The 72089-nt window shown below is 36.5% G+C and overlaps 4 protein-coding genes across 10 annotated transcripts; 1 reads left to right on the plus strand and 3 right to left on the minus strand.

Moving 5' to 3' along the window:
* Positions 1-20926: 20926 nt before the first annotated feature.
* LOC114188350 (uncharacterized mitochondrial protein AtMg00810-like) lies at positions 20927-21583 on the plus strand. The gene has a single exon (XM_028076945.1). It carries the CDS (start codon positions 20927-20929, stop codon positions 21581-21583), a length of 657 nt encoding a protein of 218 aa, XP_027932746.1.
* Positions 21584-22688: 1105 nt separating this feature from the next.
* On the minus strand, positions 22689-26774 carry LOC114187264 (protein SIEVE ELEMENT OCCLUSION B-like). Of its 2 annotated transcripts, XM_028075465.1 has the most exons (8): positions 26687-26774; positions 26317-26565; positions 26123-26209; positions 25248-25684; positions 24733-24830; positions 24480-24622; positions 23544-24035; positions 22689-23397 (listed from the first exon to the last, which is right to left on the minus strand). In XM_028075465.1, the coding sequence occupies exons 2-8, from the start codon at positions 26530-26532 to the stop codon at positions 22804-22806; spliced, it is 2067 nt and encodes a 688-aa protein (XP_027931266.1). In that variant the 5' UTR covers positions 26533-26565; positions 26687-26774; the 3' UTR covers positions 22689-22803. The 2 variants fall into 2 exon arrangements, with proteins under 2 accessions (XP_027931266.1, XP_027931265.1); XM_028075464.1 differs by lacking the exon at positions 26687-26774 and having other exon boundaries at positions 26317-26637.
* A 4005-nt stretch (positions 26775-30779) lies between these two features.
* LOC114187735 (protein FAR1-RELATED SEQUENCE 3-like) lies at positions 30780-41827 on the minus strand. 6 transcript variants are annotated; one of them, XM_028076079.1, is made up of 6 exons: positions 41465-41827; positions 38853-41241; positions 38673-38762; positions 38322-38471; positions 34994-35110; positions 30934-31090 (listed from the first exon to the last, which is right to left on the minus strand). In XM_028076079.1, exons 2-6 carry the CDS (start codon positions 41091-41093, stop codon positions 31046-31048), a joined length of 2643 nt encoding a protein of 880 aa, XP_027931880.1. In that variant the 5' UTR covers positions 41094-41241; positions 41465-41827; the 3' UTR covers positions 30934-31045. The 6 variants fall into 6 exon arrangements, with proteins under 6 accessions (XP_027931876.1, XP_027931880.1, XP_027931878.1 ...); XM_028076077.1 differs by having other exon boundaries at positions 38853-41274; XM_028076078.1 differs by having other exon boundaries at positions 38853-41171; positions 41269-41827.
* Positions 41828-43227: 1400 nt separating this feature from the next.
* Positions 43228-43798, minus strand: LOC114188351 (opioid growth factor receptor-like). Its single transcript, XM_028076946.1, has 2 exons — positions 43598-43798; positions 43228-43440 (listed from the first exon to the last, which is right to left on the minus strand). Exons 1-2 carry the CDS (start codon positions 43796-43798, stop codon positions 43228-43230), a joined length of 414 nt encoding a protein of 137 aa, XP_027932747.1.
* Positions 43799-72089: the final 28291 nt, after the last annotated feature.

The raw sequence follows: 72089 nt of genomic DNA on the forward strand, positions 1-72089 counted from the left end.
ATAATAGTAGAGGGACGCAAAACATAATTAACCCATTTGTAAAATAGGTTCTGTTGATTTTTTTTTTTTGTAAAATATGGTCAAGTCGTTAGGGTGGAGGACGACATTACAGGTGAAGTCGTCCTCCACCCAGCGGGTTTCTTTTATTTTTCAAAAAAAAAATCATCCTCATACAGGATGATGTTTGTTTCATGTAAAAAGTGAAGTTGTCCTCATATATGACGACTTCACTTTTCAGATTTTTTAACATGTCAGTTTTATATTTTTGTTTCTTAAACTTTGTTCTCCGTAGAGATTATATTTATTATTTTTGTAATTTTTAGTTTTTACTAACTTAATTGTTGTATTTTAATTTTTAATCAATGTTAAAATATATTAATGTTTATTTTTATTCCAATAATATTTTTTTATTTTTACTATTTATTCTTCCAATCAACTCAAATTAAAAAAATAATAAAAATTAATTCATTATGTCATAAATAAAAATAAAAATAAAAAACTAAAAAGTGAAGTCGTCATGTACGAGGACGACTTCACTTTTTACATAACAGAAATCGTCATGTATGAGAACGACATTCTTTTTTGAAAAAAAACAGGAACCGGCTGGGTGGAGAACGACTTCACCTGTAATGTCATCCTCCACCCTAACGACTTAACCTTATTTTGCAAAAAAAAAAAAATTAAAGGACCCATTTTTACAAATTTTAGTTCAAATGGACCCTGAAATATAAAAGAGCCAAAACTAGGTGAATCAATATACTGGTTTCATAACAAGCAGACATGGGTGTGACTTTTTCCTTTACCATGTTTGAGCAATTTTGAATATTCACACTGAATTTAGCATATTACATCATATGGAAATGTAGCATTTTATATCTTTAGAAGACAGAGTGGGTAGACTTTTACTTAGCATACTACATCATATTGTAATTGTTTTAATTCTTTAGTAATTATATGCTTTTGAGGAATTTCTCTTTCACATGTTTTCGAGACTATATGTTTCCAAGAAACTGGATAAAAGTGTACTTGGTAGATATGAAGAATCATATTTTGTCAATTGATTTTTATTAATTTGATTTAATTTTTTGTTATTGTTACATTTTAGATTTGCATTTTTTATTTTAGTACATTTAATCATTATTTTATCTTTTTTTAATGGGAAGAAGACATTCATATAATTATAGGTATTTATAAAAAATTTAGAGAGTAACATTTGTGATTATTTTTGTAATAAAATTGAGAAAACAATAAAAGTAAATTGTAAGAGATTAATTATATTTTGTTATATGTAAAAATAACAATTTATCATTGTTTTAATATAATAATAGGTGTATAAAATTATATGAAGATTTATATTTGACTTAATTTTATGCATTAAAAATATTATCTTACAATAGTTGATACACAAAGGAGGAAGACTCTCACAATGGTTGATACACAAAGGTGCTTAATTTCTCCAAAATGTTCAATCTTTGTACAAATGTTAGAGGTCCCCTTAAATAGAAGTGCCTAGGAGCATCTTAGCAAAAGAAAATAAGCTAAAAAGGACTACAATGCAAATAACAAAACTTAGAATCTAGAAAGTAGGTCAACAAAGGAGCACATGGACACATTCTAGAAGCCTTCTTGGCCAAGGCAAGGTGGATGCTCCTTCTAGATGTTTCTAGACTTCTTGGTGGCCAAGGCATGTGGTCATCCTTTCTAGATGTTTCTAGAAAGCTTTGCTCCTTCTCTTTCCTCCACATGTGCTCTCCAAAAGCCATCTAAATACGCCACTTGTCCTTCCTTGTCCCACCTCTTAATGAACCTACAAAACAAGTTAATTTTGAATTAGCATGTTTGTAACATCCCGTTAGGATATTACGAATTTAATAAAATAAAATAAAGTAATTAATTACATTACATTTAATAAAGTAATTAATTACATTACATTTAAAACTTTATTAATTTACTAATAAGTCCATAAATATAAAACTGCAAGTATAATCAAAATATTCCATGAGCCTTTACAATCCATTTCAAATAAAATAAAGGAAACATAAAGAAAAAAGATCCCATGATCATCCCCTCTCTGCAGCTAAGCCTCACCAGCTCCACCTGCATCATCACCTGCTCACGTGTATCGCGTACACGATCATCGCCAAATACAAGCAGATAGGGTGAGTTAACAGATGAAACACATAAAAATATACCAAACACACATATACATGTATAATCGATAAAAATAATATATCAATAACACAAACTCTTCCCTTATACCGCATGGCCACAACCATATATAATATCCTTTCATTTCCCACAGAACTTACTCCATTTCCATCACATGGCCACTACCATGTACACCGATGCACTTCATGGAAGACTCATTACCTTCCCTCCACATGGCCACCACCACGTATATTAAAGTACATCAGGGAAACTCGTCCCAGTTCTTCCACATGGCCACAACCATGTTAGCAGTGTTCTACATCTTCTATTAAGTATCTCAAGGCGCCTTGCTGCCACACCTATCAGCCACAACCGATAGAGCACGTGCTAAAAACATGCTACGAATCACACACCGTAACGCCAGGTGGAGTTCCCAAATACGAACATAGTCCGTAACGTCCCAAGACAACCAAACTCATCAGTGAATCACTGAGGAGGGCAATCCATCCAGACCCATCCGTACTGGCCACAACCAGCACACTCGCCAACCCGAGCCACAACTCAAAGGTTCCTCGTGTTCATCCGCTATCCCGAGCCACAACTCAAGGGAAGTCATTCCGGGCCACAACCCATAGAATCCCACGTGCTTAACCCCTATCCTGAGCCACAACTCAAGGATACGTTCCGAGCCACAACCCATGGAACACTAGCAAGCTCGCCATCGAGATATCTTAGAAGCCTCATAGATCACGCATCACCATTCAAACTTCAATCAATCCAATACTGCAAAATTTATTGCTTTTAAACCTATCATCCATCCATCCCTGGACTTAAACTTCCATCTCTCGCCTAAGCATTCCAATTCATCTCGCTTAGGCTAGGTTACCTCGCCTGAGCAAGCATCATACATAAAACCAACCACGAACCCTCGCTCAGGCGAGTTACACTTGCCTGAGTGACCTCACGTTTTGCCCAAGACTCTCATCTCTCGCTTGGGCTGCGAGTGAAACCACCATCAGAATGTTCTTCGAACTCTCGCCTGAATGAGACACACTTTCGCCTAAACAACAAACCCCGCCTGCGCGAGATGCGCAACCAACACACTCGAGACACACACGGATTCTCGCTTGGGCGAGTCACACTCGCCTAAGCGAGATGGCCTATCGCCCAAGACCAAATCACCTCGCCTGAGCGAACTGCTCGAGCAGAGAGAGATTTATGAGTCCCTGCGTATTTCGCCTAGGCGAGCCTGGCTCGCCTGAGCGAGACATGCAGACCCTGTCACTGTTTCACGCACACAACAACAACAATCACACCCAAAATATACTCCAATTTCATACCATTTCATTCAACACAATCTCATTAGTCATAGGCGCATAATTGGACACTAAAATAGACCCCTAGCAACCCAACTTTGCACAATTACAGAATAGGTAGTGCATACCCCGTTATTTTCATGCTTTTAGGCCATAATTCAATAATACAGTACCCAAAACCCATAACCCCTAATCCCCTCATGTGTAGCATGAAATTCAGACATGGTTTCATCAAAGATCATGCAAGACAATATGACAACACAGAAATTCGGCTCAGCTCCCCTAACCTGGAATTTCCCCTTGCAAAAGTAGAAGGTTACAGCCCTTCTTCTTGCCCAACACGAAACTCCCTTAGTGCTTCCACAATTTGCCCTAGGAAATCTCTCAATCCTTTCCAATTAGCTCCTCACACTATTGATTCAAAACTAGAACTGCAGAAACCCTCTTTTCACAAAATTCTGACCTTTTATAGGTGCCTTAATAGTGGTGTTAAGTGCAAAAACGAAAAATAGCCTTAATGGTATTTTAATTGCTATTCAAGGCCCATCATTTAGTTATTTTTCAGCCCCTTGGCTACCCCCTTTCTGCTAGGGTTGTCTCTACCCTTTCATATTCAGGCCATACTAACTTTTTAGCAAAAAGAAAGCAATTTTGAGTTCGCCAAGGTTTGAACCCTCACCCAAGCCAAAGCCAAATCAATACTAAAACATTAGGCCAACTCATGTTTCTCGCTAACTCACACAATTCGAGTATTATGTCATACAAACATGCCCCAACATATTATTAAAACAATAATAACTAAATAACACACAATTGGCATACTTAGGACTCAAACCCAAGTCCTCTCACAAAATCAAGTACTCTCAACCACTTGAGCTAGTACTTTTCCACGTCATACACAACAAAATTTAATGTCATAAATGCACTACCTACCCGCATTTATTAATTAATTATTTATTTAATTAATTAAATTCTGCGGATCTTACAATGTTGGCTTTAGGTTAAGCTAATTCTTTGAGTCAACAAATCAACCCAAAGTCAAGGTCAACAAGTCAACTTAAAAATAGTCAACCAAGCCAACTTAATGGAATTTTAAACTAAAGAAAATAAAAGCAAAGGAAGGAATCAAGGAACTCCCATTCTTCTAAGCATGTGCCATGGGCCATCATCCTTGGTAGGATCAATCCTTTATCATTCTCCCCTTGTTGGAGAGAATTTGACCTCAAATTCTTGAAGTCTTTGTTGATGGAGCTTGACTTGAGTTGATGAGAACTTTCTTCATCTTTAATGATTTCATCCCTAGTCTTGGAGATGCCCAATTTCTTTTTAATATCACTCTCCCTTTCTTGCTTGTGTTTTTTGTTCATCTCTCTTTGTTTGGGAAGAGAATGAAGATTGGTGTTGACATCTTGCTTTGAAAAACTCTTTTTGTAGGCAAGTAACTCCTTAGTGAAAGCTTGCCCCTTTTCTTTTTCTTTTTCATCTTTTATTTTATTTTTGTCGTCATTTTCTTGTAGAGGTGGGAGAGGTAGGATTGTGAACTTTTTTCCTAGGGAGGAGAAAACATAGGTGTTTGCATGGCCATCACAAACAACTTTTCTATCAAATTGCCATGGTCTACCTAGCAAACTATGGTTGGCTTCCATAGGCACAATGTCACATAATACCTCATCCTTAAAATTGCCAATTGAAAAATTAATGAGGACTTGTTTAGTTACTTTTGTTTCTTCTTCCTTAAGCCATGATAGCTTGTAGGGTTTGGCATGAGGAATGGTTTTCAAGCCAAACTTGTCCACCACCATTGGGCTAGCCATATTTACACAACTTCCACTATCTATGACGAAGGGACATATCTTGTCATTGATAAGGCACCCCCATGGAAAAGGTTTTGTCTTTGAGAAGGATCAAGTTCTTTGGGAACTTGCCCTAGTTGGCGCCTTACCATTAACAATCCACTTTCAAGGGGTTTAGTCCTTTTAATTGAAGAAGAAGAAGAAGTGTGGGAAGAAGTACTTTTAGGGAAAGGGGAAGAAAAATGTTTACTCTCATCATCACTCTTCTTTAAGATCATTTTCCTCTTGATTGGGCAATTTCAAGCAATGTGTTTATACCCCAAACATTTAAAACATTTAATGGAACTTGATCTTTGACAAGTGGAATAATGAGTGTGACCACTTGGTGACTTATTTTTACTTGATGGTGCTTAGTGAGACTTAGAAGGAGATTTATCATGTTTCTCTTTAGTTTTTCCCTTCCATGAGTGACTATAGTAGTGGTTGGGTGAGTAACGTTTCCTTGCCCTTTTCTTTCTTTTCAATTGAGTTTCAATCCTAAGGGCAAGTGTGAAAACATGTTGAAGAGTGGAGTACTCATACAACTCTACTTGGTCTTGTATGTCTCTCCTAAGACCATTCACAAACCTTTTCATTTTTTCTTTGTTAGTTTCTTTTATTCCAACCCTAAACATTTGAGACTCTAATTCTTTAAAGTACTCACTCACACACATAGGACCTTGGTGAAGCCTTTGGAGCTTCAAAAGCAGTTCCTTCCTATAGGAGGGAGGAACAAATCTAGTGCGCATAAGAGTTTTAATGTCCATCAAAGAAGTCGCGAGTGGACCTTGGTCATAATTTTTACAAACTTTATGCCACTAAGTTTTGGCATACTCCAAAAATCCTAACACTACTAGAACAACTTGTGCTTGATCTTTTACATGATTTTCATTGAAAATTTGTTCCACTTGAGCTTCCCAATCAAGGTAGATTTTGGGATCACATCCACCATAGAACTTAGGAATCTTTGGAGTTTCCTTCTTTTGTGATGGTTGGCGCCGAGAATGCTCTCTTTTCCTAACCTCTCTTTGGAATGGTTGCAATTGCTGTTGAATTTGTTGTTGCATTTGTTGCATGTAAACTTGAAGGGTTCTTTCTTGTTGTTCTCTATCTTCTTGTCTCTTAAGCTCTATTTCTTGTAAGATTTTAGCAATGTCTACCAATGCACCTTGATTGGCCATGGGAGTCACCATCTCACTTTCCTACAATAAAACTCAAAATCCGAGAAAAAGGAGGTGTTAGTGACAATTGGTAACCAAACTTGAGACCAAGTATGGTTCAAAGAAATTCACCCAAGTGTTTAGATCACTCTCCCCCAAACAACAAAGCAAGGCTACACTCAAATCCACCAAAAGGAGTGAAATACTTTTAAAGTTTTTGAAACCTTCTCAAACACAAACTCAAGTGGATCGGCCACCAAACTTAAAAGAGAACAAAGGAAGAAAACCACTAAGACAAAACAAAGATTACTTAAGGACAAGCAAGAAAAGCACAAAGCCAAGGAAGTTAAACTCTAATAAAAGGAAATTATGTGACAACTTTTACCAAAACAAACAAGAAAAGCACATTTAAAGACTTTATGGAAAGTACTTGAACATGCCACACCAAGTCTTAAATCATGCATATACTAAGAAAGATAATAGCCAAGTTAAGAATGGAACTAATTAGCCAATATCACCCACAATTTTAATATGAAAACTAGTAGCATAACACCTAATCAAAATTGCACTTTTGGTTCACCAAAGAGTAAGTTTGCCCTTGGCAAATGAGTAAAAAGGTGTTAAGATTTTTATTCTTTCACAAGTTTCATAAGATAGAAAGACAATGTTTTTGGGTAGCTTGGACACTTAGTTCCTTAAATTTTATGCCAAAATCAATTTCAAGGAGCATACATCAAGCAAGACATAAAGTGAATGCCATATTCAAATACTTGGAATAACAAGAACAAGAAAACTTCAAGCTAACATATGACATATAACTCAAGCAAAAGTTGGGCACATTTAAAGACTCAACATGGCATACACAAAGACACACACACATGTAGCTATCATGCATTTAAACTCATGGAATTTAAGCTCAATGACTAAGCATCCAAAGTCACGTTATCCAACCACATTTAGAAGCAAAAGAGTCATAAAACTGAAGCCAAAATTGCCACAACATAACCTTAAAAGGTTGTTTTTCGTATTCTCGACAACTCTGACATTTGCTCACTCATTTGATCATAACTCTTTCCACAGAACTCAAAATGCGCTCATTATGTTTTTGTTGGAAACTAGACTCACAGGGCTTTCTTTTGATATAAAGAATGTTACTTTTGGACCATTGAGCTAGCTGCAGTATTTTTTTCAAAAATGAACACGTTGCTATCAGCACTATTTTTATGTGGACCCTTCAAAGATAGCTACACAAGACAATGTTAGAACATGAAAACACCATATTCAAGGACAACCAAAGCTCTAGATACTAAATGATGTAGGATTATCTTGTTCCTTTTAGAAGATTAATGAATGTGGTGATGATTGATTAAGAAAACCAAGAAAATCCCCATTGGACATTAAGATAGCAAGCTATCTAGATGTGAAGGTTCCTTTCCAAGGTTCTAGAGAATAGAAGAATCGATTGATTCAAAACAAATAAGAGTGGAGAACACATAAAAAAAAAGTAAAACCCAAGTCACACACACAAAGGAAGAAAAAGTTAATTTAGATGTGGTCATCCTTTCTAGATGATCCTAGCAAGCTTTGCTCCTTCTTTTTCCTCCACATGTGCTCTCCAAAAGCCATCTAAATGCTCCACTTGTCCTTCCTTGTCCCACCTCTTAATGAACCTACAAAACAAGTTAATTTTGAATTAGCATGTTGGTTTTAGTTAAGCTAATTCTTTGAGTCAACAAGTCAACCCAAAGTCAAGGTCAACAAGTCAACTTAAAAATAGTCAACCAAGCCAACTTAATGGAATTTTAAACTAAAGAAAATAAAAGCAAAGGAAGGAATCAAGGAACTCTCATTCTTCTAAGCATGTGCCATGGGCCATCATCCTTGGTAGGGATCAATCCTTTATCATTGATTTAGATGTTTCACTTTGCCATTGTGTTTCATTCCTATGATTGCTTGGTACCAACATGAAGCTTTTAAAATAATGACAACAAAAGTATGTGGTCTCACGATGCAAGTAAGTTGCACAAATTTATCCTTCTACTCTAGCTTTGTTTTTTACAAAACGTTTTGATTCCCCCATAAATCTATATGAAGAAAAAGAATACATTAGGGAAGGACAAGAACAAGATATATAAAATATAGTAATCATATCACCTTTCAAATGGATACATACACCTATATTGCACTGGTCTGCCAAGCCATGCTTCATATGGAAGATGAATAGGGAGATGCTTCATTGAATGCAAGAATCCTTTGAGGAAATATTCTTTCCAATTTGCACATAATAAGTGGACTATTTTCCTCCAATCTTCTTATTGAATCCTCCTTTAATATTGTTGAGCACAAATCTTTGAAGAAGTAAGAGGATTTAACACATGCATTAGCAATGAGCTAAATGCAATAGGAAGTAATGTCTTCATGAATACATGACAATCATGACTTTTCATACCGTGAATACTACCTTTTTTAGTATCTGCACATCTTGCCAAGTTAGAAGAATAACCATCTGGCATTCTAAGCTCTTTGATCCAACGACAAACTATTTTACTTTCATCTTTTGTTAAGCTGTAATTTGCTTTTGGCTTTAGAAACTTCCCGTTAGCTTGTGACTTTAACTCCAACTCTCTCCGCCGACAATACGAAGCTATATCTCTTCTGGTCTTGTCATTATCTTTTGTTTTGCCACTAACATTCATCACCGTGTTAAAGATGTTGTCAAAAAAAATTCTATATGCATCACATCACGATTATGTCTTAGCAAGTTATCTTTCCAATATGGAAGATCCCAAAAGATGCTTCTTTTAGTCCAATTATGCCACTCTCCATACTTATTCATCCTTGTCACACCACTTTAAGTCACTATTGGAAAATCTTGGACTCGTCGCCATACTTGTGATGAGGTCAACCTCAAAGGTCGCTTATCCTTTTCAACTTTCCCTTTGCGAAATTCCTTATTATTTCTCCTAAATGGATGTTTTGTGGGCAAGAACTGACGATGACAATCAAACCAACAACTTTCCCTTTTCAACTTTTCCATACATTGTGGATAAGATAATCTATCGTGTGTGCTCCAACCGGATAACATCCCATATGCAGGGAAGTCATTAATAGTCCACATCAAAGTTGCCCTCATTAGAAAATTTTGCCTCCTTGAAACATCGTTCGTCCAAATACCAGTCCACAACTTATTCAAATCATCAATCAAAGGCTCTAGATAAACATCTATAGATGCCTTTGGATTAGATGGACCTGGTATAAGACACGTTAAAATCATATAAGGCTTAGTCATACACATCTCAGGTGGAAGATTATATGGAGTAACAATCACAGGCCAACAAGAATAGGGGATGACGATGCCTGAATGTACGAATTAAATCCATTTGTACATAGACCAAGTCAAACGTTACGAGGATCACTAGCGAAAGATGGATGATTTCGATCAAAGTGCTTTCAGGCTTCCTCATCAGATGGATGACATAGCATGCCTTGTGTTTTGTTCTCATCATGTTATGTCACATGTTGTCCTGTTTGCATTGAAGCAAACATTCTTTGTAGTCTTGGAATTATAGGCAAGTAAAACATGAACTTCAATGGAATTGTTTCGTTTTTTTTTTTGCCTTTGTCCTAGATGTATCGTGCGATATCGTGGTTGCCCATAAAATTTGCATTGGAGCAAGGATGCATCATTTTTTCCATTACCATTGTCGTAAAAAAGCATACAATCATTCACACAACAATCAATCTTCTTAGACCCCAATCCCAAAGTTGAAACTAATCTCTTTGCTTCATAATAATTGTTGGGCAAAGGATTATTTGGTGGTGTTAGATCTAAAATTAGTTTTGCCATCTGGTCCAATGCTTGGCTGAGAATGTTCTAGTTGGATTTGAAGGCCAAATGTCTAATACATACTAACAATTTTGACTCTTTTACCCCTTCAAATACAGGTTCATTTGACTCTGCCAATAAATTGTAAAACCTTTGAGTGATTTCATTTGGAGACTCTTCTAAACGACTATCGTCTGCTTGTTCAAATGAAGCATGTTGGCCAAGAGCATTATTCAACATCTCTTGCATATACATTGCTTGATTCATCTTAGAGGTACGTAGGAAGTAGGAAGATTCTTTAATGTTCATCCAAATAAACATAGGACATTTTTTCACCGTGAAATGTCCAAATCCAGTAATCTGGCATGAATCCTTTTTTGTATAGATGAACTTTAACCTCCTCGTCTTTCAAAATATGAGTACATTCGCACTTGATGCACGGACATCTAATCCCTCCCTCAAGAGCATAATATTTATATTGACGAACTGTTTGGATAAATTGTTCAACTCCTATCACAAAAAGTTTCCTTCAAGCCTCTCCTACCACTGTAACAACAGTCATACACTCAACGACGGTGGCTCGAAACTTCACCCATGTTCTGTGACAAGGCAAAGAAGGACAGTGTTACATTTGTGATAGTGAAAGAACATGGAAATTAAGCAATAAACCTATTATTACTTAAGTCCTACATGGAGGACAATGTAAAATAGAGAGATGCTCCTAAAAGCATCATATTGGAGGGATATATCTCACTTATTGGGTAAGATTTCGGAAGAGCGATCAAAGTCATCATTGTCCTATTTTGGATAAGTCTTGTTTGTATCCTTTATATACCACTTGTGATGTCTCTACCTACTTTAGGGAGCATTTCTAGGTTTGGAAACTTGATATTTTGCTTCTTACATACTTTTCAGTTGTTAGTTTTAATTATAGACTTTTTTTACACTTTTAAACTTGTAGGAAGTAGTCTACATAGACTATGGTTGCTTGTTTAAGGTTAGCCTATTACTATCCTCTAATTAGTTGTTAAGATGTGTACTTTCTAGGTTGTCAAATGCAGATTTAATTTTTGTTATTGTTACTAACTTTGAGTTGTGTTTGTATCCTTTATATACCACTTATATTGTCTCTACCTAGTTCCTTAGCATGTCCAAATTCTAGCTTAGTTCAATTTTTAACTTTATTTTGGATGAGTCTTGCTTGAAGTTTATGTCTTAGTTAGTCAAATTGTGAGTTTTAAGTAGATTTAAAAACTTGAGTTGATCCATAGCTTTATTCTGGCACTTAAAACTTAATTGAACAATTTGTTTACACTTTTTTTACATACATTTCGTGCACATATACATTTCTAGATTTGTACAGTAGTTCTAGATTGGTGTGTTAGCTTTAGATGGTGAAATTAGGTTGTAAGGTTCAATTTTAAGAAATCAATACATTTTGACAGTGTTAGTGTATTTTAGAACTTGTCAAGCTAGTTACCTCCAAATTTTATTGTCATGTTTAGTGCAGTTTGTAGTTTTAGCCTAATTTAGGGAACATTTCTAGGTTTGGAAACTTGTTATTTTGCCTCCTACATACTTTTGAGTTGTTAGTATTAATCATAGACTTTTTTGACACTTTTAAACTTATAGGAAGTAGTCTACACAAATTATGGTTGCTTGTTTAAGGTTAGCCGATTACTCACCTCTAATTAGTTGTTTAGATGTGTACTTTCTTGGTTGTTAAATGCGGATTTAATTTCTGTTACTGTTCCTAACTTTGAGTTGTGTTTGTATCCTTTATATACCACTTATATTCTCTATACCTAGTTCCTTAGAATGTCCAAATTCTAGCTTAGTTCAATTTTTAACTTTTAGCCTATTTTGGATGAGTCTAGCTTGAAGTGTATGTCTTAGTTAGTCAAATTTTGAGTTTTATACAGATTTAAAAACTTGAGTTGATCCATATCTTTATTTTGGCACTTAAAAGTTAATTGCACAATTTATTTACACTTTGTTACATACATTTCATGCATGTGGCAGGAGAAATAAGGGAATGTAAAAATAAGAAGGTGATTGAATCCTACTTTGGACGTAAGGTGACAGTGTATACAGAGAAATTCAAAGAAGGGGATATTGAAGGAAAGGCCATGGAGTGTTGTTTGCCTTAATTTCATAAAAAGGTGAGGCCCCATTGTTCACTTGAAGTTCACTAGAGTAGAGAGAATGGTACTAATGACAGGTTTTGGATCCAGAGTGGCGAGGCCCACATGCATCCATAAAGGGAAATGGTTTAAATCCTAGTTGAGTTTCTACATAGGTCACACTTATAGAGTTTATCATTACTGTATGTTGTTGGGTTGAGTGCAAGGTGAAATGAATTAATTATGCAGAATGGTTGAAGGGAAAAGTGAAAGAAGGTGGTATGTGACAATGGATTTCTAAATTTTGCATGTACGCAAAATTCATTGAATAAGCAATGAAGTGGTTGTAGGGGGAGGTTGATCTATTGAATATGGATTGGAGCAATTATAGCTTAAGAAATTGGACATGCTTTATTTATATATCTTGTGGGAGAAGAACATAGATTATGGATGAGGTCATGCTCCCACAACAATCAAATTTACTCCAAAGTGAATATTATAACAAGATCTGTTGTTTTAGGTTGGTTAAGTGAAATATAGCCTAGTGGGTTCCTTAGTCATGTTTCTTTAGGTAGATTTGTTAGCATGAATAGCATTAACTTAAGTTTTACGATTCTAGTGCAGCCAAAAGATGCAAAGTTAGTAGTGAAATATTGATTGAAAGAAATCATTGCATGCAAATTAGCCAAAGACTCATAAAATTATGTCGAGTTGACTTTTTCAATTAGAGTTTACCAAAGAGGATAACTTCAAACACATAAACAAATTTAATCTTAATATTCCTTTATCTACTTGGTAGCTTGTGCTTAACTTTGATATAAAAAACCCTAACAGAAAAATGAAGTTCAGTGAAGTTCCATCAGATATTGTGGGGCTGCCTCAGCTACATATCACTTGAGTCACAATTCCGTTCAATCAATTCCAGTGGTAACAATTTTTCTATGACTCAAAAATAGGGATTAAGCTTATGTAACTATTTGATTATGTGTGCCTATTAAATTCAAATCTTATACATAATATACTCACACTAAAAAGTTCATAAAATTGTTTTTTTTTTCTATCATAAACTTATGATTGAAGAAAACTGTCATATTTCTATCTTTATTTTAAATTCGTGACCATGCTTTCTTAGTCATGTACATGTGAGCACATATAGCTTAATAAATAAATAATTGAAAAGGTAAAAAACTTACTTGGCTAAAACTTTGCAAAAATTGATGTAAAGTAGGCTTTCACAACTACTTATGCATCTTTCTCTTAGATTACCTATTCATGAAAAGTTGAAGGTTTATAATCATCCATGGCAGATTGGCAGATTAAGAAACTCACAACAAAGTAAACAAAAGCAGTGAAATAGTAATTCTAAAGAACTTGTAAAAGATTAAGAAGAAAGCAAGTAAGAAATCAAAAGTAATCACACGTATTATATAGTATAGTGTTGGCTTGGTGAGTTAAGTGCAAGAAAATATTTATAGTGTATATGTGTTAAGTGCAAGAAAATAGTTATAGTTTTCTCAAAGGAGATAGGCCATGGCTCTATTATATTACTGTATATGTGTGTGTATAAGTAAAATTTCAAGTTAGAAATGTGAACCATGTTCAACGTTCTGATAAATTTGGTGAAAGACTGCCACACCACAACTTAAAGTTAGTTATACCACCGATCAAACTTGCCAATCAACCGTGAATGATATTTAGAACACAATTTTTATGGACTCTCTTGTGTATTTTAATTATAGTGGTGGAATAAAAAACCAACAGCACCAAAAGCCCCTGCAGCAAAAACTTGTCACACACCAAACACTACAACACCATCACCAAAAACATACACCAAACACAGAGTGGAAACCCAACCAATTCACAATGAATTCAAAATCATACCCAATTATTTATTTCCATAAGTTGAACCCGTAAATCCCCATCCAATTAACAATGATATAGGCGGCTTACCTCAACAATTGCTGAAACAGTACCACGACAGGGACCCGCAACGACCAGAGCACCAACAACTTCAAAATCTCCCTCGATAGCAAGCCACCCTCAACCAACGAAGACTCCACTCACGAAAGCACAAGAGGAATTGCAAAAATGATTTCGCAATTGCAAAAACGAATTGCGACAGAGGAAAAGAGAAGAGCAGAAAAAACCCTTACCAAGATTCCCTTCAAGGCCGCAAGAGAAGATGCTGGACGGTAGCAACCGAGGACACTACGGTGGGTGTTGGACAAAAATGGTGGACAGCGACAGCGCCCTATAGAGGAGGAGAATTTTAGAGTTGTAGTATGGTTCTGTTTTTTGTGAGAATGAAAAGAAAAGGGGGAAACTAAAAATGATATTGGACATTATTGAGCCATTACCGACGGATCATATCCTTCGGTAAATGAGAAAGTAACTTATCAATGGAATTACAGACGTACATACAGTTTTTGCTTCAGTTGATGACCTTACCGACGGATATGTAATTCGTCGATAAGCCCATAAAAAATTCAACTATTTTTTTGTTTGCCTTTATCGACGCTCCTTGCCGTCTATTTTATCCGTCGGTAAACCAAGTTTTTCGTCGAAAAATTATCTATCGGTAAACATTGTTTTTCTTGTAGTGTACTAATGTTGCTATAGTTTAGTAATATTAATTTGATTGCGTCAACGACAGCGTTATCACCTGCCTTTTTTGGTCCTTTTTTTTCCCGTACTTAGTAGAGAGCAGCCTCTTAGCTTTATAGAAGGCTTTAGCTCATCCTTGCTTTAGGTTTAAGTGAATTGGGCCTTCCAGATAGTACGTAGGTCGGCTCCAAGTCGGGCACAGTACGTCTTTGCAATGAGGTTGGCTCCAGTCCAAACCCAATACGTCCATACACCTTGGTCTGCCTAGAGTCTGGCCCAATACGCACATACACATAGGTCGTTTTGAGGTCGGCCCACCGCATGTATACACATACTCTACAAGAAAATGTTTCATTAGTAACCAATTTTAGTTACCAAAAGTTGTTAGTCACTATAGTGACTAATTTAGATATCATTTTAAAAAATAAAAAATTATTGGTTACTAAAATTGTCACCATTATAAATAAAAAATGATAATTGGTCATTAAATTGGTCATTAATTAATTAGAGACCAATTTAGAGACTAAGTCATTTTGGTAGCCAAAACCTAGGTAGCTAATTTTTAGTGACCTCCTTTGATAGCCAAAACCATGGTAGCTAATTTTAAAGACCAATTTAGTGACCAATTATAATTTTTTATTCATAATAGTCACTATTTTAGTAACCAATAATTTTTTACTTTGTAAATTGGTATGTAAATTGGTCACTATAATGACTAACAATATTTAGTCACTAAAATTGGTTACTAATGATACATTTTCTTGTAGTGATAGGTCAGGTTAAGGTCGGCCCACCGCGTGCATACACATAGGTCGTCCTTAGGTCGGCACACCGCCTGTATACACATAGGTCATTTTAAGGTCGGCTCACCGCATGCACACATAGGTCGTCCTTAGGTCGGCACACTGCGTGCATACACATAGGTCATTTTAAGGTTGGCTTGAGGTTGGCCCACCGCACACATAGGTCTACTAAAGTATGTAGAGAACTAAATCATTTTAGTGTCGAGCCAACTAAAGTTGCTGCAAACATTTTATAACGGATTTCATCGCTTCCTCCCACGATCAACATTTGGGCTCGGAAGGCCTTTACATGAACTTTAGGGTTTGAATCCCCTAAGAAGGAGGAGACCTTCGGAGGCTCAAAGCTCTAGGGTAGGGCTTCTTCCTTGATCTGAGGCAAGAATGGGTGGCTTTCATCACAACCTCTATGAAGTGCTAGGAACTCACCCCTTCCCACATAATGATCACGCATCCATTGCCTCATCTCCTCATTAGTCTTCTATAGTTGTTCCTTTTGGCGAAGAGGCTCGACCAGACAATGACGAGACTCCTCCACTTCTTTCCTTCATCGCTCATGGTCCTGCTCGACTTGCTACCGTTGTTCATCGCTCTCGATCTCAGCCTGGGCTCTTTCCTTCTCTACTTCACGTCTCATCTAGTCTCGTTCCTCCGCGACCTCCTCTTCTTCCTATTAGGTAAACTTAAATGTGTGTAGTTGGAAGTTGTTGTATTAATTGTCTAGGAGATTGCAAAAGGTTGAGAGTGGGTCTAGCTATGATTAAGCATGCAATAGAGTTCATTAATTGTGAGTTAGGTAGTAGTTATATTTAATGAATGTAGTTGAAGGGTCATGTCCAAAGGCCTATAAAAAGACCATGTAGTGCTTCATTTCAACATACAACAAATCTGAATACAAATAGTGTTTATCCAGAGAGACTTGTTTGTCAACAAATTGGCATCAAAGCTTGAGAGCCTGAGTGTTTGAGTGAGTTTGAGAGTTTGATCGAGATGGCTAGCTTAGCTAACAGCATGCCCCTACCGAAGTTATGAAAAGGCGTCAGCTATGATAACTGGAGCCTGTAGATAAAGGCTTTCCTTGGTTCCCAAGAAGTATGGGAGGTGGTCAAAAATGGGCAACAAGAACCAGAGGATATTGGAGAAATGACGATAGCCCAGCTTGCTACGTTAAAAGCAACACGAGCAAAGGACAAAACGGCTTTGTACGTGTTGTACCCAGCTGTTGATGAGTCCGGATTTGAGAAGATAGCAAATGCTATGTCTTCAAAAGAAGCGTGGGATATTCTGGAGAAGGCATACAAAGGGGATAATTGTGTGAAGCAAGTTCGGCTTCAAACTCTCAGAGGCGAGCTTGAAAGGATGAGGATGAAGGAAGATGAAGGGGTTGCCGAGTACGTCTCCCGAGTTGAGATAGTAGCGAATCAACTCGGTAGAAATGGAGAGACGTTGCCCGCTTGCCGAGTGGTGGAGAAAATGTTGAGGTCGTTAACCGACGACTTCGAGAATATAGTTTGCGTAATAGAGGAATCCAAGGACTTGATAGCGCTCTTAGTGGAAGTGATGAAGGATTGATCCCAACCAATTATGGAGGCATATGCTTAAGAAGACTAAGCATGTTTAGAAAGGAAGTTCATTAATCCTTCATCCCTTTCAATTGTGTTTGTTATTTTTGATTCCCTAAGTTGACTTAGTTGAATCAACTTTAGTTAACTTGTTGACCTTTGACTAGGTTTGACTTGTTGACTATAGTTGACTTGACTTAAGCCAACATGCTAATCTATATTTGTTTGCTTTGTAGGTTAATTAGGAGTAAGAAAGCAATGCTAGGTGGCGCATGGTGATTGGGGAGCATAAATGATGTGGATGAGAGAGTAAAGCAAATGCATAAAGCATAAAGTAAAAGGCATAAAACAAGTGTACCTATGTACATTTGGTCTCCTTTGTTTTGAGCACACTTTAGCCACTTTTTGGAGACATATGAGACACATTCTTTGTCTCCTTTTGTGCTAGACCGAAATTAGCCTTGCACACACCATAGTTGGCTCTTTTGTCTCTCATTTTTGTAACCTTATTTGACCTAGTTTCTAGAAGCTAGGGTTAGGTTTTTGTAGAGACATCCTTAAGTATCTTTTATTTGCTTAGAGGCCCCTAAACTCTTCTATATAAGGGGTGCTCCTAAACATGTAAAAGGGTTGAACATTTTGAAGTAAAAACACTATTGTGTCTCAACCATTTGTGAGAGTTTCCTCCCTAGGGAGTGAATACTTTTAAGCCTTATCTTGCATAGCAAGTGGCGGCACACATCTACTCATCTTCAAGGTTGCCATGGCTTCTAGCCTAGCCTTATAGTGGCGTGCTTCTCACATTTTTACCATTTCTTTCCTTTCCATTTTATGTTTTCTTCTTCTTTTAATTATTCTTGGTTTTCTATGGTTTATGTGCTTTCCATTTCCTTTTTGTTTTGAATCAATCCATCATCTTCTTCTCTTGAGCTTTGTGAAAGGAACCTTCACATCTAGATAGCTTGCTATCTTAATGTCCAGTGGGGATTTCACTTAGCTTTCTTAATCAATTCACACCATATTCATAACTCTAAAAGAAAACAAGATAATCCTTCATCAGGAAGAGCTTGCTGGGTCGCTTGAAGCGCATAAGCAGCAGAGAAGGAAGAAGAAGGAGGAGTCCCTTGATAAAGCACTCCAAGCAAAGGCAACCATTAGGGAGAAGAAGGTTCCTTATACTCAGAACACTCGAGGCCGAGGTGGTAGAGGCAGAAGAGGATATGAAAGAGGTCAAGAACAGGTCGGCCAACAAAACTGGCGTGGTCGAGGATAAGGTGGAGGTCGTGGTGGTAGAGGAAAAGCAGGTCATTCGAACAACAGGAGTTGAGTGCTTCAAATGTGGTAAGTACGATCATTTTGCTAAAGACTGCTACTCAAGAGTCAAATGTTACAATTGTGGGAAGGTTGGACATTTCGCGAAGGATTGTCGATCTGAAAGCAAGAAGGAAACGAACTTCCTTTCTGAGGATGCTGAGGAAGAAGGAATATTAATGATATCCAGGATATCAGGTGCCGAGCTAAGTTTGAGTTGTTCTGACAACTCAGTTTGGTACCTTGATACAGGAGCAAGCAACCACATGTGCGGGGACGATAATCTTTTTAAGGAGCTCACCAAAGTTGACGCTGGACACGTATCATTTAGAGATGCATCAAAGGTGGCAGTAAAAGGTCGGGGTACAATATGGTACCTGCAGAAGAACAACCGAGTTGGAGAAATCAGAGATGTGAACTATGTACCCGATCTCAAAAGCAACATATTGAGCATGGGCCAGCTGATGGAGAAAGGCTACTCGGTTCTAATGAAAGACCAAGTATTATACTTGAAAGATAAGTTAAATCAATTGATTGCTCGAGTAGAGATGAAGAAGAACAGGATGTACAAGCTGGACCGAAAAATAGTCCAAGAAAGGTGCTTGAAACTTGACGTGAAGGATGAAGCTATGAAGTGGCACTTCCGGTTTGGCCACTTGCATTTTGGTGGGTTGGCCGAGTTGGTGAAAAAGGAGATGGTGCGAGGACTCCCGACTGTGGAGTTTGAAAAGAAATTCTGTGAAGAGTGCGTGCTCGGGAAGCATCCAAGGACCTCATTTCTGAGGACTGCCGAGTACCGGGCGAAGGAACAACTCAGATTAATTCACATAGACATTTGTGGACCAATTACCATTGAATCTTTCAGTGGGAAAAGGTATTTCATTTCTTTCATAGATGATTTTTCAAGAAAAACATGGGTGTATTTTTTGAAGGAGAAATCTGAGGTGTTCCAAGTGCTTAAAAGGTTCAAAGCAATGGTTGAAAAGGAGACCAGCATGCCTATCAAATCTGTTAGGTCTGACCGAGGAGGCGAGTTCATCTCATTCGAGCTCATGAAGTATTGTGAGGAGCAAAGAATAAGGAGATTTCTGACAGCACCATACTCACCCCAACAGAATGGAGTAGCTGAGAGCAAAAATCGAACCATACTTGACATAGTTCGTACAATGTTGAAAAGCAAGAACATGCCTAAGGAGTTCTGGGTGAAAGCAGTGCAATGTGCCATCTATGTGCAAAATAATGTCCATATGCTAAGCTGAACGAGAAGACACCGCAAGAAGTCTGGAGTGGAAGAAAGTCGAGTGTGTCTCACCTCAAAGTGTTTGGCAGCATTGCTTATGGTCATGTTCCAGCTCAACAAAGGACCAAACTTGAAGATCGGAGCAAGAAGTACGTGTTTATTGGGTACAATGAAAAAACCAAGGCGTATAGGTTGTTCAACCCAATAACAAAGAAGGTGATTATGAGCCGAGATGTTCAAGTTGATGAAGAGAGTGAATGGAAGTGGAACAACTCGGAGAAGGAGTCTATAAGCTTGGAAGTAGATACACCACCAACTATGAGAGATCATGAGACTTCTGATGAAGAAGATGAACCTCTACAGCCTAGAGCGCGAAGCTTGCAAGAAATATACAACTCGATTGACAAAGTACATGTTGTATGTTTCTTGGCAGATTCAGAAGACTTCAGCTTTGAAGAGGTTGTGCAGGAGGAGAAGTGGCAAATGGCAATGAATGAAGAGATCGGAGCAATCGAACGCAACAACACGTGGGAGCTAACCGATCCACCCAAAGGAGCTCGGCCTATTGGCGTAAATTGGGTGTACAAGAAGAAAACGAACGCTGAAGGAGAAGTTGAGCGATATAAAGCTCGACTCGTAGTGAAGGGGTACAAGCAGAAGGACGGAATAGACTATGATGAAGTATTTACTCCAGTGACGAGGATGGAAACAATAAGGTTGTTGATTTCTTTAGCAGCTCAACACAGATGGACAATTTTGTAGATGGATGTGAAGTCAGCATTTCTGAATGGAGTCTTGGAGGAGGAAGTATATGTTGAACAGCCACTTGGATACATGCAAAGAGGCGAAAAGAAGAAAGTGTTGAGATTGAAGAAGGCACTTTATGGCTTGAAGCAAGCTCCACGAGCATGGAATGAAAGAATCGACACTTATTCAAGAAGAATGGGTATGACCAGTGCCCTTATGAACATGCTCTTTACATAAAGAAGAAAGGAGAATATGTGATGTTCATTGCCCTCTATGTTGATGACCTTATCTTCACGGGGAATAATGCTGAGTTGATTGAAGCATTTAAAGAAGTGATGAAGAAGGAGTTTGAGATGACCGACTTAGGTCTTATGAAGTATTTCCTTGGTTTGGAAGTCATTCAAGGGAAGGACGATATCTTTGTGTCGCAGGAAAGGTATGCTGAGAAGGTCTTGAAGAAGTTTAAGATGGCGAGTTGCAACCCGGTTTCCACCCCTATGGAACTAGACACAAAACTTTCTAAGTATGCAGATGGAGACCGAGTTGATGCGAGCAAATACCGAAGTCCGATTGGAAGTCTCAGGTATCTTACAAATACTAGACCAGATTTAATGTTGAGTATTGGAATAGCAAGTCGGTATATGGAGGAACCGAGGTATACTCATTGGAAGGCCCTAAAGAGAATTCTAAGGTATGTGAGAGGAATTGTGTCACTTGGTCTGATGTATACTAGGACGGATGATTACCGACTAGTCGGCTTCTCAGACAGTGATTGGTGTGGAGATGTTGATGACCGGAAAAGCACGTATGGATATGTATTCTTCATGGGGAGCACGACGTTCACTTGGCTTTCAAAGAAACAGCCCATTGTAACACTGTCAACATGTGAAGCAGAGTACGTTGCAGCATCCTAGAGTGTTTGCCATGCAGTTTGGCTTAGAAACCTTCTAAGCAAACTGGAATTAAAGCAAGAAAAGGGAACTGTGATCCAAGTTGATAACAAGTCGGCCATTGAATTGGCAAAGAATCCGGTCAATCATGAGAGAAGCAAGCACATTGATGTTCGATTTCACTTCATCTGAGAACAAGTGAAAGAAGGAAATGTAAAGTTGGAGCACGTTGAAAGTCGAGCACAAGCTGCATATATGTTTACAAAGCCGCTGCCATCCTCTCTGTTCGAGAACAATAAGATGATACTCATAATGAAGGACAAGAAGAGCATTTAAGTTTACGGGGGATTTTGTTAGGTAAACTTAAATGTGGGTAGTTGGAAGTTGCTGTATTAATTGTCTAGAAGATTGCAAAAGGTTGAGAGTGGGTCTAGCTAGGATTAAGCATGCAATAGAGTTCATTAATTGTGAGTTAGGTAGTAGTTATATTTAATTAATGTAGTTGAAGGGTCATGTCTAAAGACCTTTAAAAAGACCATGTAGTGCTTCATTTCAAAATACAACAAATCTGAATACAAAGAGTGTTTATCCAGAAAGACTTGTTTATCAACACTTCCATCCTTTGGTCGCGTTCTCCCTCCGTAAATCTTCTATGTTCTGCATGACTTGTTGAATAGCCGTCCCATCCATACTCCCTCCCTGAGTAGCTCTTGTGGCCATAGGTTCTTTGTCAAAGAGGCGTCGAGATCAAGTTTCACCATATGCCCCATGGTGGACGTTATTTTGATTTGGAGATATGAGATCCCTTTTCAGAACAAATAATAATTGAGTTACTTCTTACAACCTCAGTAGAATTGAGCACTAAGGCCACAAGAAGAATCCTCCCCTTCTTGAGGGATGCCCCCTTTATTTATATTAAAACATACTTACGAGTATAGGTGTCCGAACTGAGTGGGATTGTTTCTCCCTACTTCGGAATCTTCGAAAATATCTCTTAACAGAAACTAAACTCCCAACTACACGCTAGCTTCCAGTCCATGGGAGAGAAGTCAAGGTCAATGATACAATACAATTTTTTTAATTACGTTTTGTATCCACAATATTTGAATTTAAAATTCTTTTTAACGAATAAGCCGGAAATCATTATTATCTACAATTACTTACGTAAACTGATTTACACAAAGATGAAGTCCACATGCAATGGAAGCTAGAATGGTTTTTGACGAAACATTCCGAAACATTGTCTATTGGCCCTGTTGATGACAACACTTGAAATTAACAGAAGTTACCTCCATTGGACGCCGACAATCCTTTTTGGGACACGTTATACGTTCCACTATATCCGTTGAGTGACCATAACAAATTACATTTTCTTCACATTTTTTGGAACCATCTTTATCCTTGATTCCCCTGTAGTGGTCTGTGAAAGCCACGTCAAAGCTCACTGAACTTAATTTCTCACGCCACGTGTCGAATTCTTTGACTGTGCGACACATGGCCTCACCGTGACCTAGAAGCCTCACATTTTTCCCTTTACTTAGAATGGCCCATCCCTTGGGATCTTGTTTGAGGAACAACAACCTCTTAATTTCATTTGTTGCAAACTCATTCTTCACTTCTACTTTCCTGCTTGTAAGCAAGCTATCAATGGCAATCCAAAAGCGTGGAACAGCTTTGGTGTCTTCCTTTCCTAGTTCAAATGATTCTATTGTGATGTTTGAGTCCAAGTTCGTTTTCTCAACCTCCTTCTTCACTGCTTCCATGCCTGTTGTCAATTCTTCAACCCACTTTTTGTCTGACCCTCCATATATTAACAGATAACAATCCTCTTCTTCGCTCTGATTTTGCATGTTACACATACTATCTAGGTCAATACAATTAGCTTCATAGATTTCCAAATATCAGATGTCATATAGATATATTTAAGGATATGGAATATGAAATAGTACTTGCAATAATTTAAGAACATATATATAGTACTTACCGAGTTCTCTATTGCTTTGTTGAATTTGGTGATTTCAGACCAAAACCACTTCCATTGTTGACTAAGTCTGATTTGATCAGAAGTTCTAAAGGGAAACCCATCGATGCCCCACTGAGATATAATTTGCTTTGCATCAAAATTTTCCACTTTACCTTGAGGATTCATCAATGTGATTACATGTTTTCCCTCGTATTTTAGCATCTCCTTAATTAACTTGAGGCTTGTTTCAAAATTCAAATATTTAACCACGTACCACCCAAACTTAGTATCACGTAAATTATTTTGTAGCTTTTTTATACGTTCGTCGTTCCACTTATCCACAATAGGGATCCACAAAATCTTGAAGTCTTCACTTCGATAATTTTCTACTTCTCTTGCTTTCTCCTTCAACTTCTCGTTTATTGAGTTTAAAAGTTGAATGTCCTCTTTAACATTTTCAAGACCCGAAATGAATAATAAAACATACTTCTTTTTAAATTCTTCCAGTTTAACCTGTCAAGACAAAATACATTAATCTCACTAAAAAACTTAATTAGAATGTATGTATACAATGTTTTTTGCGCTATTATGTAACGATAGATCCCAAAGTGATTAAATAATTATTTTTTATAGTTATTATTTTAAAAAAAAAATAATTTGAACATGCAATGAGGATAGGATTCTTTAAAGGCACAATGTCTTCTTGAAAATAAATACAGATTAAATATGTTCTTAATTACAAACTTATTGTCAAACGTATTTTATGTTAACAACATCAACAAAATTTAATATAATTGAATTAAAAAAATTATATTCATATATCACAGCTTCGTATAAACACAAATTTCAATTTCACCTCATATATAACAGGTTAATGTTAAACTAAATGATAACCGATTCAAAACATACGACACTAATGGATTGCAGGGAAGCAAATAGGATTGCAATAGTGAGTACCTGTTCTTCAGTGAGGCCAATATAATACACATTCTGCTTTAAATCCCTCTTATCTCCACAAATTAGGAGTGCTTTCAAAACCTTTACAATATCTCTACCACGAGTCACAATATTCTTACGGCTCGTGAAGTCCTCTATTCTTTCTGCAATAACCACACATAATATCTTATTACAAATGAGCTTCAATTCAGCATCTTCGTAGTTTTGAAATTCATTAGAAAAAGGGAATGAGTTACGAAATCACATGGTTAACCTATCTCGTTGATACACTTTCTCAGAAGTTCTTTAAATTCTCCTACAATGGGGTCAAGCTTCTTCTCTAATTCAGTCGATAATTCATGTCTTTGATACCTTGAAATCAATAAACAGGACAAGTAAAAGCATTTAAATCTGTTCGATCTATTGTTTGAAAGTTAAATAGAATACATTTGATAAAAAATAATGTGTAGCCATGGTTCGGTTTTTTAAACTTGGTACATTTTTAGAAAAAAATTAGGAGAATAAACAGGTTCTGAATTAATTACGAGTCATAGTATCAATCACACGACTTTACCTTAAAATCGTAGAAAAGCCACACGACTTTGGGTTAAAATTCTGAAAAATAAAAGTCGTGTTAAGGTGGAATGATTGTCTTGGGATTTCAACATAGTGAAGTCGTGTGGTTAACACAGGACTTAACCTATAACTAATTACTTCAGGAACCAGTCCATTCTCGTAATTTTTGTCTAGAACTATATCAATGATGATTAGATAGGTGAAATGCCTTACTTGTTATCAGTTAAGTCATTGATTTCACCGGTGCAAGAGACAAAGGTAAAGATGGCCCAGTACACAACAACAGGGATCTCTTGCAAAGTTTCTGCCAATGAAGGAACATCCCTTATGTCGTGTCCTGCACTAACAAGCTTCTTCCACTCAGTGATGCATTCAACCACCTGCATCACCTTCTTCACCACACTGTTGAAGTGAGTGAGCTGCTTTGTGTTTTGTGGAACCATTAGAAGTCCATGCAAATCTGCAAATGAACTTTCAAACTGCTGGCATGGGGCTATCAGAGGTAGAAGGTACAAGAATTTTCCATATTCAAGGGCAAAAGCTGCTTGAACTATGAGCACTTTTGCATCCCAAGAATAATGTTTGAGCTGCTCCAGAATCAACATCGTTGTGCAATGCACTGGATATTCACCACGAGGTGTGCATATCATCTACAACTCCAACGTGTTTATTTTGGATATATAACATATTGTTAGTATAAACGTTTTTCACTTACAAAACTTCATAACTTTGAATTACAAACAGATAATTCAAAGTTAATAAGGTTTAATTGCATGTTGTGCTTTTCCAAGTATCATAACTATATAATGTTATAAGAGTGTCAAAGTGATGATATCATTGATAAATTCTTTTTAGGAAGGATTCATTAAAAAGACATAACACTGTGAGTTTGTGTTTTTTTCCCATTTTGCTGAAATTTTTCATTTTTAATCCATGTGTGATTTTGACAATTATTATGTCAATAACATTAAAATGGTTGTCTCAAACTCAAATTTTAATAGAGACATAGAAGACTCTGTTACATGCATCGTTTTCATGAAAATTTGATTAAATTTGTAGTTGACACCAAAAAAAGAATTAGCAATCACCAGATACGCTATTCGTTTCAGTTTGACAGCAAGTTGTTGGGAAGTTATGGTGGTGTCTTCTCTGAACCGATCCATGGGTTGCTCACTCTGTTTTACATAAGAAGGTTTCTTTACAAAAGTTTGTTGTATGTTATTCAAAAATAGCTATAGGAAAAATGCTAATATTTTTTCCAAAGGGTATATAACAAAATTACCTTAGCAATCACCTTCTCTGTGATATCCATGGACTGGTTGAGAACATTTGAGGCAACGGTGTGAAGAGATTCTGCATCACACTTTTCAAGACAATGGAAATGTGTTCTGTAAACATCCTCCAGGATCTTGTCGTGATTGAATTCAAATGGATTTTGCTTCTTCTGTTTCTGCATCCCTTGCTGCACATTACTACTATTTGAACCTGACTCAGACATGTTCTTATTCACCGTAGCTTACACTATAATATCCTGCAAACAAGTCAATATCAAAGTAAATGTAACCCCTTTTGTTTGTAATGGCTTATTTATAGTTTTCAAAATACATAGAGCATGGTTTATAATGCTTAGCATAGTGAATGATTCGTTTCACCATAGAAGGGACTTGAGGCATGGATATGATCATTCACACAAGAAAGCATCTAAGCAAATGATTAATAATGTCAGTTTTTTCATCTGTGATCCCTATGTTAGGATAGTTGAAAATGAATTTGTATGAATTTCTAGTATTGTACCCTACACTTTTCCTTTTCAAGAAAAGAATAGGATCTGAAAACACGTTGCACTTTTTAGTGTTGATTTTCAAGAAAAGAATGAGGATAATAAAAAGTAATAGGGTCTATCAGACCTACAAGAAAAGAACCGTGGTGTAACTACTATTGATACTTGTATTGTATTCATAAGAGATGCATATGCTCTAGGAAAATGATATGATCCTAAACGTCCCATAAATTATGGGGAACCTCATATTTTCTAAAGTTTGTGAATTTTACTGCGCCCTTCTTTATATTATTTGGTTATTTTTTATTAATATTTGCAAATTAAAACAATTAAGAAAAGTTGCTGATTTTAAGTTTTTTTTTGTTCCTGAGATCGTTTCTACAAATCAGCAGGTAAAGTTAATATTTCTTTTTTCTTGAAAGAGTTGTGGATTAAAGAAAATAAAAGTTGAAATTTTATAATTTTTTTTTCTATTCCTATCTTCTTCTCTTACTCAATTTTATTAAAACTGATATTCTTTGGTTCATTTCTTTTTTTCCTTTCATGTTCAAGAGTTTCATTTTTCTTTTAAGTGTTCCAGGATACATTATTTTTTCGCTTCCTAATTTCTTACCGCAAATATTCTCTCTTCTTTATTCTTTTTTCCACTTTTCATTTCCTTCATGATTCACTATTTGATTTATAGGGTTCTGTTCTTCCTCTCTTTATTTTGGATTTAATTGAGGCATTTTAATCGATTAATAAATAAAAAAAGGTAAACCACTTATTCAATTTATACTATACTGATGCATTATGGTATGTAGTAGATCCATTCATATTTCGACGTGTTTATGGTTTTGATGTGAGTTCACACTTTTTGTGAACAAGAAGGAATGAAATAAGATTTTACATTGTTTTTAATTAAATTTACTAGATATCTTAGGTGACATTTTAGAATGGTAAATGGTGTTGATGGGTAAGGTTTTTTTTCTTTACTGGTTTGTAGAAATTGATCCTCTTCTTGACCAAAATGTGGCAGAATAATGAGGTTTGAGATATGTGTTGTTTTAAGCTTGAAGTTTGTAGTACAATCTTGGCCTCAATAATCATCTTATGAATAAAAATATTATTAAGAACACGAATATAATCAAATTTAAACTTAAGATCATTTAGAATATGACACGATTACTGGACCAATTATCTTTTCTTGGAATGTAAGGATTGTAATTTTTTTTTATTTACTTACAAGGTAAAACCTATGACTTAATTTATATTTATAAATCTTTTGAAATTCATAAAGAATCATAATTCTTTTTCCAAAATAACTATGAGGTTATGTTTGGTAGGATTGTTCCCGTATTTTATTATCTTATCAAGAATTTTATGATTCTTGTGACGCATCTTTAGGCTTATCAGGCCATAGTTTGTGGCACCTTCCCTTTGTCTAGGTTATCTTTATTTTATTTTGAATTTCCAATTCTATGTTTTTAATTGATTCAAATTTCTAAATATTTGCATCTATTCTATTTGGACTCTTATCATCTTGATTCCTAAGTAATATGAAACTATTAAATGTATCAAAAAAAGCTTCCAGCTAAGGTCTAAACGAGCGGTTTATAATCGTGACCTAGAGAATTTTATACTCATGTTCCTAGAGGGAATAAACTCGTAAAATTTGAGAGGAGTAACACATGAACCTAGAGTTCTCAAATGCAATTGAAAGTCGTTACGACTCTTAGTACTGCAGTTCAAATTTTTTTTTACAAAAAAAATTGTCATATTCTTGATGACTTTACCTTTTTTTTCGTTTACAAAGAAGTCCACATGACTTTGTTCTTAAAATCATTAGGACTTATGATGATTTATCTCATGTCTCCTAATTTTTTTTTTACTTGCCCATTTAGGTAATTACCAAGCAAAGTTGTCTCATATACATAAAAAATCCTTTCTTGCACGATGAATAACGAAAGGGGGATCTTATGTTTGGAAAAGCATATTCTCACCAAATCATATGATGCTTTAAAGTAGGTTTTGTAGTCGAACAAGGGTTTCCAAGGTCTTCTCTCTTGTTAAGCAACAAGGATTGTCTATGGCCTGCACTCCACGGTTCAACCAATTCCACTTTGAATTCCATGAGATCTTCAACCTCAATCTGAGCCATTGTGATCTCAAGGAGGAATGAGAGTCATATTTTGCCAAAAATCGATCGATTATGTATAAATCATACATAATCTCCCATATAACCTCCTCCTCAACATATGGAAAGGGAACGATGTGAGACGAACAAGTTACGACCTCCTTGAGCATTAATGGGACCCAAAGTTTGTTCACCTCAAAGTGATTGATCGACCAATGAGGTACTTATAATATGTCCGGAATTGGCCGAATCTTCCACCGTATTAAAGTATAAGCAAACAAATCTTCCAATTAGGATTAAACAGCTCCATGAGACATTATGGCAACATCGATAGCCCTGCTTCGGTATGAGAGTAAGGGTCACTCTAAAATAAGAGTCTCCATAAGGCTTCCTTGCTCAATGAACAAGCAAGTTTCAAGACCAGAGTATGGAAAAAATCCCTCATATATATTACTCCCTACTGAATTCTAGCTCCCTCTTTATTGTTGAATTTATGATTCCTTCTTTCCATTCAACTTAGGTGGAGCAATACAAACTCTGGACAGAATATAAAAAAACATCTTTAAACTTGTGCAGACACCTCAACGAACACATGTGGACACTCCTCAATGTGAGTCGAAGATAATCTCTCTAAAGTAGACAATAAGATGTTGACTCGTTTTTCTTTTCTTTGTTAAATGCTCTTAATTAAATTTCCCATGTTGCACTAAGTTATATGCATGCAGTCCAGGAACACTTTCGAGTGAACACCCATCTGATCAAGTAGGGACAATAGTTTAACATTTAGGCCATAACATTTAACAACAACAAAAAAAAAAAAAAACAGGACGTCCTCTTCGAACTAAGTTTTATATAATTAGGCTCACCAACCAACCTAGATTGTGATTCTCATTATTCGTGCTAAATATCAAAACAATGTTTCCAGCCATGAGCTCCCATATTACATAAGCCCTCTTGGACAGGTCATTCCATGAAATCTTTGAGAAAGGACACAATTAAATGTTTGATGGTCGTGGCGATAAACTCAACTTCTATGACTGTCTCCCTAACTGTTGCCAAGACTGAACAAGAACGATAAAGGACGTATAAAGAATGTCATTGCAAAGGGATGCAATTAACCAAGATAGGGCAAACAAAGTCACCTTACCCTCTACCAGATTGGGAATGCAAAGGCCTTTCTTTCAAAGAGACTAGGGTAATAAAAGAACTATGCTATTTACTGACCCTCCGTAGTGACTTTCAATCAAGAGTTTTTTCTCATTTTGTCTAATCAACTTAAAAATCTAACTATTTAAACACTATAATTTGATTGTAACTTCGATTATAACTGAACTGATCTTATCTCCACTACAAGACAATTAATAACACAATTATGCTTATCGTTTTCTTTTTTTATAAAATATTGCATACTAAACATTACTATGAACTCTAACTCTAGACACTTCAAAGTTTAATAATAATAATATATAATTACATACAAAATCGTATTATTAAAAAAAATAACAAAAAGGAAGCAGCAAATCAAAAAACCCATGCAAACTAAATACAACAAAACTCCAATAAATAAACTAAAAAAATCCAAAACTCAAGGAATTTATACCTAATAAAAGAAAATGTCTAGAATAATACTTAAAGGACGACCATTAAACCAAATAAACTTTTAGTCCAATCAGACCTTAATCTTTTTCTACATTTTTTTAGTAAATGTAGATACCAGTATTGGTTAAATTTGTAAAAGTTCTTGATCAGATGCGAAACAGATATTTGATTTGGCATGGAACAAAATCAAGTTAATTCCAATAGAATTCTTCCAAAAAACGTTCTCATTTTTACCTTATATAGGGCACTATTTTACTTTGATAAACCCATTTTCATTCGTTATCAGTGGGTTACTTAACGAAGAGTATTTATTTAACTACTTTGCATAAAACTAAGCTGCTACTTACGATATGATACATGTACAACAATAAGTTACAACAGACTTGTAAAAAACTATAAGTTAGCAAACTTGAAATACAACAGTTACACTGCATTTTCTAAGCCTTTTTGCGTTGAGTGGTCATCACGCTTTCATCAAGATATGTCCCCACATCCATGAAAAGAAAATTTGATGCTTTACTTCTTATGCTTCTTGGATACAGGTTCTAAATGTGCATCGTCCTGTCAAAATGTTGCATCGAAACGAATATTAATATTTTAAAAAGAAGGACTATCCAGTAATGAAACATATTTTTTGATAAACCGAAGAAAATTGTGCCCCAAAACAATATATTTTTACCAATACTTTCGATAATAAATTACAAGGCATATTCGAAACATACTGAACGCTTATAACAACTCGAATCAGCATACTGACTGAACTGCTTTATTTCGAAATAGGAATGCTAGCTCCACCCAACTAGCTTTTCTACAGTCCTATTTGGTGGGTGTCATGATCTATCAATTTGTGCATAGGCCTACGAAAAGTTCACTTAAGATTAATAACAAAAAATATATATTTTAGAGAGCTTAAAACACCTCTCTTATGATCTCATTTATAATGATAGAAATCTAATAGAATGAGAAGATGAATGATCAAAGGTTGTACTAGAACCTGGGTACAAATCAGGTACAATACGTAGTAGTTCCCAACACAACTAATTTCTACCTAGATTTAATACTTATTCTAACACCCCTCTCAAGATGGAGCATACAAATTGTATGTACCAAGTTTAAGAACATATAAACTCAATGCAAGGTCTCTTTAAGGACTCGGTTAATACATCTACAAGTTGATCATTTGATTAGACAAGTTCAGTAAAAATTTCTTTAGACAACAATTTTTTCCCAAATAAGACAATCCATTTCTATGTGTTTCTCTCATGGAATACTTGATTGAAACCAATATGGAGTGCAGCTTGGTTATCACAATACATCTTCATGGTCTAGATCTCATAGAAGTTAAGCTCTTGAAGGAGTTGTTTCACCCATACAAGTTTACAAGTAAGAGACGTCATTGTCCTATATTCAGTTTCAAAAATTGATCGAGCCACTACATAAGTTCATTACTTTTACAGCAAATAATATTTCCTTCAAGAAAAACACAACATCTTGTAATAGAATGTTTGTCAATGAGGGAACCTACTTAATTAGCATCACAATACCCTAAGATTTGGATGTTTCCTCTATCTTCATATAGCATACCATACCTAGAAGCTTTTTGGAGGTACCTAAGAATATGAATGATAGCAATCCAGTGGCCAACACACACAGCCTGCATGAACTAACTAACAACAACTGCAAAAGACAAATTAGGTCTAGTAATAGTAAGATAAATTAGTTTTCCAACTAGTCTCCTATATCTTTCTAGGTCAAAGAACGATTCACCTTCTATCATTGGGTCCATGGGACTATCTACTAACCTATAGTCAATCATACATATCTCTTTTAGTATGTCTAGAGCATACTTCCATTGAAATATTACAACACCTTTTGATTGAGCTACTTCAATCCCAAGAAGTATTTGAGGCTCCTAAGATCTTGGTTTGAAAATGTTTACACAAGTATTCCTTCAGTTGAGATATTCTAGCAACACCAGGGACTACTAAGCTCAGGGGTCATTTTTTAATTTTGACAATTGGGGATGTCCCAAACAATCATATAAAAGTTTAGGATTTGGAGATGCAAAACAAGACACATGCGGACTAGATCCAAAATAGTATAAACCTTTAGATTTATGTCCTTCTCCAATCAATCACCTCGTACCACACTCCGTATAACAAAGGAATTGACATCAAAAAAGCTATTGAACAATTTAAAGACTTGGTTAATTAACTTAATGAAATTAGATTGAAATGTCAAGTAGGAACAAAAAGAACAATTTAGATTTAAGGAAGGAGAAAGGGAGACTTGAGCAACTCCTTTTGAGGAAACTTTAGAACCATTGGCTAAGGTTATGAAATGAGGATTTTTTGGAGAAGGGATAGAACAAAGAGGTATTAGTAGAATGTGATATGAAACACCTGAATCAATTATCATGGACATTGATTCTCCACGGATTGTGAGATGCAAGTTGTTCATGAGCTACAGTTCACATATGATTGTGCCGAGCTATTAGAGTTCAACCTCAGCTTTAGGGACATTGACTGTCTTGTTAGAAAAGTCATGCAAAGAGAAACTATTCCCCAACCACCACGTCTTCCTCTAGCATTTTCTTCTCTCTTCCACGTGTGGAAACCACCACAAAAAATTTCACATGTTCTTAAACATTCTTGCTTTGAAGTGTTGAAACCCGAAGGAGTCATGTAGTCAAGCTTTCCATGGAAGGGACTTCATGACCGATTGAAAGTTGATCTCTGACATGCTCAAAGTTTGGATGTAGGGCACCGACTCATCTCCATGTAGAATTTGTCTAGTTTCTTTTTGTTTTCGTCCAATGACTAAACTTCCAAGAACATTTTTAATTCTTCAACCACAAATTGAGCTTTGCTCATGAAAGACACCGTGTCATGATCTCTTTGTTTCAAAGGCAAGCCTCGTAAGGGTGCTGAATATCGCTTGCAAAAAATATTTTGACCCTTTTTCCAGAGAGAGTTGCAAGTCTTAAAAGATCTAAATGTACCCAATAATTTAGGTTCCACGGACTACCACAGTAAGGAAAAAAGTTGATAATCAATTTGCTTCCATTGTTCAGCTTGGTCAAAAGGCACATTACTTCCATCTTGTTCAAGGTGATCATGGTTAGCGTGCCAAGGAACCACATTTCAACCGAGGTAGACCACAACAGATAATTTTTCCCAATTAGTTTCAGAGAGGTAATGGTAGGTGTTCTAGAGAAGGAGACAATAGGTCTAGAAGACATTTTAGTTGGAGTCTGAAGAAAACCCTAGGTTTAACCAGAATACCCTAAAAAACCCTTTAACCACACTGAAAAAGGACAACCAGGGACCAGGACGGTAAAGAGGAGCTCATGTGAGCCCTGAGCAGGTGGCGCATGGACTTCAAGCACTGGGCAACAACAAGGAGAAATGGTGTGTGTGGAGAAGAATATGGGGACCAACAGTTTTGGACATTACTTGAGCAGACTATATCCAGATTTGGTGGTCACTAGAGAAAACTTGGACAGTGGTTAGCAGGAGCAGATGCAACAAAAAGCTACACAGGAGAAAACTGAGACCAATAGATCACGATCGACTCACTTTGATACTAACTTAAAAACTAGGTACAACAGGTAATAATTCCGAACACAACTACTTTCTACACAGTTCTAATACTTATTCTAACAAGTACAAACCAATTTGAATATTAAGTAATAACTTCAAGATTGCCTAGATAATGCTACAAATACTAGCTTCAATAGCATGCTTTATTTTGAAAATAAATAAATATCATACAAAATACTAATGACTAGCTCAAATTATTGTACTCGTTTTCATGTTCTACTTTTACAGAAATTTCATGTGTTGCTTTCGTGTGATCAATTAAACTCGTTATGCATTCTCCGGAAATTTTTACTGCTATATACCTAGTTAAATTTGAAGGGAGACAACCAGAAGACAACCCTTTTAACTTAATCATGAAATAGTTTATCTTCAAGCTTTAGGAACTACTTAACTTCAGAAGCAGTGACAATTTAAGGAGGATAAAAGTGTAACAGTCAGGGCGTTTATTTGGAACAAAAAACATATCACGGCCTCTTTTCTTTGTGCTCTTCAAAGTTTCCCAATCAGATATGCACAGGGATTACACAGCTTTACATAGATGGTTGATGTACTGGGTTTCATTGCTCTAAAACACTAAATAAATGCTTAAATTAAAAATAGCATACCCGGATGAACCATTTCTATACTCTTTTTAACAAATTATAAATATTCTTCTTCTTCTGTCTTATAAAAGGATTTCACATTATGAAGTTTCTCAATTACTATGGATATGTGCAAATTTTACATTGGACGGGATGCTTGACAGACAACTAATTATTATGCATGGCAGAACACAGAAGTAAAGAAAAAAAACCTCAGATAAATTATAAAAGTTTTACATCATACGCATCTTATATACAGATAACAGGAATAGAATACTTACAGCATGAGAAAGCTGCTCACGGATATAGGCCATTGATCGTAGCATAGCACCCAATGTATCCCGGGACACCTGAAACTTCACTTCTGACTCACCAGAGGTTGTCTCAGTATCTTGAAGCTGAAACATTTCAAGAATTTCATTAAACAATGGAAAAGCTGGTCAAAGTAAAGAGACAAAGAATCAAAGGAAACCTTTTCAATAAGTGGGATTTGACATAGAGAACATCACACTAAAGAGACACGGTATATAATTAATGAGATAGAGAAATGTTCCAGAATTCAAGAGACCTTTTTCCAAACAAGGAATCATAAACAGTCCAGTCCAGTCCGTTCAATTTTGTAAGATAGAATACCAACAACCAATAGATAAAAAATAACTTGTAGTGTTTTTTGAGACTGTACTTGAAATAGCAGTTCTTAAATCGCTATTCTTTAGTTTCTAGCTTTTACATTTATTTCCATTTTAACCTTAAACTATTTATTAAATTTCCCTTCAAATATTTTTCTATACAAGGTATGCTTTTATTATCCACATTTTTTTTTGTTCTCTTCTTTCAATTATAAGATAACTTTTTATTATATAACATATTCACAATGATGGATAATACAATACTTATTTTAACTATAATACTATTTAAACCATTTATTTTATTATTTTGACACTAAAAATAAAAATATTGATTATTATATCAATAAGATGATAGTATTTTATGTTACATTTTCTAGCTTAATCAATATGACGAAAGTATGATGATGTTTACCTTAAAGTATGATATATTAGATGAAAAATTTATTTTACAATATACCCCGAGATGAATAAACAGTAGAATTTCTATAACAGTTCAAAATAGAAATTGGTTTTGATAAGATAACTGCTTTTTCATATATAGTTCAAGGTAAGGTTGACAAGTGCTACAATTCTTTTAATCCCTTACACAGGTAAATCCTTTGAGGTTTATGTCATGTTTTTCATTAGGAGTTAGGCTCTGTGCTCATGCAAGAGAAGGTGGTAGTGTTTGTCTTGAAGATATGGAGACACTATCTCTATATTATCTCTATGGTGCATAGTTTCAAGTATTCAGCGACTAGAGGGGTCACCCCGCGACTCTAGCCATCTGTACTATTAGCATAACTTTACCATGTCACTCTTATCTTTATTAAACAATATTTTCGTTTTTGTATTCTGCAAGAAACTTTCTACAATGATTGCTTTAGTTTATTTTTTATTTATAATTATATGTTTTAATCTTTTTTTTTATAGAAGGATGTGGATACATAGACGGCAAAGTGCATTAGTGTGATATAAAAATTAAAAAAAAAATTATATATAACAATAAAACATACACTCAAAACATATGCTTTGCATATAAAAAATTATAAAAGCTTAAATTTTCCTATTATTTTATATTTATCGTCTTCATTACCAAACAGTCAAAATACAATAATCGAGTTTACGAACTTTCAACTATTAGCTAATATTGTCAATCATCACCAAAATTAATGAAAAGGGCTCATTCTTTAGTACAAATGATAGAGCAAAACAAACAAACATTTTAAGCCATAAACATTGTCAATATTCCTAATGGATCATTCTTCCAAATCATTCCGACAGCAGAAGAATGATAATTGTATCATGTTATATGAATGAAGAGATGAGTGCGTTGAAAAGGAATGAGACTTGGGAAATTGCAGATAGACTGAAAAACAAGAAGGCAGTTAGTTGCAAGCGATGATGAGCTCGAAAAACAAATTTTAAGTAGAAGTTCACTCCTCATAGATGACGAATCTCAAGAAGTAGAAGTACATCCTTAAAATATAAGTTTTCTACTTTAATTAAAGCATCTTTATTTCAAAGAAACTATATGTTGGATCTCCTTAAAGAAATTGTAAAGTGCCGCAAGAATTATGGAATACCCATGCTAGTAAGGGCTGCAAAACTTATGCAGTACCCATACTACATAGAAAATCACTGGAGTGGGATTGATTGAAAAGTCTAAGGGTTGAAAAGATCCAATATCAAAAACTTGAGATAAAGTTTATGTATCTACCCACACCAAGCATGAGATGATCCTTCAATCACTTTCAGAAGAGGTTCTTTATGGAGTTGCAGAGAAAAAGACCCCCACAGTGACGTGACTCAAATTGGAGAAGTTTTTTATGAAAAAGTCTATTTACAACAAACTACAGTTGAATAGGAGCCAGTGACGTGACTCAAATATGGAGTTGCAGAGAAAAAGACCCCCACAGTGACGTGACTCAATATATTACAGTCTATTTACTACATCTATCCAAATTTCTAAGAACCCCAAAAATCAACTCAATATATTTACTACTTGGTGTGGATACGATGACTCCTATTCAGCTGTACTACAACTTACTTGGTAAACTTGTCACTAGATCACACACCTCAGTGTTGATGATGCACACACACTAATCATCTAAGAAAGAGCTTGATGGTGATGAAGATGGTGATGATGATGATGATGTTCGAGATGATGTCACTATAGGATTGGAGCCAGAAACTTGAAGATATTTTTTCACTTTTAGTTATTTAATTTTTATAGCCTTAAGAATTTATGTTTTGTACTTGTATGAACTTATCTTTTTGGTGTAGTTTGAAATTATTTTATAAATTATGGTGTTGAATTTACTTTTTCATATGACATAGAATCTTCCGAGTCTCTAAGTGAATCCTGTGGAGGTCCCATGAGTCCAGGCAGACTCTCAAGTTTGATAATCATGATTACTCCACTTAATTGCCAATTTCACAAAATATGGTCCTGAAGTCAGTATGTCATTTCCCGCTTGACCATGAAATCCTGGGGAATGGAACTCATTTTTTTTCTAATTGTATGTTCTTTACAATTTATGAAAATTATTTACTGGATATTAGTGTTAAAACAAAAAGACAGTTATGCCTTATCAATGACCTTTCTATAAACACCTATAAAGTGAAAGAAAGTGAGAAAATTATAAAAGTCATAAGCACTTATAAGATAAGAAATTGAGAAAATTATATTAGTCACCTCTCTAACTAGGCAATAAAAACACTCATAACAATCCTTTTAATAATCTAGACAATTTCTCTATACCACCAAAGCTTCCTTAAATACAGTTAAGAAGCTTTGTTCAGTTGCCAAATATTGAAATTTAAAGCATTAAATTATCTTCTACAATAACAAAATCAATAGAGCAATTATCAGTAACTAATCAAATTCTAACCTTATAAATTATAAATCAATAGGTGTACATCTTTCTTTATACTAAATTGTCATGAAGAATATTGTTGAGAAAATTTATCATAAGCTAAGAAAATAAAGTGAAAATACCTTGAGATTTATTACTGCAACCTTATTAGCTGGTGTTGAGAGCTGTTCACTGATGTAAGCCATAGACTTCAACATTGGTTCCAAAGTAACTCTAGAAAGATGAAACTTAACCTCAGATTCTGTGGATGGAACCCTGCTATAATCTTGCAACTGCAATATGATGCGTGAAATATCAATATACTAACACTAATTACCAAAAAAGTTGAGAAAAGTAAAGTACTTCACAAAATGAACACTATATAAGATATTTATACCGATGCTAATCAAGGATTGACAGCCAAACTAAATTTAGGCATAAACTAAACAAAGTACAATACAATGTCTTTTCCTGTTTGCGGTTAATGAGAATACCTTAAGATTGATAACAGCTACTTTATTCCCTGGAGTTGAGTTCTTGTTCTCCATTACCCATGTCATTGATTTTAGGCATGGAAGAACTACCTACATGAAAGAATCCAAGGACCACAACAATGTAATGGATTTCTATTCTGTTAACCAGAGAAATAAATACAGAGTTATACTTTCAGTTACCATGTTTTCAGATGGACCATCATCACGATGAAGAGAGACTGGGGCCATCCGTGGCAAGTTTAGATCAGCAACTGATTGAACAGGACCACCAGCATCATTAAGATTAAACCTCCTCGTTATCTCATCTTGCCGTGGCCATAAAAGAGGAGTTGTATCTGAAGTTGGAGTGGTAGTTTTCCTGTCATCATATGCAGTCCCACTGGCCACATTGTTAGGAGGAGAGACTTTGGCAACACTTCTTTTCACATTAGCAACCTTCTTTCCACCTTCTCTAATACCACTTATTGCAGCATTATATGTTTCCACAGTTACTGCCCCTTCCTCAGCGTATCTGATGGCTTCCTTACATAGATTGCTATATCTTGCTGTCAAAGACTCCTGCGCATGTGATTCACCGGTATGTTCATCCAATCCGGCACTGCTTTTTGCATTTCTTGTCCAACGTTTCAAGATGTAATGGGGTGGTAATGTAAGTACATTTGTCACAGTGAAAACTGTTAAAATATGTCTGCAAAGGATGCCTGAATATTCAAACATTTGGCAACTACAATTAGCTTTCAACTCAGAATGGTTTAATGAGACCGTGTATGCCTTCTGATCATCCTCAAATTTTGCAACTCTAAATATGCTATTTGGTCCATCTCCTTCAATTCTATTTGCAGTATAAACAAAAGTTTCAACAAGCTCATCTTGAAACTTGGAAAATATTTTTCTCGTATAAAGATTAGCAACCTGTTTCTCCATTGGTGAAGGTGTCTTCAAAACTGGGGTAGTGCAAACTGTCTCAAAATCTGCTTCTATTTCCTTTTCAATCCAGCTCTCTAAAGCTCTTTCGTACTGCCTGAAGAACAATGGCAATGTCGTCTGTTGGTTGACATAACCATCAAAAAAAGAACCATCAAAACCTTGAGTAGGAGAGAGTGCTGCAAAAAACGAACTGCGGAAGAATGCTGGAACCCAATGAGCACGAGCATTATATAATGACTGAAGCCAATCATTTCTTCTGAGTTCATATTTATCAATGATGCAATTCCAAAATGACTCAAACTCATCAATGGTTTCTGTCAAGTTAATACAATTATAAAGTTCAACCTGAAAATTTGGATGTGCAAGACATACATGGGCCAACTTTTCTTGACCTTCTCTCAAGATATGCCACTTGCTAATACAGTGGCGGGTTTGTGGGAGAACTTGAGAAACTGCTGTCTGCAAGGCTCTATCTTGATCAGTAGTTATAGAGACAGGCTGACAATCATTCATTGCCGTCAGAAATGTCTTCAACAGCCATAAATAAGATGCCTCAGAATCATCCAAAAGCAGTGCACAACCAAACAAAACCATTTGACCATGATGATTTACCCCAGTAAAAGGAGCAAATGGCACTCTATATTGATTTACTTTGTAAGTTGTGTCAAGATGAACTGTGTCACCGTAATAACTGTATGCTGTCCTTGATCTTGCATCTGCCCAGAAGACATTAGACATTCGATTGTCTTCATCAAGTTGTATAGCATAGAAGAAACCAGGATTCTCAGCCTGCATCTTTTTAAAGTACTCCAGCAGATTATGAGCATCCCTCCCCAATGTCCGGTTTGGCAAAGAAGGCCTAACAGTATAATTCACCAATGAGGAATTTTTAACCGGGTGACTTCGTTCAGCAGGAGTGGTATGAATATTCTTCATCCCACGAGTATTCTGATTCGAAACACGATTCCCATCCATAGATACATACATAACACCACTAGGAACAAGACCCACTCCTTGATAAGTTTCAGGCATTGTCCTTCCAACACTAGAAAAATGCTTACTTGGATGATTATTGTATGCCTTACTGGAACTGAACAGGGAATGAGTATGCTCCTTCACTAATTTTGTTACCACCCATTTATTTTGACCCTTTAGCTCGATCCTAATCATTGCATTGCAACTTTCATTTAGTCCTTTTCTTAAACCTTCCCTACCACATACAAACTCCCTATAATTTTCCCCATCAATTTTAGAGTGACCATATGGGCCAACTTTAGAGCTAAAGCCCATGTGTCTAGCATACTCAATATAAAATGCCTTAGCAACATCTACAGTGTCAAATTCCATACCCACATATGGCTCAGAAATCCCATCCTCCGCATGAGTTCCATACTTTTCAGTATTATTAACTTCACTGTCACTTGGTTCTGCATCCCCATTATCTGCCTTTGTCTGATGACCACTTCCTTCCGCATTTATCACTTGAACATCCATTTCAAACAATTAGTACCACTATCTTACTGTGCCTATTTCATGGGTAAATATCCTGAACATGGACTGGATGCTTTAATCCTATCAAATAGAAAGTAGGTGCCATCTAAGTTGCATGTGTCCAAGGAAATAACTTTTTTTTAAGAGAACACTGTTTCAAGAATTAAAAAGTGATCACCTAAGACTGCACAAAAGTTCAGCATGTAAACATCATAACGATTTTCTGTGCACATATGTTAAAAGCATTGTATATTCTCAATAACAAAATGGAGCTAAGCAAAGAGAATGAATTACTCAGGTACCACAAAGGTAAGTTTGTACAAACCAAACAACTTTGCGCAAATTGATATGGAAATTGGGAAACCCAAACTTACAGCAAAGACTGTAAATTATTACGAGCTAACGACAAATTGATCGTCAAATCTCCCAATTTCTGGATTGAAGAAGAATCACAGAAACGCTGATTGGTGGAAACCGTTTTCCCTTCCCAGCGGTGGCGGAAACGCACGTGAATAGTGAGGTTCGAAGCGAAATGACGGCGTTTGGACGGTGGGTAGGGTTTCTCCGTCGCCGGGAATTGCAGAGGACGAGAGGGGCGAAAGAGAGAGGAAGGAGAGAGAGAGAGTGAGTGCGTGTCACACGAATTCGATGAGACATAAGTACACACGCGTGATATGAGCCGTTGGATTTTAATCGTACGGTCATGTTTGAGTCAGACCGAACTGCTTTCACTTTTATCAAAGTGGGATCTGAGCTCAACTTGTGCTGTATGCGGTTGGATTTGCCAAGTGCATTATCTATGTCAGTGGGCTACTTACGCTTTGCATCATCACGCTTCTTCTATCTTTCTTTAAAATATATATATATATATATATATATATATATATATTTATTTATTTATTTATTTTCTTTTTTCCAAAAAGACCTAACTATTAGCTAGAAATTAAAAAGTGAATAATTAATTTGTAATAATCCGAAAATTAATCGAATAAAAAGTGAGTTATTTGGTTTAATGGAAAGATAGTAAATTTAAGTAGGAAATTTATCGAGATATAGGATTGATTTGATTGAATTAATGAATGTTAGATAATTGTATTTAGTATAATGTCAAAATTAATCTTTTAAAAAATAAATATCTTTTGATTAAAAAATTAATTGAAAAAATGAATGTGACAACTTAATTAAAAGAAGAAAATACTATTAAATAAATATAGCATAAAACAATATAAACGAGAGAAAAAGTGAGTATAGTAAAATAATATTATAATCATCCAAAATATACATAAGAGTTTTTAAAAAGAATGCTCATATAAAGAGCATTATACAAGACATAAAAGAAGTCTTCCAAAATGTGCTTAAAGAATGGGAGAGATCAAACACCTAACTACCCAATAGCATCACCTCCCACTAGGAGTGGGCATGGATTGGATTTTTAATGATCCAATCCACATCCATTTTAGATCTAAATAATTGGATTAAATTTTTGACCAAAATCCATTTTTTTAGTAAAAGTAGTTTGGATTTTTTAAAAATCCATATCCAAATATTTGGATCAAGATTTAAATCCAATCCAAATATTTGGATAGAGTTCAAAATCCATAATCCACTTTTTTATAAAAGAAATTTAAATTGAATTTTTTAAAACTTGTATCATTAAGGCCTGGATGCCCCGGATGGGCCTGACGACCTGGACGGGCCCAATGACCAGGACGACCCAAACGGGCCGGACAACCCAAACGAGCTCGATGACCTGGACGGGCCAGACAACCCGAACGGGCCCGACAACACGAACAGGCTCGACAACGCGAACAGGTTGGATGACCCGGACGGACCAGACGACCCGGACGAACCCGTCCAAACAGTCGGGCCCAATCAGGTAGTCGTGCACGTTTGAGTCGTCAAGGTCGTCGAGCCCATCCAGGTCGTCGGGCATGTCCGGGTCGTCAGGCCAGTTCAGGTCGTCGGGCCCGTCCGGGTCGTAGGGCTTGTCTAGGACGTCGAGCCCGTATGGGTCGTAGAGCACGTCCGGGTCGACACGCTCGTTCGTATAATCGTGCCATCTAGGTTGTAAGGCCTGTGTAGGTCATTAGGCTCGTCTGGGTCATTGGGCTCGTCCGAGTCGTCAGGTCTGCCTGGATCATCGGGCCCATCCGGGTCGTCCGACTCGTTCGTCGTTGTGCCCATCCGGGTCGTAAGGCCCATGTAGGTCGTCAGACCTGTCCGGGTCGTTTGGCCCGTCTGGGTCGCCGGACCCGTCCAGGTCATCTGCCCCATCTGGGTCTTCGAGCCCGTTGGGTTCGTCTAGGTCTTTGGGCTTGCCTGACTCGTTCGGGTCTTTGGGCTGCCTGACCTGTTTTCGTCATTGGTCCTGCCTGGTCCTTTCGGGTCTTCGGGTCCGCCTGACTCGTTCAGGTCTTCGGGTCCGCCTGACCCGTTCAGGTCTTCGGGCCCGCCTTACCCGTTCGATTCTTCGAGTCCGCCTGACTCGTTCGGGTAATCGAGCCCGCCTGACCTGTTCGGGTCTTTGGGCCTGCCTGATCCGTTCGGTTCTTCGAGCCCGCTTGACCCATTCGGGTCTTCGGGCCCACCTGGCTCATCTGGTCATTGGGCCCGCCTGCCCCGTTCGGATCATCGGGCTCACTTGAATTTTTTGAATCATTGGGCTCAATTGACTCGTTCGATTTGTCGGGCCCGCCTAACCGGTTCATATCTTTAGGCCTATCCAACCTCTTATGGTCGTCGGGCTTGCCCGATCCGTATAGGTCGTCGAGTAAGGCCTGTCCATGTCTGAATTTAGCATACTCCATCTCAACCTTTAGTCTAACCCAACTAAAAATTTAAATTGAAAATTTGGATTGGATTTTTTAGATTATCCATATTTAAAAATCTTGATTTATAAAATGGATATTCAATCCATAAAATATATAAAATGTAGGTTAGATTGAAATCCAGATCCATTAAATGGATTTTAAATGGATTGGATTTTTAATAAAATGGATTATAAATGGATTGGATTGGAGCAAAAGTGGATTGGATCAATAGAATTAGATTTTTTGCCCACCCCTACCTCCCACCTAATCATGATCAACTAGTATTTCCTTATCTGTTCACACCAATAATAGTGATCATTGCAAAGAAAAAAGTCAAACAATCACAAAACACAAATAGAACGGTAAGCTAGTGCATTTAAACATTCATACATAAATATAAATACATAGGTACATTACCTTATAAGTACACACATGGATAAAAGAACATTAACACAAAATCATATTCAATTTAAACACATAACTAACTCTTGACTCAATTATCCGGATTATGCACTTGATATAGAATTCTAAGGAAGTCTGCACCTGTGTTGAATTCTAAACTCTGCAGAGTCTAGCCACAAGGGGTTATCACACGATTAATTACAAGGTTAGTCCCAATGTGTCTCAGACTCAAACACCTCCCGAGACTAGGACCTCCTGTCACTCTCACCACATAATCACTCTACTCTACGTGAGTGTGAGTGATTATTAGAGTTTAAAATATTTTCCTTATCTAGACATCTCCTATATCATGGCATACACTAATCACACCATTAACAAGAATTTTCCTTGAAACCCTTTCATCATCCACATTCCACATGTTATCTCAAAACCATCCTCATCACAAAAGGAGACAAAGAATGTGTCTCATATGTCTCTAAAAAGTGGCCAAAGTGTGCTAAAAACAAAGGAGACCAAAGGTACATAGGTACACTTGCTTCATGCCTTTTTCTTTATGCTTTATGCATTTGCTTTACTCTCTCTTCCACATCATTCATGTTCCCAATCACCATGCGCCACCTAGCATTGCTTTCTTACTCCTAATTAACCTACAAAGCAAATAAACACAGATTAGCATGTTGGCTTAAGTCAAGTCAACTATAGTCAACAAGTCAAACCTAGTCAAAGGTCAATAAGTCAACTAAAGTTGATTCAACTAAGTCAACTTTGGGAATCAAAAATAACAAACACAAATGAAAGGGATGAAGGATTAGTGAACTTCCTTTCTAAACATGCTTAGTCTTCTTAAGCATGTGCCTCCATCCTTGGTTGGAGTCAATCCTTCATCATCCTCCCACCAATGCAGTAAAGGCTTTCTGCCCTGGTTATTTTCCACATTTTGCCTCGGGTCTGGAATCGAGGCATATTGGGGCGAGGCCAAAAGGTGCACCTTTTGGCCTCGGTTATCACCCGAAGCTATAGACCCAATTTTATGCCTCGGTTGTTTTAAAACCGGTGCCATATACACAACTTTCTGCCTCGGGTCAGTTAGGACCGAGGCCATAGGTGATAAATATTTTTTTTTTAATCCAGTCTCCCAAGGCTTGAAACTTCAACAAGAAATTCTCGCAGGCCATCGTTTTCATGAGAGATGCGCTTCCTCAGAGAACCCCTTTGTTGCTCCCTCAATTTCCTCGTACACCATTCTGTGTGGCCAATACTCCAACTCCCAATCTTCCATTTCCTGCCTCTTCCTTTCTCTCAAACGTTCCTATGAATCAAAACCAGTGCCAACAAAACCAAGACACAAATAATTAAGAAAGCTCCTACAGTAAAACCTGCAACAAACCCCTTGGGCCAAAATCTTCGATGCACTGCCATCATCAATGCAAAAAAATAAATAAAAAAATATAATAAAATAATTAGAAAGGATGGAGAAAGCGCGAAAGGGTGGTGGAGATGGACATCGACGACTTGCCCAAGAACGCTGCTAACTACACTGCGTTAACGCCGTTGTGGTTTCTCGAAAGAGCAGCTACGGTGCACCCCACCAGAAAATCCCTCATCCATGGATCTCGTCGTTACCCCCACCAACAGACCTACCACCATGGTGGAGATGGTGGTTCCGTTCAAGTAACTGAGGCGTGCCGGTGGCGGTGAAGGAGGAAGAAAGGGAAAGTGAAGGAAGGGCTCGTGCTCGCGGAGAGAGAGAGAGAGGAATTATAGAGGCGCTGGCGCAGGGAGGAAGAAGGGTTCGCGAATTTTAAACCCTAAATAAACCCTATGGCTTCGGTTGTTAGAAGAACTGAAGCCATTGACCCCCTTTTGGCACCGGGTCTCCTTGGACTGAGGCCTATACCCCTGACTTCCAACCACTTTTTGGCTTCGGGTCCTACTGGACTGAGGCCTATACCCCTCTTTGGCACCGGTTTTGAGCGAACCGGGGCCTATACCCCTCTTTGGCTTCGGGTATTTGGAGAACCGAGGCCTAAAACTTGGCTCTAATTGCAAAAATGCCACCGCGCCATTATATGCTTCGGTTTCTGGCCAACCGAGGCATATAAGGCGAGGTAAAATGAGAATTCTGTACTAGTGTCCCCTCCTTGGAGAGAATTTGACCACAAATTCTTTAAGCCTTTGTAGATGGAGCTTGAGTTGATTTGTAGATGGATAATTTGACCACAAACTCCTAGCGCGCATAAGAGTTTTAATGTCCATCCAAGAAGCCGCGGGTGGCCCTTGGTCATAATTCTTACAAACTTTATGCCACCAAGTATTGGCATACTCCAAAAATCCTAAAACTACTAGATCAACTTGTGCTTGATCCTTTACATGATTTTCAATGAAAATTTGATCAACCTGAGCTTCCCAATCAAGGGAGATTTTGGGATCACTTCCACCATAGAACTTAGGAATCTTTGGAGTTTGCTTCTCTTGTGATGGGTTGCGCCTAGAATGCCCTTTTTTCCTAGGATCTCTTTCTTTCTCCCTAGCTTCAAGCCTTTGAATGTGCTCTTGGATTCTTAGGTCACTTTATTCCTTGTCTTTTCTCAATTGTTCAAAGGCCTCCTTCCTAGACAACTCCAAATCCCGAAGCAATCTCATCAATGCATTGTTTTTGTTTGGTGTAGGTGCATTTGATGAACTTTCCATGATTCCTACAACAAAAACACTCAAATCCGAGACAAAATAAATGGATTAGAGGTTAGACAACATGAAAACCGAGACCAAATCCAACCCAAAATGTAACCCAAGTGTTTAGATCACTCTCCCAAAGTAACAAGGCAAGGCTAGCACTCAAAATCCACCAAAGGAGTGAAGCACACACTTTTAAAAACTTGTTCAAAACCTTTCAAATGCAATACAAGTGATTTGGCCACAACATCCCAAGAGTTTCAGGAAAAGAAAACTACTAAGACAAAACAAAGAACACCTAGTGACAAGCAAGAAAAGCACAAAAACAAGGAAAGTTAAACTCTAAAGAAGAAAAGTTTGAGACAAAACTTTTAACAAGACTAAAACAAGAAAAGCACATTTTAAAGACTCTATGGAAAGCACTTGACAAGCATCTTCAAGTCTTAAATCATGCATACACCAAGAAAGATCATAACCAAGTTAAAATATGGAACTAATTAGCCAATATCACCCAATTCCCAAGTATGAAAACTAGTAGCATAACACCTAGTCAAAAACACACTTTTAGTTCACCAAGGAGCAAGGTTGCTCTTGGTTTTTAGGCAAAAATTGGTGCTAAATTTTCTTCTTTCACAACTAGTTTCATAAAATGGTGAGAAAGAGTTTTAGGTGGCTTGGACACTTAGTTCCTCAAGTTTTAGGCCAAAATCAATTTCATGGAGCTTACATCAAGCAAGACATAAAGTGAAAGCAAGATTCAAATAAACAAGAATAAGAAAACTTTAAGTTAACATATGACATATGACTCAAGCAAAAGTTAGGCACATTTAAAGACTCAACATGACATACACAAAGACAAAAACATGTAGCTATCATGCATTTAAAATCATGGATTTGAGGCTCAAAGACTAAGCATCCAAAAACATGTTATCCAACCACATTTAGGAGCTTAAAGAGGTGCAAAAACCGTAGCCAAACTGCCACAACAAAACCTGAAAATGCTGATTCACGTATTCTTGGCAGATCGGACCTTTCCTCACTAATTTGATCATAACTTTCTCCACAGAACTCCAAATGCGTTGGTTCTTTTTTTTTTCTGGAAACTAGACTCAAAGAGCTTTCTTTTGGCATCAAGAACGTAATATTTGGATCACTGAGCAGGTGCAGTTTAATCTTTTAAAATCGTGAACAGTTTCTGCCAGCATTATTTTTTGTGTGTAATGCAAGTGGATTCGAACCATACAAAGATAGCTACAACAAGACAATGTTAGCACATGAAAAACACCATATTCAAGATAACCTAGGCTCTAGATACCAAATGATGAAGGATTATCTTGTTCCTTTTTAAGATTATTGAATATGGTGTGAGTTGATTAAGAAAGCTAAGTGAAATTCCCACTAGACATTAAGATAGCAAGCTATCTAGATGTGAAGGTTCCTTTCACAAAGCTCAAGAGAAGAAGATGATGGATTGATTCAAAACAAAAAGGAAATGGAAAGCACATAAACCATAGAAAACCAAGAACAATTAAAGGAAGAAGAAAACATAAAATGGAAAAGAAAGAAATGGTAAAAATGTGAGAAGCACGCCACTACAAGGCTAGGCTAGAAGCCATGGCAACCTTGAAGATAAGTGGATGTGTGCCGCCACTTGCTATGCAAGAGAATGCTTAAAAGTTTCACTCCCAAGGGAGGAAACTCTCACAAATGGTTGAGACACAAGAGTGTTTTTACTTCAAAATGTTCAACCCTTTTACATGTCTAGGAGCACCCTTTATATAGAAGAGTTTAGGGGCCTCTAAGTAAATAAAAGATACCTAAGAATGTCTCTACAAAAACCTAACCCTAGCTTCTAGAAACTAGGTCAAATAAGGTTACAAAACTAAGAGACAAAAGAGCTAACTATGGTGTGTGCAAGGCTAATTTCGTTCTAGCACAAAAGGAGACAAAGAATGTGTCTCATATGTCTCCAAAAAGTGGCCAAAGTGTGCTAAAAACAAAGGAGACCAAAGGTACATAGGTACACTTGCTTCATGCCTTTTTCTTTATGCTTTATGCATTTGCTTTACTCTCTCCTCCACATCATTCATGTTCCCCAATCACCATGTGCCACCTAGCATTGCTTTCTTACTCCTAATTAACCTACAAAGCAAATAAACACAGATTAGCATGTTGGCTTAAGTCAAGTCAACTATAGTCAACAAGTCAAACCTAGTCAAAGGTCAACAAGTCAACTAAAGTTGATTCAACTAAGTCAACTTTAGGAATCAAAAATAACAAACACAAATGAAAGAGATGAAGGATTAGTGAACTTCCTTTCTAAACATGCTTAGTCTTCTTAAGCATGTGCCTCCATCCTTGGTTGGGGTCAATCCTTCACACTAAGCACGCCAATTTAATCTCAAAACACCACATAATACATGCATAGACTCGTACTTCATGCTTTTAAAGAGTAAATTAGTACATCATAGAATCAATTAAATAATTAAAGAAATTTTGCACCAATCTCGCTCAGGCGACATGGGTTCTCTCGCTCAAGCAAAACATTTTCGCTTGGGCGAGAACTCGAATAGTGGACACTGTTAAAAATCAACGAGTTTCTACTTAGGCTAAGCTTTCTTGCTTAGGGGAGACTAGTCTCGCTCAAGCGGTAATTCCTCTGCCTAGGCAATAACTCGAGCAAAGAGCAGAGGTAAGTTTCTGCTATTTTTGCTTAGGCGAGAGGCTCTCGCTTGAGCGAGAATAACAGGTTATCATCTGCTCACAACATGAAACCTATAATCTAGTTCAAAACAAACATGCAATCATTCCCCATTCAATACAAACATCAAGCAAACATATCCAACACAATCCAAAATGAAAACAAGCAATCCATTTTGAAACTATAGAAAATCTAGCTTCCCTTACCTCGAACGGGGATCGAACTAGGTTAGAAGAGAGCCTTAAGCGAAAAGAGCACTGGAATCCTAAGTTAACCTAAGAAATTGCAACATAAGGGTATAGGATAAAGGTAATGAGGCTTTGATCAACGCAAAACCACAACCTCAAAGACTAGAAGAACAGAAAAAGAACAAAAATTGGAGTTTAACTTACTCAAAGTAAGAGGACGATCAGTTGGATCAAAAGAGGACTCCGCAGGGTCTCCAATCTTGTCTCTATCATAGAGAAGAGGTGAAGGTTCAAAGAAAAAATGGAGATTAAAGCAAAGTTGAAGTGGGGGAGAGAAATGTAGAGAGAGAAAAAAAAAAGAAAAATAAGAAAGGTGATAGTGTTTTGAAAGGGGGATGACTTAGGTTTCACAAGAGTCGGTTTTACAATGAAAATATTTCTTTCTTATAAATATTGTTTATTAATTTCTAATAATTATTACAAAAAAATTAAGGAAAACAAAATGTTTTTATATATAAGGGTATATTAGTAATTTATTAAACAATTCCCACAATTCACCACTTTTTCTTCATCTTATACTTTATTTTTGCTTTCGTCTCCAGGGATGAAACTACAAAGAAAGGGTCTCAAAGTGAAGAATGTCCAATATAAGTATCCACAAATCACTTCGATCACATGTACAAATTCTCAAAATTCATCTCAGATCACCATAAATAAACGGTGTCTACGAATCAAAGCATAAAATATAATTTCGGTTTTCATTTTTTTTAGTTTACTCTTCCAAACTTTGAAAAGTTCGTAACTTTGTGTAAAATATGTTAAATTAAGTTAATTTTCAATTAAATTATGAGAATAATATAACCAAAATATCACTTTAATCATCATAAGTAACACGTCTTTTTTAACTTTAACGTATTACTTCCCAACAATAATATAGCATACATTTTTTTTTATCATGGTAGAATATATTGTTTAATCGAGATGGATATAAGTAATATAAAAAATCTATATTTGTTATAATAGTTGTAAAATTATCATAAAAAATATCTTTTTATATTGGTTTTAAAATCTATTATATTTTATTGTACGCAAATTGTTAATTATATACCAAGTTATTACTCGTAACATATCATTTACAATAAATAAATAATAGAAATTATGGCTAGTGTTTTAAATATATAATGCTACATTCTTTAATGACAAGTTAGTTACTTTTACCACACAGATTTAAGATTAAGCTAAAATTTAAATATTTAATTTAATTGTATATTACATCCTTCCATGAGTCATTGACGTTTGTGAATATGATTGTATACATGTTTCTTGATACGTAATAAGCTGCCTTGATTTCGAGATCAAGGGACCTCCTAGAAATAACAAAGAAAGAGGATGAAAATTTTGTTGCCCTCATTCATTTCATGCCTTTGGTATTTAACAAAATCACGTTGTCAATGATTAACTATCTGTGATTTGCGGAAACATAAAATATAGCATATTGAAAGGAATCTATAACAGAATGCACAACTCAACAATTATAAGAAATACTAACTAAATACGAAATATCAAATGATTTATAAATATTTCTACTTAGTGACATAGTCACAAAGATACTTTGGCATCTTGTGATCCCTTCTGGGCCTATTTCTCATATTTCCTTTGTTGGCATCATTTGGCTCTTCCCCCACATCAGTATTTGGGCCAAGGCTTATAAGGTCACTACTATCAATACCCACCGCTACGGAAGACACCTTGTCCTCAAGGTGATAGTCAAAAACAAGGTCAGCCCAACGCTCCCAAGTTGTCTCTTCCGGTGCCAGACCCTTCCATTGGACTAAAACAAACTTTGTAGGTGGAGAAATAGAAGAGTCCATTTTTGTGTCCAGAATTGCAAGTGGTTCAATAATGGGTTTATTATCCTTTGTCTGAAGAGGGAAATGAGCAGGTGTAGTAAGAATTGGGCCCTTATGCAGCTTCAAAAGAGAATAGTGAAATACAAGGTGAACTTTTGAATTCTAAGGAAGGTCAAGTTGATAGGCAACAAGCCCAATTCGTTTTGTGATGTGGAAGGGATCGTAGTAACGTTTTGCCAACTTGGGGGTAGTATGAGAATGGAGAGAACGTAGTCAGTATGGTCGTAGACGAACATAGACCCAATCATCCACATTGAAAAATATGTCTCTACGATGACGGTCAGCAGTCTCCTTCATGGTCAGTTGTGCTTTCACCAGTTTTGCGCGCAATTGAGCTAAGAGATCCTGGCGAGTTGTAAGCAATGAATCCACTACCTCGATAGAAGAAGAACCCGTTAAATAAAAGGGATAGATGGGGGCGGTTTTCCAAATGTAATCTAGAAAGGAGAGGTTCCAGTAGCAGAGTGGATCGATGTGTTATAAGACCATTCAGTAAGAGAAATGTATCTTCCCCAATAGGACGGGTGGGAGTGTACAAAAGAACGGAGATACTGTTCCAGTGTGCGATTAAGAACTTTGGTCTGCCTGTCTATTTCAGGATGGTACGATGTGCTCATGCACAACTTTGTACCGCACAAACGAAACAATTCACGCTAGAATCTGCTTATAAAAATTGGATCACAGTCAGAAATCAGGTTGTGCAGGATGCCATGGTGCTTGCACAAACCATGTTCATGAAAAGTTGGGCAACCTTAAATGTAGTGAAATGAGGGGGAAGAGTGCCAAAATGAGCACCTTTAGAGAAACAATCAACAACTACAAGGATTACAGAATGACCCAGGGAAGGAGGTAATCCTGTGATGAAATCAAGAGAGATCTTCCTAGGTGTCATGAGGAAGTGGCAGGGGCTGTAATAAGCTAGCAGGTTTCTGAGTTTCATACTTAGTTTGTTGATAGGTTGAACATTGAGAAACGAAAGTATGAACAACTAAACACATGCCTTTCCAAAAGAAGTTGCCTTGAATACGTGCCAAAGTTTTGGAAAGTCCCATATGACCTCCTAAAGGTGAAGTGTGGTATTCCTCCAAAAGAAGGGGATAAAAGGATTGTCTTGATTCAACCATATCTTGCCATCATACAACAGAAGATCATTATGGATGTTGTGATGTGGGAAACTGATAGGATTGCTTCGCACATTAGCCAATAATGAAACAAATTCAAGGCTATCTTGAAGAGATTGGCGTAATTTGTCCAAGAAAAGGAAGCTAGGCATAGAAAAAATGAAAAAATGACTGGGCTAGTATTAGTGGGACGAGAAAGGGTGTCCGCAACCACATTATGTTTCCATGCTCTATATTGTATAGTATAGTCATACCCCAACAACTTGGAAAGGTAAACTTGCTGTTCTAGAGTTTGAATCACTTGGGACATTAGCTCCTTAAGACTCCGATGGTCCGTAATAATAACAAATGGATGGCCCAATAAGTAATGTCGCCATTTATTCACAACAGAGGTGAGGGCATGTAATTCGCGGACATAAGTTAAAGAACGAAGTAGTCTAGGGCAAAAGGGTTTACTAAAGAAGGCAATAGGATGGTCATGCTGCATTAGAACAACACCCATAGCAGAACCCGATGCATCAGTCTCAAGTTGAAATGGAACCGTAAAATCTGGAAGAGCCAAAACAAGGGCTTCTGTCATTGCTTATTTGAGCTTATCAAAAGCAGATTGAGCTGTTGGACTCCGATCAAAGTGATCTTTTTTTAATAGGGTTGTCAATGGAGCAGCGATACAAGCGTAGCCCTTTATGAAACGACGATAAAATCCAAGCAAACCAAGAAAGCGACATAAAGCTTTTAAGGAAGTTGGAGATGGCCACTGCATCATTGCCTGAATTTTAGAAGGATTTGCTGCCACCCTTTGAGCAAATACAATGTGACCCAAATATTCAAGTTGTTGATGAGCAAAAAGGCATTTAGAACCTTTGAGAAAAAATTGACCATGAAGCAAGGTCTGGAACATGCTCTCCAAATGATTCAAGTGAGCGGCCAAGGTAATGCTATAAACTAGGATATCATCGAAGAAACCGATGACAAATTTACGAAGGAAGGGCTTCAACAATTCATTCATTGTTGCTTGAAATGTTGATGGGGCGTTGCAAAGGCCAAATGGCATGACCCGAAACTCATAATGGCCCTAATAGGTGTAGAATGCAGTTTTTTGGATATCGGCATCATTCATTCGAATTTGATGAAATCCTTGACAAAGATCCAACTTGGAAAACCACTTAGCACCATCTAATTCATCTAGAAGTTCATCAATAGTGCTAAGGGAAATCTATCTTTTACAAAAATAGAATTTAGGGCCCAAAAATCCACACAAAACCTCCAAGTGCCATCTTTTTTTTGACAAGTAGGACCGGAGAAGAAAACGAGTTGTGGCTCGGCTGTATTAGCCCCGTGTGGAGAAGTTCATCAATTTTTTTCGCAATCTCACATTTCTGTAAATTAGGGTAACGATAGGGGCGCACATTGATAGGGGAAGAGTTGGGTAAAAGCTGTATATGATGGTCAGTTGGACGAGGTGGTGGTAAAGATGTAGGGGGAAGGAAAAGTGATTGGTATTTGTGGAGTAGGGAGGAAAGCTGGGGATATGAGTGAGTAGGGAGGTAGTTGTATGTGGTTGAGATGGGGAAGAATAGGTAAAATCTGTATGTGGAAATAAGCAGCAGCTGCATCGGTCTGGAAAATACGTTTTAGTTGGTGAGCTGAAATGTCTTGAGGTGCAGAAGGTGTATTGACACTTAATTCAACCATACGAACTTCCTTCATGAAACGCATGGTCATTGTAGAATAGGTAGTCACAATTGGGCCCAAAGGTTTAAGCCATTGGATGCCCAACACCACATACGTACCACTAATGGGTAAAACATGAAGATCAACGAGAGCATCAGATGATACGTAATAAGTTGCCTTGATTTCGAGGATCAAGGGACCTCCTATAAATAATAGAGAAAGAAGATGAAAATTATGCTGCCCTCATTCATTTCATGCCTTTGGTATTTAATAAAATCACGTTGTCAATGATTGACTATCCGTGATTTGCGGAAATAGAAAATATAGCATATTGAAAGGAATCTATAACAGAATGCACAACTCAACAATTATAAGAAATACTAACAAAATACGAAATATCAAATGACTTATAAATATTTCTACTTAGTTACATAGTCACAAAGATACTTTGGCATCTTGTGCTCCCTTTTGGGCCTATTTCTCATATTTCCTTTGTTGGCATCATTTGGCTCTTCCACCACATTAGTATTTGGGCCAAGGCTTATAAGGTCACTGCTATCAATCCTTATCATATAATACATGCACTCATTGTGCCCTAATTAATTTGAGCACTATAAGTTAAATACAAATAATGTAATATAATTTAAATACTGTAATTAATATTAATGAGATGGATTACTTACATTCAGGACAATGGATTTTAATTTCTTTCTAGCAACTGTTAAAGCTTACTTACATCAATCAAAGTTATATTAGTGATAGACATATCATATGAGAATACCAAAACCATCCCTTTAACATAAAATAAAAGGATGCTTTTGGCCTTGCCTAAGTCTTCAAAAAACATATATAATTGTATAGGTGTCATTGCACCTAGTGTTTTATGACTACTTGCATGTGGTTGTGAATGATTGAAAATTTCCATTTCTTTCTTAGTTAGAACCGTTCTCGTGAAAACAAGACAAATACATAAGAAAGGAAGCTTGAATTTTGTATTATTATTTTTTTCAATTATTGTTTGATGATGCACAATTAGACAATAGTTTTTAACTTGACAAATTATCTATCAAAGACCTCCAAAAACCCAATTACAAAAACTCTCTTTCTTAAATTAGTAGATGTTTAATAACATGCAATCTTAACAATGTTAAATTGGGATGCGTTCAAGAGAGGGTGTGAGTTCAACTATCTTAAATTCTCACAAAACTTAGTATGATGTATTTATTAAACAAGTCAACTATAGGATTTGGTCATTTTCAATTTAATGCAAAAAATCGAGTTAAGAAAAAATATCCAAAAAGCAACTAGTAGAGAGAGAGAGAGAGAGAAAGAGAGAGAGAGAGAGAAAGAGAGAGAGATATGTACATAGTTAATTTTATACTAGTTCACTGTATCAAAGAGCTACATCCAATTACTAAGATCAAAGTTTTTACAAACACCCAACCAATATAATCAAAGTAAACAATCCAATAAACTAGATCTTGAACCCTTACAAGATTGGTTTTTGATGAAGGCGTGACCACCTCCTTAGAAGCTCCCTCAAGAAGGATCACTAGAAGCATGTCTAGAGGGGAGTCTTCTATTCCATCACCTTTATCTTTGTTTTGCGTTACTTTAGTTTGAATTCCCTAAGTTGGTTTCTAGTTGACTTATTTTGGTTGACTTATTGACTTTGATCCAAAGTTGACCTTTGACCAAGATTAAATTAACTTAAACCAACATGCTAATCCTTGTTTGTCTTGTTTTGTCGGTAATTAAGAGAAAGTAGAGCATGGGTAGGTGGCACTTGGTGATTGGAGCACTTGGATGAAGTGGAAAAGAGAGGAAAGCAAAAAGCATAAAGCAAAAGCAAACGTAGACATGTACCTTGTCTCCTTTTTCCTTTGTGGTTTATGCCTTAGAAGGTCACTTGGTCTCCTTACTCTTTTGGTCTAGAATCCTCATGGGAATGCCTCCACCAATCATCTCCCTTCACTTGGCCAAGACTCACTCTCACATTAGGTTTAGGGTTTGCTAGTTAATCCTTTTTCATGTTTTTGTATTTGCTAAAGGACCCCTATGAACTCCTATTTAAAGGGTGCTCCTTGTCTTGTAAAAGGGTTGATCATTTTGTTATAAACTTTGTGCATTCAACCACCAATTTTCGTGAGCTCTCATTCCTAAAAGTGAACTCACCTTTGCCTTATATTGCTTGCAAGTGGTGACAACATCACTCATCTCTAGGGTTTGGTTGGCTTAGATCCCCCCTTATGAGTGGCGTGCTTCTTCTATTCTTCATCTTCTATGCTTTCCATTTTTTATTGTTTCTTCTTTCATTTTTCTCTTTAAGTGTTGTTATTGTCGTGTGTGTTTAAGCTTGAATCCAACTTTCTTCTTCCTTTCATGAACTTGAGAAATGAACCTTCACATCTAGATAGCATGCTATCTTAATGTCTAGTGGGAATTTTCAAAAAGCTTTCTTAAACAACTTCACCATATTCGTAACTCTAAAAGGAAACAAGATAATCCTTCATCATTTGGTATCTAGAGCCTAGGTTATCTTGAATATGGTGTTTTTAATGTGCTAACCTTTTCTTGTTGTAGCTATCTTGTTATGGTTCAAATCCACTTCCATGACACACAAAAACAGTGCTGGCAGAAAACGTGACGATTTTAAAACATTAAACCGCACCAGCTCAGCGGTCCAAAAATTACGTTTTTGGTGTCAAAAGAAAGCTCTTTGAGTGTAGTTTCCAGAAAAAGAAAAGAACCAACACATTTGGAGTTTTGTGGAGAAAGTTATGATCACATTAGTGAGCAAAGGTCAGATCTGCCAAGAATACGGGAATCAAGGTTTTTAGGTTATGTTGTAGCAGTTTGGCTACGGTTTTTGCACCTCTTTAAACTCCTAAATGTGGTTGGATAACATGTCTTTGGATGCTTAGTCATTGAGCCTCAAATCCACGAGTTTAAATGCATGATAGCTACATGTTTGTGTCTTTGTGTATGTCATGTTGAGTCTTTAAATGTGTCTAACTTTTGCTTGAGTCTCTTGTGATATGCTTCTTTGAGTTTTCTTGTTCTTGTTTCTAAGTATTTGAGCTATTGCATGAGATCTATGCCTTTTGTTGTTGTATGCGTCTTGAAATTGATTTTGACCTAATTTTTGTGGGAACTAAGTGTTCAAGACACCCCAAAATATCCTTCTCATCATCTTAAGTACCTAGTTTTGAAAAGAAATTTTTTTTTCATGACCAAAAGCAGTTTGGCGAAGAGCTATTGTGTTGCTTGGTGAATCCATTTGGCCATTTTTACTAGGTGTTATGCTACTAAATTTTATACTTGGATTTTGGGTGATATTGGCAAATTAGTTCCATGCTTTAACTTGGTTATGATCTTTCTTGGTGTTTGCATAATTTGAGGTATAATCTTGGCTTGTTCAAATGCTTTCCATAGAGTCTTTAAAAGTGCTTTTCATTTCTTTAGTCTTGTTTAAGTTTTCTCTTTAAAACAAAATTTCCTTAGAAGTTAAACTTTCTTGTTTTGGAGCTTTGCTTGCTTGTCTTTAGGTAATCCTTTTTTTGTATTAGTTATTTTCATTTCCTTGTTTTCCTAGAGTGTTGTGGCCGAGCCACTTGCTTTGCCTTTGAAAGGTTTTCATCTTTTTTAAGGTGTTTTCACTTGTTTGGAAGGATTTTTTGAGTGTTAGCCTTGCTTGTGTGCTTTGGGAGTGTGATAAAAAACACTTGGGTGCTTGTGAAGACCACACTTGGTCTCGGGTTTGGCTTGTTTTATTATCTAGCATCTTGCTTGTCTCAGGTTTTGGTGAGTTTTGGTGTAGGAACATGAATATGGATCCAATCTTGGAGGTAGAAGAGGAGGAGGAATCGGCTTCACCTTATTCCCCTCCCATGGTGACTCCTATGGCCCCAGAAAGTGAACAAATCACTCTTGCCAACATCCTACGTGAGATGGAAGTGAGTAGAAGGGAAACTTTTGATCAATTGAGGGTGGATAGGAGACAAAGTGAGATCTTCCTACAAGAGCATATCCAAAGACTTGAGCTTAGAGAAGATGAGAGGAGAAGGAGGAGGTCCTCTTCCGAGGACTCTAGCCATGGTGGAAGAAGAAGAAGGCACGACCATGATGGTGGTGGAAGGCGCAATCAACTCCCACAATGACAACCTCCACCAATCAAGATTCCAAAGTTCAAGGGGGAGAATGATCCAAACCTCTACATTGAATGGGAGCAAAAAGTGGACCAAATATTTAATATTCATTTAGTTAGTGATCAAGAACAAATAGACTTAGTAGTTTTAGAATTTGAGGATTATGCCATGACATGGTGGCATCAATTGTGTATGGACAATATTAATCAAGAGCCACCCGCGGCCTCTTGGATGTACATTAAAACTTTGATGCTTTCTAGATTTGTTCCTTCCTACTATAGGAGGGAGACTCTTTTGAAGCTCTAAAGGCTTCAACAAGGGTCCATGTGTGTGAATGAGTATTTTAAAATGATGGAGTCCATGCTTCTCAAAGTAGGACTCCAATTTAAAAGTGAAGAAGAAAAGGTAGCTAGATTTGTGAGTGGTCTTAGAAGAGAAGTTCAAGATGTAGTTGAGTTGTATGAGTACTCTACTCTTGACAGAATTTTACACTTGGCCTTAAAAGTTGAAAGTCAATTGAAAAAGAAACAAGAGGCCAATAGGAGTACTCCTTACAATGACTACTACTCTAGGACTCGGAAAGGAAAAGAAATAAAAGATGAGAAACCTCCTTCCAAAGACCATCCACCTAGGACCAATTCATCTAGAACCTCCCATGAAAGTGCAAACTCTTCCCAAGGTTCAAGAACTAGTTCCATAAAATGTTGTAAGTGTTTGGGCTATGGTCACATTGCTTCAAATTGCCCAACAAAAAGAAATATGATTTTGAACCTTAAAGGAGAGGTTAAAAGTGAACATTCTTCTCCCCCTTCCCCAAAAAGTTCTTCCTCCCACACTTCTTCCCAATCTTCAAGTGAGGATGAAATCAAACCTAATGAAGGAGGTTTGTTGGTGGTTAGGCACATGCTAGGCCAAGTGCCTAAAGAATTTGAAAATCAAAGAGAGAATATTTTTCACTCAAGGAGCCAAATCAACAACAAAACTTGCTCCCTCATAATTGATAGTGAAAGTTGTGTCAATGTGGCTAGCACAAGGGTTGTGGACAAGCTTGGCTTGAAAACCATCCCTCATGCCAAGCCCTATAAGCTCTCTTGGCTAAGTGAGGAAGGTGAGATCAAAGTGGACAAACAAGTCCTTATTAACTTCTCCATTGGAAACTACAAAGATGAGGTGTTATGTGACTTGGTGCCTATGGAAGCAACTCACATTTTACTAGGAAGGCCATGGCAATTAGATAGAAAAGCTTTTCATGATGGCCTTGCCAACAAGTTTTACTTTAGCTTCCAAGGCAAAAAGATTACATTACTACCTCTTTCACCAAGAGAAGTCAATGAGGACCAAATTCAAATGTTAAAGAAAAGAAAAGAAGAGAAGACGCAAAAGAAGGCGCAAGGGCATGAGTCCAAGAAGAGCATGATCACCCTCAAGGGGGTGAAGAAGGTAATGCTTGCCCAAAAAGCCATCTTCCTAGCTTATCCTAGTGAATCTTCCCCCTCCTTCGAAAACCCTCACTCTAGATGTCCCTTAGACTTGTCATTAGTCTTAGATGAGTTCAAAGATGTTTTTCAAGAACCTCCAAAGGGTCTCCCACCCCTAAGAGGTATAGAACACCAAATTGATTTCATACAAGGCTCATCTTTGCCTAATAGGCCAGCCTATAGGACTAGTCCCGAGGAGGCTAAAGAAATTCAAAAACAAGTGAATGAGTTGTTAGAAAAGGGGTGGGGGCAACATAGCATGAGTCCTTGTGCAATGCCCGTGATCCTAGTCCCCAAAAAGGATGGAACATGGAGAATGTGCATAGATTGTAGGGCTATCAACAACATAACCATCAAATATAGGCATCCCATTCCTAGGTTAGATGATTTGATTGATGAGTTACATGGTGCAACCATATTTTCCAAAATAGACTTGAAGAGTAGGTACAATCAAATTAGAATCAAAGAAGGTGATGAATGGAAAACCTCTTTCAAGACTAAGTTTGGATTATATGAGTGGTTAGTCATGCCTTTTGGCTTGACCAATGCACCTAGTACATTCATGAGACTCATGCACCATGTTCTTAGAGAGTTCTTAGGCAAGTTTGTTGTGGTATACTTTGATGACATTCTCATTTATAATATGTCTCAAGATGACCACTTGCATCATTTAAGGAGTGTGTTAGAAACCTTAAGGAAGGCATCCTTGTATGCTAACATGGAGAAATGTGTGTTTGGGATGCATCATGTGATCTTCCTAGGTTTCAACATAAATCAACATGGGGTCCATGTGGACCAAGAAAAAGTGATGGCCATCAAGGATTGGCCTCCCCCAAAGAATGTCAGTGAGCTTAGGTCTTTCCATGGGTTACCTAGTTTCTATAGGAGGTTTGTGCCAAACTTTAGCACCATAGCCGCCCCTCTTAATGAATTGGTCAAGAAAGGTGTGGCCTATAAGTGGGGCAAAGATCAAGAAAAGGCTTTTGAAACTTTAAAACAAAAATTGATCAATGCACCACTCTTAGCCCTCTCTAGCTTCTCCAAAACTTTTGAAATTGAGTGTGATGCATCCAATGTAGGCATTGAGGCCGTGCTCCTCCAAGAGGGGCACCCCATAGCTTATTTTAGTGAGAAACTCAAGGGGAGTCACATCAACTACTCCACCTATGACAAAGAGCTTTATGCTCTTGTGAGAACTTTGCAAACTTGGCAACACTATCTTCTTTCAAAGGAGTTTGTGATACATAGTGACCATGAGTCATTCAAATTTTTGAAAAGCCAAGGCAAGTTAAACAAGAGACATGCTAGGTGGGTAGAGTTCTTAGAACAATTCCCATATATGATCAAACATAAGCAAGGAAAGGCTAACATTGTGGCAGATGCACTTTCAAGAAGGCATTCCCTCCTTTCCATTCTTGAAACTAAATTTCTTAGTTTTGATCATATTAAGGAATTGTATCCAAAGGATGTTGATTTCTCCCCCACTCTTAGTGAGTGCCACCAAGAGGCTTACAAAGACTTTTACCTTCTCAATCAATATCTTTTCAAAGGTAAGAGACTTTGCATTCCCCAAGGTTCCTTAAGAGCCTCACTCATTAGAGAGGCACATGAGGGAGGATTAATGGGGCATTTTGGGCCAAACAAGACTTTGGAAGTCATGAAAGAACACTTTTATTGACCTCACATGAGGAAGCATGTAGATAGGCATTGCAAAGGTTGCATAGCATGCATGAAAGCCAAGTCTAGAGTCCAACCCCATGGTCTTTACACCCCCTTGCCTATCCCTTCCAAGCCTTGGGTTGACATTTCTATGGATTTTGTCTTAGGCCTCCCAAGGACCAAAAAAGGTAAGGATTCCATTTTTGTAGTGGTGGATAGGTTCTCTAAGATGGCCCATTTCATTCCTTGCCATAAGATTGATGATGCAACTTATATTGCAAATCTTTTCTTCAAGGAAGTGGTAAGACTACATGGCCTACCTAGGTCCATTGTAAGTGATAGGGACTCCAAGTTCCTAAGCCATTTTTGGAGAACCTTGTGGGGTAAACTTGGCACTAAGCTTCTTTTCTCCATCACTTGTCATCCCCAAAGTGATGGCCAAACCGAGGTGGTTAATAGAACCCTAGGGAAAATGCTAAGATGTATGATAGTGCAAAACATTAGAGAATGGGAGGAACTTCTTCCCCACATAGAGTTTGCCTACAATAGGGTTGTGCATTCCACTACTTCTCATTCCCCTTTTGAGGTTGTGTATGGGTTCAATCCCCTAACCCCCTTAGACCTCCTTCCCCTACCCACTCATGAGGCATGGACTTGCCAAGATGGTGAGGCCAAAGCCAAGTACATCCAAGACTTGCATTCACAAGTCAAGAAAACCATTGAGAGGAGAGTTAAGAAACAACAAGAGGATGGTAATAAGGGAAGAAAGGAAGTCATCTTCCAAGAGGGAGATTGGGTTTGGATTCCCTTGAGAAAGGAGAGATTCCCTACTCAAAGGAAGTCTAAGCTCCTCCCAGAGGGGATGACCCCTTTCAAGTCATTTGGAGAATTAACAACAATGCTTATGAGTTAGACTTACTCCCAAGCTACAACATAAGTAACTCATTTAATGTTTGTGACCTTTCTCCTTTTGAAGTAGGGTTTAAGAATTCATGGTCGAATTCTCTCCAAGAAGGGGAGGATGATGAAGGCGTGAGCACCTTCTTAGAAGCTCCCTCAAGAAGGATCACTAGAAGCATGTCTAGAGGGGAGTCTTCTATTCCATCACCTTTATTTTTGTTTTGCATTACTTTAGTTTGAATTCCCTAAGTTGGTTTCTAGTTGATTTATTTTGGTTGACTTGTTGACTTTGATCCAAAGTTGACCTTTGACCAAGATTAGATTAACTTAAACCAACATGCTAATCCTTGTTTGTCTTGTTTTGTAGGTAATTAAGAGAAAGTAGAGCATGGCTAGGTGGCACTTGGTGATTGGAGTACTTGGATGAAGTGGAAGAGAGAGGAAAGCAAAAAGCATAAAGCAAAAGCAAAAGTAGACATGTACCTTGTCTCCTTTTGCCTTTGTGGTTTATGCCTTAGAAGGTCACTTGGTCTCCTTCCTCTTTTGGCCTAGAATTCTCATGGGAATGCCTCCACCAATCATCTCCCTTCACTTGTCCAAGACTCACTCTCACATTAGGTTTAGGGTTTGCTAGTTAATCCTTTTTCATGTTTTTGTATTTGCTAAAGGACCCCTATGAACTCCTATTTAAAGGGTGCTCTTTCTCTTGTAAAAGGGTTGATCATTTTGTTATAAACTTTGTGCATTCAACCACCAATTTTCGTGAGCTCTCATTCCTAGAAGTGAACTCACCTTAGCCTTATCTTGCTTGCAAGTGGCGACACCATCACTCATCTCTAGGGCTTGGTTGGCTTAGATCCCCCGTATGAGTGGCGTGCTTCTTCCATTATTCATCTTCTATGCTTTCCATTTTTATTGTTTCTTCTTTCATTTTGCTCTTTAAGTGTTGTTATTGTCATGTGTGTTTAAGCTTGAATCCAACTCTCTTCTTCCTTTCATGAGCTTGAGAAATGAACCTTCACATCTAGATAACATGCTATCTTAATGTCCAGTGGGAATTTTCAAAAAGCTTTCTTAATCAACTCACACCATATTCAATAATCTTAAAAAGGAACAAGATAATCCTTCACAAACATCTCAATTCCAATTTCATGTCAAAATCAATTCATAAGAATACTCAAATCCTATTCCTAGTGACTTTGAGTCTATGATAACCCATCAAGTTCCAATTCCCTTAATACTCAACAAGTGAAATCATGCATTAAGATCAAGAGTCTTAATATTACTAATGAATCATGTTCTATCCCTAGATACAAGCTCCATTAGGCATTCAATTTTAGTTCTATGTTCCAAAGACATTTTCCAACACCTAAAGAACCACAAATCATGCATGGATGGCCAAACCAAAGCAAGCATTAAACATGGAAATCAAATACTAACATAGAAATAGAAAAGCATATGGATTAACATCACACAATACACAAGAATTTAGTTCATTACATCTAATCTCAACAAATAGGTTTAGCTCTCCATGGTGGAAAACCTAGGTTTTACAAATTGAAGAGATAGGGAAGAAATGGAAACCAAAGAGAAGAGGCAAGCCCTCTCCCAAGGTTCTTGGCAACTGCTCCATGCTCCAAATGCGCTTCCCATTCGCGTCTCCATCTTTAATTCACAACCCATCTTCCTCTCCAACCCCAAAAAGGGGGAAATCACCATGAATGGAGGAGAAGACCCACGGAGGAGTGAGAAAGATTCCCAACACTCCTAGCAACCTCCAAGAGGCTCTTCAAGCACCCAAACATGTTTCTTTATCATCAAAATGAGGAATTCAACAAACCCTCGCAAGAAACAAGATTAAAAACCCGTTTTTTGACATGTGAACGACGTCACCACTCAGCTTTGTCTTAGCAGCGTTCAGCGCCAGGATTTACGAATTGAATGGCGCTCAACATACTTTTCGCCACTCAGCCTTGTGGTTCTCAACCCAGTTTTCCACCGCTCAGCCTTGGACAGTTTGACAACATTATGTATTTGAAGCACTGGACGTGATTCCAGTGGCGCCCGACGCGGGTATTTGCTTCAAAATCAATCTTTTCTTGTCGAATCATGCTCCCTTGAGTTCTTGCTTGTTTTCTTCCACCACAAAATTTTCCTATTAACTTATTTAACATACTTAAAAGAGAGATTAGAGGAAAAACAAGCATAAAACAACTAAAACACAAAACAATACAAAACACACTAAACTTGAGGATATAACAAGATAAAAGCTAGGAAAGAGTTGATTTATTCATGACAATAAACACATAAAAAGAGGTAAAAATGGACATTATCAGTAATCTGATGTTGCATACCTGTTAGGAATATTGTTGGAACAAGTCTTGTGTGTAAAAGTTATTTGTTTGAGTTAAATATGCAAATTTTTCATTTTGCATAAATTCCCAAGATTTTAGCCGATTGATTTGAAATTTTAATCAACTATTTCATAGGCTCAAGAACAAATTAGTCAGCTGTTTTATTTTTTGACCGATTCAAAGTGTAATGTTCTACATCGTTTGCATTTGAATGCGCAATCTATTTGATTCAATCAAAAGGAGTTTTAAGCTTTCAAAAAAGTTTAAATAGCCCATTCAACCCCCCTTCTTGGCTTAAATCACCATTTCAAACTAACATTAGTCACCTCACCACAACATCGACCAAAGCTTAATTGAGTCCACCTAGGTCCGAAACAACTTGACTTTACTTTGGCCCATGCCAACCTAGCTCCACTAGGTCTTAGATCAGCTTGGCTCAACTTGGACCCGTGCTAAATTGGCTCGACTTGGACTTGTGATAACTCGACTCAATCTTAGGCTCGAGATTACTAGGCTAGACCCATAACCCGAGCTATCTTAGATCAAGCTTAAGCCTAAGTTGACTCAAATTGATCTTCGACTTAGGCTGACTTGACTTGACCTTCAGCTCTGGCCAAATTTGCTTGACATTTGGCCTGGATTGACTCAACTTGACCCTCAATCCAATCTGACTCAACTTGACCTTCAACCTTTGGACAACTAGACATGATTCTTCGGCCTAAGTTGATTCATCTCGACCTTCATACCGGATTAACTCTGTTAACATTAAATGTTGAAAACCCCATTAAACGAGCCTAATAATAAGTAGGCTTTGATGATAACAAAATCTATAATGAATAATATTTAATACATCAATCAACTCACTCACCTACGCAGTCAACAAAATTAAAAAATGTGGTAATGTTTGCTTAGGCATCTTTCTTGGGCACTTAAGAATCTCGTTGCATTCTCAAGTCAAAATATAGCAAGCAACGCATTGCTTTTCATTGTGTTAACACGTGAAGGAATGTAAATATGACGAGTGTAGTTTAGTGAAAACATAAATATGACGAGGATAATTTAGTCCTTTTTCCTGCATCACCCTCTAATCTCATCATGTATAACTGTTAAGACTCTAACAAGTGTACCAGGTCACGCAAGTAGTAACCAGTAAGACTGGGATATTGTTTCCCAAGAGACTCGTGTATGCTAAATAATTGTGTAATTAGTGACTAATTTAAACTAAAGAATGAATCCATATTTTGAGTTTCATGTACAAAATTAAATTTTGCATAAATGATTAAAATTGAACTTTGGAAGTTAAAGGCACTTGGTGAATGGAAAATATTAGAAATGATATGAATTGATACTGCTGGGGTTAGAATTCACCAACTATGCTCTCATGCAACTACAATTTGATATCCTTTACATTAATATGCTAATGCCAACCAACAATTTTACTCAAACCCTAATTCCTTAATGGATTGAGCCTAAATTTCCTTATTAAGAGTCAATTCCTTCAACTCTAAATAAGCAAATTTGCTTTATGCACTAGGATTTAAGACAACCAATGGGTCAATCTCCATTCCTAGGTACAAACTCCATTGAGTTTTCTTGTTCCAAATCAAGGTTTCAAAAGATATTTCCACACCCAATGAACCAAAAATCATGCAATGGATGGCTAAATCAATGGAACCATTAAGTGAAGAAACAAGAAGACTAGCATTCCATGAAAGAGGTATTTATATATTCAAAGCATTGCAATTACATAAAAGTTCAATGGCTACATCTAACCCCAACAAAAATGGGAGTTGTTCCCACAAGCCCTAGCACACCTCCAAGCTCTCCAAAATGGAAGAGAAATAGATACAAAAAGGATGATGAAGCTGTTCCTACAAGCCCTAACTCACCTCCAAGCTCTCCAAAATGAGTTTTCTTATGCCTCTTATAAGACCCACTAAATTTAAATAATAAAATAAATAATTATTTAATAAATGCGGGTGGTGAAAGCCTTTATGACAATTAATTCTGACTTGTGTGATGTGGAATAGTATTAGCTCAAGTGGTTGAGAGTACTTAGTGGTGTTGAGAGGACTTGGGTTCAAGTCTTAAGTATGCCAATTGTGTGTTGTTTAATTTTATTATTTTATGATGATGTGTTTTGGGCGTGATAAGATAGTAATAAACTCCTAAAATTATAAATATTATCACTAAAGATGACTTGGTTGAGTTACAAGTTGTGCACTTGAATTGGAATTGTTGGTAGTGGGTTCAAACCTTGGCTTGGACAAAATAACTTTCTTTTTGCTAAAATCAATTTTTGGCATGAAAGTGAAGGGACACCAAAACCCTAGCTTCGAAGAGGCAGCCAGAAGAGGCTGGAAGGATCACTCCTAAATGAGCCTTGAAATGCCAAATTCGTTTTTCTCCATCAAGTCTAATTAAGGTTGATTTTAAGAGGAAATTTAGAGGGAGAGAGTGCAGAGGAGTCTAGCAAGGTGTGAGCATTGAAGGGAGAAGAATTCTGAGCGTGTGGACTGAATTGGGGAGACTCTTACAGTGTAGGGAAGCTAATCTAAGGGAGGCACATTGTCAATAACCAAAAGAAAGGAATTTTAAGCAATTCTCAATTGAGTAAGGAATATCTAGGTTAGGGGAGTTGTATTATCTATTTTATGTGTGTTGTATCATTTCTTGATTCATTGAATTGTATATGAACGTTGTCCGCCAAGCGACACTAATTGGTTTCTCTGATTCGCTGACTTTTGATGTTTTGTGTTGATTTATGTTGCATGGATGATCCCTGGTTCTATACTCGAGTGAATTTTGATGTGTTTGGGGTATCTATAATTACATTATTATGATCATGATGTGAATTGCGTGTAGCTTTGGGGATTTATGGGTCATGTTGGGGTTGAAGAGTAATAAGCATTAATTTGGTAATTTATGGATGCATTGGCCTTTTTTTCTTCTTTCTTCTCTGGTTGACAACTTCTTTTGCTTGAGACAAAAGCTTCTCATCATTAAATTGGTCACAAAAATAGGGATTAGTGGCATAATTAGATCTATGTAACCTATATTGTATTTATTCACAAAAACAAAATAAAAGTGATGATTAAGTGGGTAAAAAGCTCAATAGGAGTTGATTTTGTTAGCAAAAGATAGCCAAGATAATGGTAGAAATCTACATTATCAATAACAGGATGACATTTCATAGGATTCCTGCTAATCCTCACTCATCATCCCCCTCCCTCACCTCGAAAGGAACACATAAAACACCTCTTATTCATCCTTCCTAATCCTCTTGTACAATAAATCTTTGCAAAGGAACAAATTGTTACATAATTCATGAACAACAATAACTTATTAGTTAAAATAAATAATCAAAAACAATTATTGAAACAATTATTTACTAAAACTACCTTATATTTTGCACTTAGATGATACTCATCAAATGAAGACTATTGATCTTTGTGAATATCATCAAGAACATTGAAAATTAATTATTCTCTTGAAAGTGAGCTATTGCTATTATGATTCCACAAATTCATGTTTCCATTTCTATACTTATTTGACATGCAAAGAGAGCAAATTTTTTGGATGATGGAAAATAAAACAACTTCTAAAAAATAGAAATTAGTATATAATGATAATTGTTATAGAATTTGCTAAGTGTTGATTTGGAGGATATCATTGGCAACATGGACTAGTGAGAGTAAACTTTTTTTTTAATTAGATTTGGAGTCCAATTATTCTTGTTAAACTAGTAATTATAATTACAATTGTTATAAGAATAAAGAAAGGAGTCAAAAGTAATGGTATACATTTATGGAACTTATGGTGCACGTGTAGTTTAGAGCAAGGTAAGCTACAAAATGGGTCCAATTTGTAAGCAAGCTGAACTTGAAGAAACATAAAAAAATATAGCAAATGTGACACGAAGAGGGGGAAAAGAACCTATTGCGTAAACATAACTTCACTTGAAGAATAAGAGATATGGTCGCACAAGAAAAAACCTGAAAAAATGTCAGACTTAAAATGTTTGGTGACGACATATGATATCATTCAAAGGCAAAGAGTTCTGATACAATAAAGGTTTGATCTTCAAGATCAAACTCCATCTTCCCTTTCTTGATAACCTAGTCTACATTCTATATTATATTCATTGTTATTCAGGAATTAAAGGCACAAGAAAGACAAAGAGACAAAAAGTCTCAAGATGGTAACTAAATTGGTAGAAAAGAAAGAGAAGCTTTGCTTTCTGTGTTGATAAAATGATTGTGTTGGCATTCTTTATTGGAAGTTGTAGTATTTACAAATATATATTTAAGTAATAGAAGTATCTTATCCCCTTCCTTCTTCCTAACCTAAAGTATCATCTAATTTAGGAAACACAATGATATAAAATAATAGAATAGAAAATTACCAATATGAATGTTTCAATGTTAAAAATGCATAACAAAAATAGTGGAAATCATGAGGTAGTACCAAGTTGTAGTTATAAGCAACAAACCATGAGGTTTCCTCAATATATCCTACCACCAAAAAGAAAAAAGTAATCACATTTTCTTGCTGCATAGAGTGATCACATTCTCTAAGAGAAGTCGGTCACTATGATGTTTTTTATTACTTTTTGAATGCATGAGTTTTTTAGTATGTGTCACAAACTGTACTATATCTCCCAAGCATAACTTTATTAGAGAATGCAGTGACACTAATGTACTTAGACAGAAAAATAAAGTAACACACTATAAGTAAAAGGTCAAAAATCATACAATACACAAATGTGAAAAAGTAATAGACTTATTTTACTTGTGAGCATTAATTAGTATTAACTGTTTGAATCCATCAAATTAAAATAGCGAAAAACTTATCATAAATGCATTGTTACACATGAACATTCTTTTAAAGCACGAAAGAGTAAATAATAGACAGAATGGAAGAAAGGAATGAATAATAATGAATTTAAGAGACAAAAGGTAAAATTATGCAGAAGTGGAGAGCAAAGTGAGGCTAGCTACTATATATTTATGATTGATGTTTTTTTAAATGACAAGTTGGTATGTATGTGTGTGTGAAAATTTCATTGCACCAGGAGTAACAATAGAGTGTGTGTGAAAATCTACAAATGCATATCTAAGAAACAAGAGTCATTTAAACGAAATATTACATGGATTGACAATGATCAAAGATGGGTTTTAATGTATAAATCTTACCCTTAGTATGTCGTATGTTATCATGTTTTCCTTCTGGCCTTCAGATGCTTAGCTTGAGCATTATGAGTCAAAAGAACAACCAATTACTTATTCCTCCAAAGAGGTATCAATAAACACAACACTAGTACCTGTCAAACTTTATTTTTCCACTAACATTTGGAGAATGTATAAATGTTTTTTGATGGTTGGAAGTATATGAGGAGAGTTCATTAGGCCCTTGCAGCAGACAAATGAAACAAAATCTCAAGTTGCTTCCTTCGCTAAGATCATTTAGTAAGTTCTAGAATATAATTAAGTAGGTAATGATATATTCACCTCCACTATATTAGGCCATTTAGTGGGCTTTCACCATCATATGAAACCTTACCTTGTTGAATCTGACTCATAATGCATTACCATAGACTAATACTTAGATGTAATTACGGTTTTGATAAAATGAAGGAAATGAATGGAATTGGAATTTACAAACCATGATATTAAATTGAAAATGGCTCAATTGAATAAAATATTACTATCATTTTACTAAGAAAGCATAGAATAGGTCTCTTGACAACATCATATTTATTTTCCTGTAAATCTTGCTTCAATTTCATCTCTCTAAGTTTGGAAAACTATTTAAAATGATAAGGCATTATAGAATATTTAGTTAATGGAATCGTTATCATCTTGGAGTGGTTGTATTATTATATACCTATTTATATATTGGCTTTAAATTAAGTTGCAAATAAAACCTAACAAGCATCCAATTTGCATATGAATAACCAACAAAAACCCACATACAACACAAAATCACTGAATAAAAACCCTAACATGTAGAAAACCCAAAGCACAGAAAAGACTTACGTGTTAAAGATACTGATGTGAAGATTGAGTGAGCAAAATAGAGAAGTATGATTCATGAAAACAAATGAGCAAAACAGAATAGCACAACAAATTGGAATCATAGAGGAACACGAGATAAGGAGAAGCATGACTGAAGAGAAAAAGACGGCTAAGAAGCGTGACAAAGGAGAATAAGATGACAAATGAGCTCAAGGAAAGAGAACAAGACAACATAGGAGTGTGATAGAGGAACGCAACGGAGGATCTTGACGAGGAGTTCAATGGACAAGCGTGATGAAGGAGCTTGATGGAGGAAACATGGGTGAAAAGCAAAAGAGTACATAGAAAATGTGGGTTTAATTTAATGTCACAACTATTTTATTTGAAATAATAATAATAATAATAATAAATAGTGACTATTAAAAAAACTAATAGAAATAAAGATATTTCCAAAGTTTATTTAACCGTTAAAAAATAACTACTATTAAAAAATAACTTTTCTATAATGTATTTTTCAAAATACATGAAACAAATCTTGTAAATTTCTAAAATGACATTATCACTTTATCTTGCAAAATTAGGGTTAAATATGTTTTTAATTCCTAAAGATGAATGCAAAATTGGAATTTATCTATGTTCAAACTTTGATAAATTTTGATATTCAAACTTTAAAAATGAATAGACATAGTCCTTTTAACCTAATAATATTAAATGTATTTACGTGTTAAATGAGTTTCATATTGACATCTCAACTAGAATGTGTGAAAGGGTATAAAGAATTCAAATGTCAGCCTGTAATTTTGTTTTACATGTTAAAAATATTTAACGCAGTTTGGTTAGAAGAATTATATGTATTCATTTTTAAAGTTTGAAGACCAAACTATATCAAATTTTGAGACAAAGATGAATTTCAATTTCACGTCAAAGTTTGGCGACTAAAAACATATTTAAGCTGAAAATTATA

This window comes from Vigna unguiculata, chromosome 6 (assembly GCF_004118075.2).
Source record: "Vigna unguiculata cultivar IT97K-499-35 chromosome 6, ASM411807v1, whole genome shotgun sequence".
Classification (NCBI taxonomy): Eukaryota; Viridiplantae; Streptophyta; class Magnoliopsida; order Fabales; family Fabaceae; genus Vigna; species Vigna unguiculata.

Bases quoted from the DNA above. Each gene is read 5' to 3' on its own strand.
- LOC114188350 (XM_028076945.1), top strand. From the start codon at position 20,927: ATGTTCATTGCCCTCTATGTTGATGACCTTATCTTCACGGGGAATAAT.
- LOC114187264 (XM_028075465.1), bottom strand. From the start codon at position 26,532: ATGTCTGAGTCAGGTTCAAATAGTAGTAATGTGCAGCAAGGGATGCAG. The intron at 24,831-25,247 runs GTAAGGCATTTC...ATTGATTTCAAG, and splicing joins AATGACTTAACTGATAACAA to GTATCAAAGACATGAATTAT. The intron at 23,398-23,543 runs GTAAGTACTATA...ATGCAAAATCAG, and splicing joins ACAAAGCAATAGAGAACTCG to AGCGAAGAAGAGGATTGTTA.
- LOC114187735 (XM_028076075.1), bottom strand. From the start codon at position 41,093: ATGGATGTTCAAGTGATAAATGCGGAAGGAAGTGGTCATCAGACAAAG. The intron at 38,763-38,852 runs GTAACTGAAAGT...TCTTTCATGTAG, and splicing joins ATGGTCCATCTGAAAACATG to GTAGTTCTTCCATGCCTAAA. The intron at 35,111-38,321 runs GTATTTTCACTT...GAAATGTTTCAG, and splicing joins TTGCAGTAATAAATCTCAAG to CTTCAAGATACTGAGACAAC.
- LOC114188351 (XM_028076946.1), bottom strand. From the start codon at position 43,798: ATGAACCGGTTAGGCGGGCCCGACAAATCGAACGAGTCAATTGAGCCC. The intron at 43,441-43,597 runs GCGGGCTCGATT...TGACGAAAACAG, and splicing joins CAAAGACCCGAACAGGTCAG to GTCAGGCAGCCCAAAGACCC.